Below are 64,991 nucleotides of genomic sequence, written 5' to 3' on the forward strand. Positions count from 1 at the left end.
ATTATTGAATTCATATTTTGGAAATCCAACTGTTAGATTACATTCTATATATGTTCTGAATATGCATGCCAATGTTCATGCCAATCGGGAGTAATTTGCCATTTGATCTTTAAACTCATCTTTTATGCGTTATTTTAAACTACAAAAGCTTGAATTTAGACAATTGATTGATGACATGCCTAATCTTTAATCACCTTGAAATTTTGTAAGCATGAAAAACATATGAAGATAATGTAATCTAACGGTAGATTTGTCGAAATTCACATTGAATTAAGAAATATAAGTCTGGGTTCAAGTTACACCTGATGTAATTTTAAAAAATATTACACCACCCAATAACTTATTATTGAATTCATATTTTGAAAATTCAACTGTTGGATTACATGTTCTATTTGTTCTTAACATGCATGCCAATTTTCCTGCCAATCAGGTGTAATTTACACATCATTATCCATTTAACTAATTAAATTTAACCCAAACCTAACTCAACCAAATTATTATAGGTAAACTCCAACCCACTCAATTACCCAATTATCAAAATTACCAAATTGCCTCTAAAGCTTGCAAATTACCAAATTGCCGACATGTACCCTAAACCTAAAAAATGACCGAAATACCTCTAAAATCATAAAATTACCAAAATACCCCTAAAACTTAAAACATTACCAAAATATCCCCCGAAACTAAAAAAATACCAAAATTCACCCTAAAGCTAAGAAATAATTGAAATACCCCTGGAACCTTCAAAATGACCAAAATACCCCCCGAAACTTAAAAATGACAAAAATACGTCCTAAATCTAAGAAATGACCGAAATACTCTCCAAAACTTAAACATTACCAAAATACCCATGAAACCTAAAAATGACCAAAAATACCCTTGAAATATGAAAATTACCAAAATACCCCCCTAAATCTAAAAAAGAACCGAAGATACCCTCGAAACCCAATAAAATGACCAAAATACCCCCTAAACCTAAAAAATGACCAAAATAGCCAGAAATTATAAAAATGAGTATTTTTGTCATTTAGGGGTATTTTGGTCATTTTTAGGTTTGAGGGCATTTCGATCATCTTTTAGGTTTAGGGTGTATTTTTATCATCGTATGGGTTTTAGGGCTATTTTTGTCATTTTATAGGTTTCAGGGGTATTTTGGTAATTTTTAAAGTTTTGGGGGGGTATTTTGGTCATTTTTTAAGGATTAGGAGTATTTTGGTAATTTTAAAGCATTAAGGCTATTTTGGTCAGTTTTTAGGTTTCAAAGTTATTTTGGTTATTTTTTGGGTTTAGGGGTTATTTTGATAATTTTTTGTTTTGTGTTTATTTTTGCCAAATTTTAGGTTTCGAGGGGTAATTTTTTAGGTTTTGTGTGTACTTTGGTCATTTTTTAGGATTAGAGGATTTCGGTCATTTATGAGGTTTAGGGGATATTTTGGTAATTTTTAGTGATTTTTGAGCATATTTGGTGTTTTAGGGGTATTTTGGTCATTTTGAGGTTATTTTATGGGTATTTTGCTCATTTTAGAGATTTAGAGATATTTTGGTCATTTTAGTGGGTTTTTAGCATAATTGGTGATTTTAGAGATTGTAGGAATATTTTGGTCATTTTAAAGGTTTCATGGGTATTTTGCTTATTTTAGAGATTTTGAGGATATTTTAGTCATTTTAGTGGTTTTTGAACATATTTGTTGATTTTATAAAAATTAGCTTTGGGTGGGTTATAAATATCTATGGATAAACAAACCGGGTATATATGGGTATACCCTGCTCATGGCAATCCTTAATTATTTGTAAACAATAGGTGACAAACACTTATTTTGTCACCAAAAATACCTCCATCTTAATATTGGATGATGAATTTGGAATTTCATCACCTCTAGTTAGTCTTTGGTTAAACAATAGGTGACAAAAATTTATTTCGTCACCAAAAACACCTACATCCTAATATTGGGTGACAAATTTAAAATTTTGTCACCTTTGGTAAGTCTTTGGTGACGTGAATATTTCGTCACCCTAGGTTTGCATTTTTTTATGACCTATAGTGACAAAATAAATATTTCGTCACCAATTTGTACATCTTTGGTGACAAAATATTGATTTCGTCACCAATTGGTACATCTTTGGTGACGAAATATTGATTTCGTCACCCATTTTAATATTTTTATAGTATTTGGTGACGAATTCTTCTTTTCCTCACTAAATGTTATCATTCGGTGACGAAATTGTTTATCCTCACTAGATTTCGTCACCATAGCCCACTTTTGTTGTAGTGTAGTGAAGTCACGGAAGGAGAACCTGAGATGAAGCCGAGAACATGAACTGAGAATCTGAGATGAAGCCAAGATGAAGCCAAGAGAAATGCAAAAAAAAAATAAATAAATAAATAAATAACCGAGAAAATGATCAAAATCAAGTAATCAAAATCATAAAAAGAAAAGAATATTAATTATTACCTGATGAAGCCGAGAGAAATGAAAAAAAAAAAAAAGAACCGAGAAAATCAAAATCAAAATAAAAAGAAAAGAACGTTACCCAATTAGAAAACCCAAAACCCAGACGTTGAGAAGTAGAGAGCAAAGCTCAAAGGGCGAGGGTGAGACCGAGACTTCAGACGTCATGAGGATGAGAAGGAAAAAAAATTTAGAGGCAGAGAGAGGTGCGTGAGGCAAAGAGAGGTGCATGCCGCGTGCGTGCAGAAAACAGAGTGAGGCAGAGAGAGCTTGAGTTGAGTACTTGAGTTGAGAGCTTGAGGTGAGTGAGAGAGTCATAGAGTGAGGCAAGGAGTTTGAGAAAAGGCGTGATCGTGAGATGAGAGAGTGAGGACTTTAGGGTTAATTTTGAGGACCAAAACAACGTAGTTTAGGTTGGGAAAAGTCAAAAAACTCCAACCGGTCATTAACCGGTTCGACCATCCATTCCCAGTTCTCCAGTTAAACCGACCGGTTTTCAAAAAATTTCAGTTTGTATGTCATTTTCGATTTTTCCCATAACCGGACCGAATTGAAGGCTGGTTCCAAGTTGAACCGATCAGACTGACCGGTCCAATTCGGTTTTTTAAACAATGATTTTTACCACTCACAAATTACAACTAGTCAAGTGGCATGTTTTTGCAAAAATTATGCAATATATAAGATACGAAATTGCTAGTTTACTTTCACCACTCACAACTAGTGCCAAGTTACGGTAAAAGTTTTGTGTGTGTGTGTGTGTTTGTTTGTTTTTTTTTTTTTTCTTTTCTTTTCTATGATCCTATCTTGATGAATATAAGAGTATAAGACTAATCACTGTACACCCTTAGCGAGATGATCATTCTATAAGTATAAGTGTTTGTTGAGTGTGGGGTGTGAGGAGTAAAGATTAGAGTTCAAATCTCAAAAAAGAAGTTTCACACACACACACACACACAATATATATATATATATATATATATATATATATATTATATTAGACTAAAGTAAAACTTTTATTTTGTAAAAAAAAAAAAATTACCAAGACAGAAACCACGAGGGGTATTTCCGTAAATGTAGGAAGCACGAAAAAGTTCAGTGGTTCCACTTCTTAAGGTTAGGTCACATGATTGCCCGAACCCGAAGGGTCAGATATGGATATCAGAAGTCCTTTAGTTCATAGCTCGACACGTAGCGTAGCACTGCCCAATACCTTTGCATTCATTGCCACTTCCTTCCGTTCTTTTTAAGGTTTTTTTCTCTCATTTCCCACTTTCTACTTTCTAGTTTCTAGTTCTAATCTCCTGCTTCCCACGTGCAACCACTCCTCACTTTTCCACCGTACGATCCACAACCATTTCACAACAAACACTATGGATAAATTATTAATAAAAGCATGCATACCTACACCTTAGTAGTGGTAGTACTTGTCCTTGTTAGCTTTGTTTAGAGTGTCTTATCATTGTTTAGTGTTGTTATTATCCAAGCAAAACAAAGTTGGAGAGAGTTTTTATTAAAGCGAATAAGTGAGAAAGGGTTTAGGAGAAAATAATAGAGAAAGAGTTCACATTAACCCAACTCAATTAAATAATAGAGAAAAGTGACAAATTATGAGTAATAAGAAAAAATAATAGGTATTATTTATGAAAAAATCATAACATTAGTCATAATATAAACGTTGGACACAAAAAAATAATGGATCAACGTAAGAAATTATGCTAAATTTGTCAATTGTAAATGGTAAACAAAAATTGATAAGTCAATGTAAAAAGTAATAAATAAAAAATGTTTAAATTTTTCAATTAATCATTTTTTTGTGTTGCAAAATTGAGCGTGAACTTAAAAGTGTCCTTAGATTTATTTGGTTTATTATAATCTTTCTACTTTTCCCGTATATGATACGCAACAAAGCTCAAATAGCCCACCCGCTGTCTGGGACGGAGATAGTATAAATAGAGAAGCAAAGGGGCACACTGACACACACAACCAAAATAGCTGTTAAATTTTCTGTAAAAAAGAGAAGTGAATAATTTGGTTTGGTTTAGTTAGTTGAGTGAGAGAGAAAAAAAAATGGGTAGAGGAAGGGTGGAGCTGAAGAGAATTGAGAACAAAATCAACAGACAGGTGACCTTTGCAAAACGAAGGAACGGACTTTTGAAGAAAGCCTACGAGCTTTCCGTCCTTTGTGATGCCGAGGTTGCACTCATCATCTTCTCCAATAGAGGAAAGCTGTACGAGTTTTCCAGCACTTCAAGGTATTATCACCAAAACAACTAAACCAACTTTTTCCACTCTACAAATCACAAAAAGGAAACAACAAAATACAGAAAACACAAAAAACAAAACACAAGCCCTTTTCTTTTCTTTTAAGTGATTTGATTTGAAATTTTTTTTTTTTTTTTTGCTTTTTTTATAAGAGAAAAAATGAAAGTTGATTTTCTTTTTGGAGCGTTGGAGTTTTATCCATTTCTGTGAAATGACTGTGGCTTGAATGCTTTGGTGCTAGATCTCTGCAACTTGGAACGGAACGCCATAAAAAGAAGATCACTGTTGTATTGACTCTTCTTTCTGTGTTATTTTTGGGAGAGTCAAAAGACTCTGCCTTCATTTATTTTGCTTTCCTTTTTTTCGCTTTCTTTTTCGAAATCTGCTTCTTCTATTTTCGTTTAATTTCGTTGTTTTAAAAAGTGATCTGAGAGAAGCTGATCTTAGTTCTTTTTTAAACTGATCAAAGCTAATTGAGAGGAGCCTTAAGAAGAGTCAGAAATTCATTCATAATTATATGGTTAAAGCTTCAAGTGGAAATTTGTGTTTTTTTTTTCTTCATAGCTAGCCTTTTTCACCTACTCTTCTCTCATTTTTCTTCGTGTAGATTTTATACTTAGTTTCCCTTTTCGTTCTGCTAAGTTTCTTAGCAGTTCCGTCTTGATTAAGTTTCTAAACCACAAATCCAAATTTATGAACGATTCCTCTACGGCTCACAAGATCTCTCTTTTTATCTTATATGCAGATCTTGAACTAGGGTTTTTTTTTCTTCTTCTTTCTTTTGTCTTCTATCTCTATTTGTAGTTGTTTGGTTTTCTTTTTCAACTTATATTTCCTTTTAAGCTTTCTACCTTAGCTCAAATTAGTCTTTAATTGTAGTTTTTGAAAGAGAGTATTTGCATAATATAGTAGTAGTTTCTTTCTCTCTTTCTCTCTCTCCCCATATTTTTAAGTCTTAGATGTATCAAATTGTTTTATACAGTTATAGCTAACTCTGCTCTTCAAATCGGTCCTTTTGAGTCTCCAATCTTTCCAATGGATCAAAAATCTCTCTCTCTCTCTCTCCTCAGATGTTTCATATGAGACGTTTTGATGTCAGGACTCAGTAATGGTGATGGAGACATTTTTATTACATGAGTTTAGGGCTTGATCTTTCCAAAGCCCTAGTAAATTTAGGGTTTCTCCCTCTTTCTCTCTCTCTCTCTTTCAATCATTTTTGTTTCCTTTCAAATCCAAATTGATGTGAAAATGACATGTTCTTAAGTCTATTGAGTTTTAAAGAGTAGTTTACTAGTGATCTCCCTAATATCCATGGGTTCCCCCAGTTTCATCTTATTACTACTTCCAAAAATATTTCTTGTGTATTAAATTGATTTGATATCATATTATTTCTACAAAGAATGAATCCAAAAAATAAAAAAATAAAAGAAAAAAGAAAAAGAAAAAGAAAAAGTAGAGTTTATTCTGTGAGTTGATTTTAGGTTGAGTATGAGTATATGCACACTCAACTCAAGTAATAGCTAGGATCTATCTTTCTACGCTTTTTTTGTTTTTTATTTTATTTTATTGTTATACTGGAATGGTTATATTCTGAGAGATTAGGGGCTTTGGATTCATTTCATTATATAAAAGGTGAAGAATTCATTTCACCAAACATATCATGAGACAAGAGTGTGTTTACTTACAAGAGAATTTGGGATTACAGGTTATTTATTATCTGATGGAAGAAAAAACTTCTATTTGTTATTAAATTCTTAGTTCACAATATTGTCCAAAGAGGCTTAGTTAAGTAACTGAGCTATACATTTTTTTTTTTTTAAAGATCTAGTAAACATTGAACATAATTCACATTTTTGAAGATGAAAACAAAGCCAGCAAAATTAATGTAAGGTGAATTTTAAACTAAAAGAAAAAAACAACAAAAGGAATTAAACAATTATTGACATACAAGCTCAAGAGTCAATAGTGTCCTCTTGATTTGAATTCTAATGAGGCAAGTCCTAACTCATGAATCTTTTTTCTTAGTCATTGAATAGGCATACAGTACTTACTTTCACAAGAGCTCACTTTATTATATGCTGGCCACATTTCATTTGCTCTGTCATATATTATTTGATCTTATATGCAACTCTTGACATGAGGAATTTTTACATGTTCCATTATGTTAATATTCAGCATGCTCAAATCCCTGGAGAGGTACCAGAAATGCAACTATGGAGCACCAGAGCCGAATGTATCTACAAGGGAAGCCTTGGTAATGGTTTAAGTTTTAGTTTTTTTGGGTGGCATAATTATACATTCTTACTTTATATTGATTAGCAAGTATATTGAATAACTGAATTTAAAAATAAAAAATAAAAAATTATTCTTCACATATATTATGATAGAGGTTGGGGATTAGTACTGTAAATTATAATAAGAGAGAGAGAGAGAGAGAGAGAAAGAGAGAGAGAGTAAAAAAGGGGATAAGGAGGGTTTAATAAACCTTATTTGGATATTGGGGAAAGATTTGAGGGGATTTGGAGCCTATCTTACCCCTTAGTTTTAATTGCCCCAAATTAGGGGGAATTTGGAGGGGGAGAGAAGAGAAGGGTTTATACTTATATTCAAAATTTTAATTTGTCAATTAATTTTGCTCTTATAATGTCATTCTATCTATTTTTTGAAGTAGAAAAAAAGTATCATAATTTTCAATTTATATGACCATTCCCTTCTCCTTTACTCCCCTACTTAATATTTAAAACATCTAAGTAAAAGGGAGGTATATCAATTCACATTCCCCCTATTTAATTTTTAAAACATACAAACAAGTGGAACGGTTATTCATTCCCCTCCCTTCTCCTTTTCTTCCTTCTTTTATTCTTTACTCTTCTTTCCTTCCAAACTTTCAAATACATTGTAAGAGGTAAAACATGGTTGTTGAGAAAAAGGTGGAGAGAAAATTGTTTGTAAAATATATTGCCATATAATAAAGGATGAAATCTAGTACTTATAAAAATGTCTATTTGGTATTGTTGAAAGAAGTTGAGTTTTATCTATTGAGCTTTAGTTGTAGAGCTTTTGTGATAGAATTTTTTAATTAAAATAAAAGCTTAGTGTTTAGAATGTTTTGCAAACTAAAGCGCCAAAGTGTTTTAAATCTGTTAAACTATTTCGTTACCAATTGCTAAAGAACTTTTAGAAGGGAGAAATGATTAGAGATGATATAATAATTTTTATAATAAAAATGAATTCATAGTTACACCTAATTAATTTAATTAATGGTCAATATTTAATTAATTATTATTTTGCATACATTCTCTTAAAATGGGTGGACATAAAGTTTCTTTCTGAAAAAATTACTAGTCATTATGTCAAATCATTATTTTTAATAAAAATAGAAAAATGCACTAAAGAGATTTATCACATTTCAAACTGTTTTCAGCTTTATGGTCCTAAATAGACCAAAGCTTATAAGGTCACAATTTGTTTAGGGAAAATTATAAAGTTAAAAAGAGTAACAAAACCAAGCATTTCACTCATCAAAATTTACTAGAATTAAGAGGTTGTATACTGAATTATATTAAAATATCAAACATATTATAATCTTATAAGAAATGGTTAAACACAAACTGGAACAACATTAGGCTAATAATACACAAATAGACTAATCAAGTTGCTATTAGAATCATTCGTAATTTAGTCCTTCAAAAAAATAGAACTACTCATAATCACTTATAAAGTTAGTTTTACTTAGTAAATATCCAATGTAACTTAACACATGCCTACAAAATACGAACTTATCTAATTCAATCCGCATAATTTAAATGTATGATATAAGAAGATTCAGTTTACCCTAATCAACTTTTATTTAGCCACTTGGGTCAGGACTTCGTGACATTGCTCTTTATGTTGCAATTCATCCTAAAGCTCCAATGAGTTTGTTATAATGAAGAAATATTATAGAGCGGGTTGGCGTCCTACATGCATGAATGGCTTCTAATTAGCTTTATTTAGTTCATCACTACCTTTTGTCATGTCCTACTTCTACACCAACATCATCACCTTTCTTTACATAAATGTTGCCACACTTTAAAAAGTGTCCATCCATCACTAACTGCATTCCGTATGTACCAAAGTTTGTCTTAGAATGCTCACTAAAAGAAAAAGTCTCTGAACAAAATCTAGTTATCCAACAGTATATTATTCTAATTTTTTGTTATAAGTGAGTTTCAGCCCTGAGTAGATGGAAAATTATGATGGGATAGTTTTCATCCATTTACGTGTAATACTCTATTGTGCAATAGTATGTTGTATCATGAATTATCTATTTAATCAATTTTTACTTCTATACTTAGGAGCTGAGTAGTCAGCAGGAATACTTGAAGCTCAAGGCACGTTATGAAGATCTCCAACGATCCCAAAGGTATTTGCTATTACCATTCTCAGTTATGCTGATTGAAAGATGTTAAAACACGTAGTCAATTAAAACATATAAGTTGTTATCATAATAGGAATCTTATGGGAGAAGATCTTGGCCCTTTAAGCAGCAAAGAGCTCGAGTCACTTGAGAGACAGCTAGCTGTTTCACTGAAGCTAATCAGATCAACACGGGTACTCGCACCTACCAACTTACCAGATTATATAGATTTCATAGTAAATTATTCTTCCAATGATTTTCCCAATTGCATCTTTTTTCAAAGTGCTTTTTATAATATAGCTAGTCATGCATCTTACACTGAATGTATAAGTGTTGTATGTACATCAGTACATCCCACTTATATTATGAATTTTTTTTTTCTTGTGGGTTCCTTTGTATGTATTTTTGTTGGTAAGACTAATTGATTTTTTTTTTTTTTACTAAGAGTAAATAGAAGGAGTTCAATACCAGATATTGACCGAACAAAAGTTAGCCAGCATGCCAATATGCCTTAAGCTTATGGGCCATCACTATAATTAACTCTAGTTGATATATTTTACCGTACGTGTAACTTCTTTTTTTACTTGATTTTTTAAATATTTTACTGTATAATTAATTGGCTATTATCTCTTTGATGCATCAAACTTTTATGAAAATTAATATAAAAAAATTCTTATATATATATATATATATATATATAAAGAAAAATTAGAAATGAATGATAGGGGAAAAACGGAAGGAATCAATATTTAAAAAGTCCAAATTTAAAAGAACATTATCATTATGATTATATTTGAAAATTGATAAAAATTTGTTTTTTATGCAATCATTTGTTCTTTTCCATAAAACATTGTTTATAAATAATTAAATTAAATTTACTAGTTTATATTGTCAATTTATTAGTTCTGTTTTTCCTTCTATGTTGTTGTATATGATAGTGGAAATTGTGATACCAATTGTTGGGACAGCGGAAGTTTTTATATCACTTGTTGTGTAATAACGCTTTTAGAATTTAAACAAATAATAGTAAAGGCAAATAAAGAACAAGCTCACAAAAATAATAGTAAGGCAAATAAAGAACAAGCACACATAAAGAATATAAGAATTTACATAATTTAGCAAATAGCCTACCTCCACATACACACCCACACAAGAATTATCAAACTACTTCTCTTATAAGACTCTTCTCCTCCACTAAGGAAAACTCTTCTTCTAAGAGTTTTCTCTTTTTAAGTGAAGTATTCTTCTAAGAGTCTTCTCTTCTTTTATGAGAACCTTTTTTTTTAGAGTTTTCTTTTCTCCTTAAACTGGAAGATCCTTGTGTCAAAGTGGTCAAAAACTTATTGTATGTATAAATCTTCAACTCATTTCTTTGATGGACAAGAAATACTCCTTGCCTCTTTGACAATGAATTCCTTACTTATTTGATAAAGGATTTACTTGCATTCCATGTAAAGAAAACCCAAAAAAGTAATCAAGTACTCAACTATCTTTCCACATCAAGTAAAGCCAAATAGGCAATCCCGTTCATACAAGAATTTGAGAGAATTTTCAGCAAATCTTCTTATTAATTAAAATTCTAACGAGTGATCTTCATTATTTGAATGATAGCTCCACCTTAATCCATGCAAGTCTTTTCAAGGAAGGTGATCATCCTTTGCACCGCCAAACTCACGTGAATCTATATAGACCAATTGCAAATTCATTCAAATCTTCTCTCGAACCATATCAAGATCAACATTGGGCTTTAATACCACTTGTGTGATAATGGAAGCTTTTATATCTTTTGTGTAATAACGCTCCATGAATTTGAATAAGTAACAATAAATGAAAAATAAAAGAACAAAACACATATAGAAAACAAAAGAATTTACATTGTTTGACAAAAAATCTACCTTCACACACAACGCATGCACGCATAGATCAAAGCCACTTTACTTAATAAAAGTTAAGAATCTCAACCTCTCTTACATAGGTCTCATTCATGAGTATACTTTTAACCCCAAAAAAACTATAAAACAATGCTCTTTCTAATTGTCTTCTCCTCTAGTAAGTGAAACTCTTCTTCTAAGAGTTTTTTATGAGAACTATTCTGCTAAGTGACATCTCTTTTTTTATCAAAACACTTCTTCTATGAGTTTTTTCTTCTATTTGGATAACTCTTCTTTTAAGAGTTTTTTATGAGAACTATTCTGCTAAGTGACATCTCTTTTTTTATCAAAACACTTCTTCTATGAGTTTTTTCTTCTACTTGGATAACTCTTCTTTTAAGAGTTTTTTTTCCCCCCCCTATATGGGATGATCCCCTTAAGCCAAGCCACACAAAAAATCCTTCATTGAAATGTCTGTATATAAGCCTTCAAATTTTATTCCTTTGTGGACAAGAAATTCAAATTACTTCTATTACAAGGAAAACACTATCCTTCTATACAAATAATACCCAAAAAAGTAATTAAGTTAGCTTTTCTTACATACCAAGAAAAGTCAAATAGGTAATTAAGTTTAAATAGGAATTTGAAACAAATTTGAACTCACACACATATTGTTAAATAACCTAGATTGTATATTATGTGTTTAAGTTTATTATAAATTTTTCATTCTTTCTAAAGTTGTCACTACGTTTTTTTATTTTTTCTTTTAGCTACATATATGTGCCCCATTATTAGGGGATTGAACCTTGGACATCTCCTTTAGAAGGCATCAAAAAGTGTCATCTGATGACAAGGGTCCTTGGCATCACATAATGTATTAGAGCATCCACATTGATGGTGCTAAATAGCTATATGGTTATTTTTAGCACCACCAAATACCAAAATGTGTCATACAATAGTGGAGCCAAAGCTATATTTTTTGGCTCCACAACTACAGTGCACAACTACTTTTGGCTATGCACTATGCACTGTAGCTGAAAATTTAAAAAAATAAATAAAATTATTTGTGCATTCACACTATTTCTTATTATTTTACTCATATTTATTCTTTCTTTGATTCTTATTTCTCTTCTTCTGCGTTCACATTATTATTGTTTGTGCGTTCACACTTCTTTTACTCATTTTTTTCTTTTTTTATATAGTGTTCACACTGCTATATATTGTTTGTGCATTCACACTGCTATTGTGATGTTTATTTTATTGTGATGTTTATATTATTTTATTGTGTTAAAAGTTAAAATAGATTCACTGATGTTGGATGTTTTGTAAAGTAAGTAGGTAAAATAGATAAAGTAGCTTTTTGTAGTGCCAAATAGCTAAAAAAATAACTCTACCAATACGGATGCTCTCATAAAAGAATAATTGGTCGAGGTGATGCTTGGAAAAATAGATATCACTTGTTGATATACTAGGAGTTGAGAAAATGACAAAACTTCGTGAAAGCTTTTTAGGTACCATATTTTAGGTTCCTCAATTTAATTCAACAATGTAATTGCATTTATCAATCAACCACATAAGTTGAATTTAATTATATTTGGAAAAAATATATATTAAGTAGAACACCTCAGAAATTACACTTAAGTTTTATCCTAATTAAGCAGATTTTTGGCAAGTGTCAATTGACATGTCTCTCTCATGCAAGGGTTGGGAGGTAACGATGGATTACTTTCCAGAGTTTTGAGTGCAAGAGTTTTTTCTTGTGAGTAGAAGTAATATAACTTTACTTTTATTGTGGACTGATTATGCTGGAAGTTCATTTGGCCAAGTGTGGTTAGTACATTCTTGAAATTAGTAGGAAAATATGCTATTTTGTCCTAATATTTGAAGGAGAGGGGTGTCAAAAGACAGTTTCATTGTGCTCATGTATATTTTCTGTATGCGTATCATTGCTTGAAGTTAAAGCTGAATTAGATGTAAGCTATTACTAACGCGGATGCAATAGCTTTCAAATAGCATCAGTACCGAGTCCTTGTAACCAGTAATATTTTTCTGTTTGAGTAAAAGATAAAATAAAAATTGGGACCGTAGGGGGCTTGTAACCAATAATCTGATACTAGATGGGTTGGAATTCTTGATGTTCCACACTAAAGAGAGCTTGTCTTTCTTGAGTAAATTAAGAACCTTATCTGCTTTTCCTTGCCATAAACAAATCAACCAAAGCAGTTGAATAAAATTAATAAGCCTTCATCAAACTGAATAATACTTGAATTCCAAAAAAATAAAAATGAGTAATAGGAAAATGGTAAAAAAACTCAGCTATTTTTGTAACTTCTGTTATTCTCTATTTGACAGACGCAGTACATGCTGGATCAGCTCAATGATCTTCAACGTAAGGTATGAGAACATTATAAAACTTCATTGAATCATATTCAGTATCTTCACCCACTTATTTATCTCAAACTTTTATATGTACAGGAACATTTGCTTAATGAAGCAAATAAGTCACTGAAACAAAGGGTATGCAACATACCCAACTCTTTTGATTCTAAATGATTATAGAAGAAAGATAATTAATTTCTATCCATGCACTAAGTATGTTTCATTTGTTTTCGAATATATACTAATTTTATTAGTAGTTCAGTGTTCGATATAGAAGGCATTCATTTGAAAACTAAATAGTAATTTGTTATAAACCTCCTAAAGTACCTTTCATAAACAAAATTTGAAATATGAAAAAGAAAAATTTTTCCAAAAGAATTGAAGTGCTATTTATGAATTGACGAAATAATTGAAAGTAATTAATGGTCATATTTGGCAACTACCAAATTGCATTGCACTATCAAAATTATCATCAACAGTAATAGATTTTTCTGCTAATGTTTTGCAGTTGGTGGAAGGATACGAACTCCAACTGAATCCAAGTGTCAACGATATGGGATATGGCCGACAACATGCTCAACCTCAGAGTGATTTCTTTCATCCCTTAGACTGTGAACCCACGTTGCATATTGGGTATGCATCCCTGATTTTTTATTTTTTATTTGTTGGGTATCAATGCAACCGTAATTTGATACCAAGAAATCTATTTAATCTGAGAACCTATTACAGTCTTTTTTCCATGTCTGCTGAGACATTTAAGTACAGTACAGAATGGGAAAGTGCCAGAAAAAGTCATTATTTTTTCTTTTATTAAGAATTTAGGATCACCCTCGGCACAAGTGGTTTTTAGACCATTTAAGCAATAATTATCTTATTATACATCCAAAATATGCATCATTTCCCTTGTAGCATGGACTCTAGCTGTGTGTGATGCACACGGATGAATCAATATACATATATTAAATGCATGAGATATCTTCTCCAACTTAAGCCCATTAGTGTGAAAACATAAAGAGGGAATTTTCAGTAATCTTATATAATGTTAAAACTATCTGACTTGCCATGTTTCATTAGGTTACATTAATATCTTGTTAGGGAGAGGCTAGACCAAAAGAACAATTAATTATACTTGCAAATGAATCGTGTGGCTTTCAAATGTAATGTTCTCAATAATTTATTAGGCAATATCACCATCCATAACTCCAGATTAAGCATGGATGATGAAGATCCACTAATTAAATTCATCAAACTGGTTAACTGAATTGCAGGTATCCGTCCGATCAAGCAGTATCAGTCGTCACTAATTCAGCCCCAACCTTGAATAACTACATGTCAGGGTGGATGCCATGATAAGAAGGGCATGGCCAGCCATGGTTTGCTTCAGGCATTCCTTCCATAAGAATCAGCATATTCATCTTTTTTTATGTCCTTTTGATGAAAGGAACATTCGTAATGGTATGTATTGGTGTGGAACTATGTTTTTAACAGTCTACATGTAGTGTGCCCAATCACTGCTCTTCCTTCTTTCAGCAGTTGCATAAGTTGTTTGAGAATAATTAACTGTGGTTTGCGTGTCAGAATTAGACCAGCTAACTATTCGTATACTCTTTCATGTCATTATTGAATATAAATGTAGCAGCAATGACTAATGAACCACTAATTGACCAAGACAAGCACTACATGTGCTCGAGCTCGCCTTGTGGAAAATTCTATAGGACCAGTTCTGAACTCGTCCATCAACTGACCTTAAGAGACATAAACTTAGAGTTTGGATCTACTCTTCCCATGACCACCACTTCAAGGTGAGTCCTTGGGTTAACCACTTGGATAACTGAAGCTTGATTTTTGGAAGGGAATAGGTAGTTCTCTTATCTTCACATGCCGAGTGAAAGCATTAACTCATTATATCTTCCTAAACATTAATTAGTATAATGTGTATATATATATATATATATATAGAGAGAGAGAGAGAGAGAGAGAGAGAGAGAGAGAGAGAGAGAGAGAGAAGTACCAGAGATATTAAAAAAAAAAATTGGCTTAGAGAAATGAGGAAAACAATATTTGAACCTAAGTTTTCTCCGTGAGAAAGACCAAGTAACATAGATGGAACAATATATTAAGTAAAACAACCATGCTGCAAAAACATTATTATTTCACAGTTTTTTAAATAACTATTTTATTGAGATAATAGATTGTAATTTGTAATACATCACTTTTATATGAGGCCACCACTATCATTACTTTTACTAACATTAATCATACACTGCCACCTCAACCATTGTAAAATTAGTTGTGCCCTTGGACTTTTTGGTAGAGAAAATGCTACTAAGGCCAAAGAAAGCAAGCAATTTTATTGAAAAAAAAAAAAGAGAAGCTTTGATACCAAAAAAAAAAAAAAAAAGCTTAAATCTATAGGCACATGATATGAGAACAGTGCAAATAATATGAAAGTTGTATAAATAACATGGATACAAGTCAAATTTAATGGACTTGGGCCTATACAGGCATAAGGCTAATATGTCCTAACCTAACACACTGGATCAATTGAACTTAGCAGGTTGAAGTCATGCTTAGGTCAGTAGTGGTTTTAGGATTTTTTTTAAGGTAGTTATTAAGAAAATTAAATAATAAAAAATCTAATAAAAATAGAACATGAATATATTGATATGAAAAAAAATAAGCAAATACATAAAATTTTACAATTTTCTTTTACTAAAAACATGGAAAAAACAAAAAGAAACTAATATAAAATAAAGCTGAGAAAGCTAAGATGCTAAGTTGCACTAGTAAAGGTACGAGTGTGAGAGTATGACATTTTTTTGAAAAACTAGAGTATGACACATTTGGGATACAAAAATTAATAAATATAAATTTTAGGTGTATTTTAAATATCTTTAAACATAATTCATGTTTATTTAAGGTTTTAAAATTAAGGGTCCTTCGGATACCGCTAATTTTGTCGAAAACTGAAAATACTGTAACAAATAAGTGAAAAATGTCGGCTGATTATTTTGGGGTTCGAGTACTGTAGCTCAGCTGAAAGTATTTAAGGATCACATTTATTTATTTATTTATTATTATTTTGCTTCTATTCACTCCTCATCCACCCTAAAGCATGTGTCTTTGAGAAGAGAGGTCCATGCCCACCAGAGAAATCCATGAGAAAGACCTACATCGGTCTGACGCCAGCAAAGGGCTCAAAAGAGAAACCCACGAGGAAGACAACCCAATCTGATTTCGGCAAAGATCGGGTTCCCTCTAGTGTACACTTCCTTCCATAAACCTGGGTTCACCCTCTTCCCCAATTTCGCTCCTCTCCCACCGTAACACCTCTCTTCCCATAAACTCATTTCACCCTCTTCCAATTTCACTTCTCTCCCAACCTAACACCTCTCTTCCCATAAACTCATTTCACACCTCTTCCAATTTCACTTACTGACTCATTTGTTTGATTTAGGTTAGTTTTTGTTATTTTATGGCTTTCTTTTCTTTTGAATTGTTGGAATCTAACCCTAGTTATTCTGCTTTGCTTTTAATTTCTGTTCTAAAATGGCCTATTGAGGTTAAGAGCCTAATCTGTTAAGCTTGCTTTATGCATATATGATTAGAAATTAGAATACAGTGCAGAGGATTTTTTAATTTCTGAGCCAATGGATTTTTGAGTTTGTGAATTGTGATGGTGTTTGATACTCCTTTCTTCCCTTTACTTTCCCTTTGTATAAGGGGCACAACGTTTTTGATTTAGAGTCGAATTAATAGTGCTTTGGTCTTGTACTGATGTGTATTTATTTCTTTATTTATTTCTTTATTTTTGCAATTGGTTGAGTGATTAAGAAATCTATAACTTGTAGTTTCTTGTGCATTCTCTAAAATTTCCTAGGGATGCTGCATGTGAAATATGTATAATTTGGTATCTTTACCCCACCCATTGAACTTAGTCAGGCTATGTATCTGAGCTTTATGTATAGGAGACAAGCATGGAAATAATTGATCTTTCTTCGCATGCTATAATTAACTTTCCTTATTCTTTTTTTACATCAGTGACAACTTTAAATCTATAGTAGAAAAAAGATAATGACATAGGCAAGGGTAGCATGCATTTTTCCATTTTTGTTCGCTTCATATTGTCAGTTTCCCAACTTCATGTCCATGTAAGAATTTTCATGCAGAGTTCATGTAGCTACACCCTTGCTTTATCATGTAATCATGTCCTTGAGCATAAACAGTTCTTTCTTTTTTTCCAGACAAGTTTTTAGTGGACATTTTTGTTGTGCGTTGCACAAACCAGTCATGATACTTGATGCAGGAAATTAAAAGAACATTCTCATTAGTAATGCACTTCAATTATGGTTCATATTCATTTCAACTCCGGTTGGAAATATGCCAAAAATAGATACAAATTTATGTGGAGGTGACCATGGCTATGAAACATAATTCCATTCCTTTTTACATATTGTATTACTTTCATCATTCTATTTAATAAGTTCTTCATATTTATATTTGGTCATCATGCACCCTATTTTTGAAACTTTCAAAATTGAAGCAATAACATAATTGACTTGGAAACAATGCCTAAAACAAATGCGTATTCAGAAAATGAGTATAGACAAAAATGTTTAATTATTGATTTGTTTAACCAAACTTAAAAAAATTGTAAATAGTCATAGAGCAACATTGAGTTGGAAATTTTGTTCTGAACAGCATGCTATTCCTCATCGTATTTATATTGCAATTATATTCTATGTATTTATGGTGCACCCTGAAATCGGTTGAGAGTGGATTTCTGAACTCTTACAAGTAGCAGGGCTCTTTAGTTACTCATGCAGTCCTTGTTGAAAGCTCGGATTTGTGTTAAAACACAAGAGCTTATTTAGACCCCAAATTAATAAATAACGGCTAGATTGTTTTTACTCTAACTTTATCTAAATGCGAAAATAAAAGTAAATGAAGCGCAATTAATCTTTACTACTCTAGTGCATAAACATGAATAACAAATAATAAAAGTAAAGCACAAGAGTAAGGGAAGAGAGATGCAAACACAAGATAACACTGCGATGTGTTATCGAAGAGGAAATCGAAGAACTCGGCGAAAAACCTCTCCGCCGCCCTCCAAGCGGTAAATCGATCCTCTAGACAATAAGTTGGGATACACGAATAGCAAGAGATCCTCTAAGCCTAATTTACCCAATGTACCTAAGCCCTCCAAGCTCCTACTTCAACAAAACTTCTCGGAACCGTGTCTTGTCTAGCTTTTTGGATCCCCAATATGCCAATTGCATCCGCCAAGCCTCACCGGCTTCTTTTAGCAAATCTCCAATGCTTACCAAGCTCCAAAACACTCTCTATACTCTGAAAATGTGTGGGTTGTGTTTGGGTACAAATCTCCTCACAAGATATGACAATGGGAGAGGGAATGAGAAGAGGTTAGGATAATTTCTCACTAAGGATTAGTAGCTCTCTCTCTAAAAGATAGGTGTGTGTTATTAAAAATTTATCTAAGGTTTTTCTCTCTGAATGGTCTCTCATACTTTTGTTAGCAATGGGGGTATATATAGTATGGCTGAAGGGTAAGAAATTCACACTTAAAAATCCTCCAGGTAGAAAGTTTAGCGAGTATCTCGCGAGAAGGCCTTACCCGTGAGACACTCGCATATCCTCTAGACTGACACAACTCTTCAGCTTCCAGCATATGCTTCTCACGTGGCTCTTTCGCGGGTTAACTTCTAGCGAGACAGTCGCGAAATCCACTGATTTTTCATTTTATGCTCGATTTTTCACCAACTTAATACTAAACCCAATACAATAAAATCCCACAAAATACAAGGAAACAAATTTATGCAATTACAACACTTTTTGTCATGGAATAAACCTAACATAAAACATAGTTGTAAATCACAACTTTACAATCTCCCCATGAGTTTGGGAACAATGGCAAAACTCACTCACACCTAAATCTAAAAGCTATGATGAACTTGGAACGTATATACCTATAACTTGAAACACTTACACAAAATGCATTAGACCCTCAAGGTAAATCAAGTGATAAAAGGACAAGTATAATGTAACAAGTAAAATGCGATCAAGTAAACATGATGTGAAACATATGAGTAACTTGATCATATACCAAAACAGTCATATAGAAATGACTACACTGATCATATAGCAAAGCAAATGATCATTTGAACATGCAACTAATAAAGCACAATAGCATAAGAATGTATGCATGTCCAACACACAACCAATGCAAAACGCAAAAGGAATTGCATCAAGGATACAAGATCCAACAAGGGCACAAGTGTGTTCCAATACATAAATACAATGCAATAAGAGAAGCAAAGCATAAATACTAAAAGTAACTCAAAGCACCATAAAGCAACGAGAAAACAAGCATATTTTCTCATAAAAGTTGTCTTCTCTCACTTGGTATATGCATCTCCCCTATGGCTTTCTCCTCCTACGAATGTGTACGAGGTAGAATTTCTCCCCCTAAGAATGTGCACATGAGTCATATAGAAATGACAAAACACATCGGTATACTCTTTAGTATACTCTCCCCATTTTTTTCACGAATAGACAAATGAAGCAAGAGGAAGGAGGGAAAGAAAAGAAGATATGAAAAAGGGTATGATGCATAAGGGTAAGATGAATGAGAAAATGAAGCTCAAACAAAAGATAAAACATCTTAGTTTAGCAAAGGTGTGCAGCAAAGGTGCATCTAGTTTGTATGTGAGATGCATGACCAATGCATGAATAAGCACTCACAAGGCAAGGTGTATAAAACACACCATCAATTATCAAAACATGATATACATGAATAATTATGATAACCCCCAAAGTTTAGTACTCATCGGAGTCCAAAACAACAACAAAATGTCATTTGGGCATTTTGTCAAACATATAGAGTGCACACACTACACATGTATGTTAAACAATACATGAACATATGAAAAATTTGCCTAAATACATGTTATTTTTGCCACAAGGGGCCAACATCCAAATAAAAACATCATTTAAAACAAAGCCCAATAAAAAAAATTGACAAAAATTAAGTTTTCCAACTCCCATTTAAAATTAAAAAAAAAAATCTCAACTACAAACATAAAGCCCCCAAAAACATAATCTAAGGATCAAAATCAATGAAAAGAGTTAAAGATTACCTTAGAGATGTTAACGGAATGTAAAACACTTGAAATTAGTTGGGTTTTGATGTTGAAGCATTAAAATAGGAGTTTGGGAGAAGATGGGAGAAGTTTAAAACAAATGTCTCACGAAATGCCCTTTAAAAAGCTGATCTGGGAATTTTCGTGAAAAGTTTCTCTGGTTACATGCCCATGAAATTTCGCTGGTATTTCGCTGGTAAGCTTTACTCACGAAATAGTCGCAAAACAGTCGCGAAACTCTTTGTCCAAAGCTGAAAAACTTGAGAATTGGACCCTTTAACTCATGACTGAGCTTACATCACGAAAACACCCAGAAAACATGTTTTTCACACAAAAACAACTTGAAAAACATGGGTGATACAAATCACTTCCAAAAGCAAACAAAAAGAACAAAAATCTTTTTGGTTTGATTCACATATGGTTGAGCACACACACATCACATTTGAACATGTAAAATCACTCAAATGAAATAGACATTCATTGAACATTAAACTTGTGTGTTGTATGTGAGTATCAAATGTGGAATAGAAACTTCAATGATCAATTCAATCAAGTCATACACAATTAGTACTAAATCAAGTGGACTATCTCAATTATAGAAATGAACATATATGATCTCCCACAAGAAAATGATTACATTTCTTTGAAACTTGTCATTTGGCTTCTTTAAAAATCATAACATTTGATCATTTTTTAACAAAATACATCTCATTTTGAGATCGATGCTTGAAATTTGGGATATTCCAATTTTGAGAGTAAGCCTTTGGCTTTTTTTTCTAGTCAAATACTAGTATGTGCGACGGCTTTTGCAGCTCAATATCTCTTTTCATTTTGAGATTTACATTTGTTGAGCTCTTTAAGCAAAAACATAAAAACGTAAAAAAAGATATAGGCACAAGTCTATGCATGTATCAAGACCAACAAGACTAATGACTAATCATTTATAACAAGCTTGAAGATCGATTTACAATAATCACACATAGATTTCAAGATTTTTCCCAGAAAGATAGATGTGCATACAAAACAAGTTAAGCTCGTAAATGCATTACGTCATTAGTACGAAGATACTAGGCCAAATTTACATGTGATATGTGCTCAAACATATACAATCAAACTTTTTGAAATTTTGAATTTTTATGTGTTTTTGGTTGTTTACACACATAAAAACAAAAGCATAAAAGTAAGACCAAATACAAAAGCAACAAAAACAATGCATATAAATAGATGCATGACAATGAAGCATTTAATACATGAAGGTTCCTACAAAGATCGAAAGAATTTGATCAAGGACCAAAAGAGAAAAAGCTCAACCATAGGAACTCTTCCTCATCCAAACAGAACGACTGTTTGGAATGAGTGTCTCATGAGAAGTGAGACGAGGGTTGGACGAATGAGAACCGGAGATGCACATAGACGAGGTAAAAACATCAAAAACTTTCTTCAACAACTTACCATTTTCTCCCAAAACCGGTTTTTCTTTCATAGCACAACTTCCAAAAAACTCAAGTTTCTCTTTTCTTTTGATTCTTTTAAGAGCTTGAAACTTAGAGCAATAAGGTCTTAGATGACCAAAGACACCACAATGGTGACAAACAATGTGTTTAGGTCCATTAGGCTTTTTGGGGAGGGATCTAACAACATGGTTTTGTTCTCTCTTCAACTTGGGACATTGTGGTCTTATGTGACCAATCACACCGCAATGGTGGCAAGTTGGAACAAATTTAGATCCATCCAAAACCTTAGATTGAGACCTAAACGGAGGCTTTGGCTTAAGAGCTTTTCTCTCCACCTTTTATTTCTTTTGTGTGGAGGAATGTACACCGATTTGTCTTTAGAGGTAGAACTCACAATAGGCACAAAATCAAGTACCACAACATGATTGCAACAAATATTTTCATCCTTTTTAGCAATAGATTCAGCAATCAAACACTTGGTATGCATCTTAAGAGATTCATTTTCACATTTTAGCTCATCAACAAGTTTGTTAGACAAAACAAGTTTAACATTCAAGTCCATATTCAAATATTCAAACTCCTTCAACTTTTCAAAAGAATTTTCAGCAAGCTTCTTATACTTTTCAACCAATTTATTGGATTCATTGAGCTTAGCAATCAAATCATCATTTTTACAAATGAACTTGCTCAAATTCTCATGAAAATTCATAGTATTTTTCTTCAAGAGTTTGATATTAGGAATATCAACAACACCCATAGATTCATGTAACATGTCATCACAATATTGAGGATTAACACTCATAGAGGCATTTTCACAAACACATGGCATGTTACAATCAACAATATCCATAGAAGCATACAAAGCACTATCCATGGCAAAACACACAAAGGGGTCAAGGATCACACTTAGGTAATGAAACCAATATAAGTGTACCCACTCTGATACCAATTGAAAGCTCGAATTTGTGTTAAAATACAAGAGCTTGTTTAAACCCCAAATTAATAAATTACGGCTAGATTGCATTTATTCTAACTTATCTAAGTACGGAAACAAGAATAAATGAAGCCTAATCAACCGATACTACTCTAGTACATCAACATGAACAACAAATAATAAAAGTAAAACACAAGAGTAAAGGAAGAGAGATGCAAACACAAGATAACACGGCGATGTGTCATCGAAGAGGAAACCGAAGAACTCGGCAAAAAACTTTTCCGCCACCCTCCAAGCGATAAATCGATCCACTAGACAATAAGTTGGGATACACGAATAGCAAGAGATCCTCCAAGCCTAATCTACCCAATCTACCTAAGCCCTCTAAGCTCCTACTCCAACAAGACTTCTCGGAACCGTTTCTTATTTAGCTTTTCGGATCCCGCAATATGCCCGATTGCATCCGCCAAGCCTCACCAGCTTCTTTTGGCAAATCTCCAAAGCTTCCTAAACTCCAAAACACTCTCTACACTCTAAAAAATGTGTGGGTTATGTTTGGGTACAAATCTCCTCTCAAGGTATAATAATGGGAGAAGGAAGGAGAAGAGGCTAGGATGATTTCTCACTAAGGATTAGTAGCTCTCTCTCTAAAAGATGGGTGTGTGTGTTGTTGAAAAACTATCTAGAGTTTTTCTCTCTGAATGACCTCTCATATTTTTGTGGATAATGAGAGTATATATAGTATGGTTGAAGGGTAAGAAAGTCACACTTAAAAATTCTCTAGGCAAAGAGTTTCGCGGGTATCTCGCTGGAAGACCTTACCCGCGAGACACTCGCATATCCTCCAAGCTACCACGACTCTTCAGCTTCCAGCATGTGCTTCTCATGTGGCTCTTTTACAAGTTAGCTTCTAGTGAGACAGTCGCGAAATCCACTGATTCTTCATTTTATGCTCGATTCTTCACCAACTTAATATGAAACCCAATACAATAAAATCCCACAAAATACAAGGAAACAAATTTATGCAATTACAACACTTTTTGTCATGGAATAAAGCCAACATAAAACATAGTTGTAAATCACAACTTTACACTTGTCTTGGCCCGTTATTTGACATAATAAATTTGAGACCATGGTACCTACAAGTCATCACTGAATATGTTTAGTTATTACTTTGTGTTTCTGTGGCAGGGTCGTTGGTTTCAGCTGCAGAGGCCGTTGGTTTGTGATGGTGTCTCTCTCTCACACACAAAGGTTTTGTTTGGTTTGGTTTTCTAGGTTTTATTAGATTGAGTTTTGGCTGGGGTTTTGGTTTCTTTTTTTTTTTTTTTTATTAAGCTAAGGGTTTGTTTTGGCAATAAAGAAAGACTTAACTAAGAATTGGGAAATAGAGGATGTCATTCATGAAGAAGCTGAAAAGATTTTTTCTTCTTTTTGCAATTGGTCAATTATTTCCCAACCTACATTAGTCAATAGAGTGGTTCCCAAACGTGCTATATGAGCTGTTGGTTTTAAAGATCAGGAACTACTCCATCTCCTTACATCTGGGTTCATCCAAGAGGGGCTAGCCCCTTAAGGTCCTTGTGCAGTTAAATAAAATGCAAGTTCTACTTCGGTTGGTATTAATATTTATAAATTTTTCACTGAAGATTGGACCCTTGTAGAAAGTAAATGTTAGAGATTTCTATTTAAGTTCTTGGATTTGATGGTAGTGAAGTTTGATTTGCAAGGCTGAATGATCCAACTATTTTCTTAGATGATCCCATTTGTTTTTAAACTGCGTGTGAGTCACCACTTTTCCCATTTCACCCAACTGCTCAATCACTGCATCAACCCCTTTCCTTTCTCAAAAATCCTTCATTCCTCTTGTCATCTAGGACTTGAGCAGCACACAAATCACAAAAAACTTTTAGTTCCTTCGGTTCTTTCCACCCAGTTATCACTTCATTACCATCGTCCTTTGATTTCCCCTTACCCATTTTTGCTATAGCTTCCTTCTATACTCATTGAGGCATTTCAACAAACAGTTCATATGCATATCATAATCGGTTACGCATGCCCACATGACAAATGCAAAGTAAACTCACATAGTCCAAATACAACATAGGCAGGAAGAGAAACACACAAAATTACATGAAGGAGAGAGAAACCCACATACTAGTGTCATGGAAAAAAAAAAAAAAAACCATACACTAACGTTGAACACAAAAACCACACACAAACGTTGAACACAAAACCACAGATTGAAGCCTCATGGAAAACAATATAACCACACACCAACAGATCAAAGAGTATGAGAAGTTAGACACAACTTACCCGTGAATGCAGAGACCCACAATGGTGGCAACGACGTCCCAAGCGGAGAGAAGGTGAGCTCAAGCGAAGGAAGAATAGAGGGGTTCGTTTGTTCTGTGTAATGGGTTTACAATTACCGTGTTTCCTCTATTTTGATGGCTTATTGGTTGGTGGGTAGGTGCAATTCATTGAGAAGGAAGAGGACGGAGCATTGAAGAAAATTGAAGACATCTCTGCCACGGTAGTTAAGAGGAAGAAACCTGAAAATGCAAAAATTAGCCGTTGGCCTGAACGCACCGTTTTGTGTTTACTCTACTTCGTGGGTTAGAGTTTGTGAACACTACACAATGTAACGTGTTTCCTTTCAAGGTTGTGTCCATGAATAGTACATACACACGTACAACGTTAATGAAACAGTACGTTCAAGCTTTCATCCATGTGTTTCAGTTGGAACTTTTGCGCGTTTATTTCATGGCACTGTAGCTGTGGGTCCCACGGTGAGTAAAACGCAAACGCTAAAACGTTAAGAGTAAACACAATCCAAACGTAGCCTAAGTAATAATAATAATAAAATGCTTGAAAACATATCTAAAATTATAATTTATGTTTATTTCAATTTAATAAATAAATATACTACCAGATAATAATATCATTCCTAAAAAAACAAAAGTACTTAGTAGTATAAGGTTAACCAAATAAATTACCGAATGTTTACATTTTTTTTCTCTTGTTTGAGAAGAAGAAAGAATAAAAATGCTATAGATTAAATGCATGGTTTCTATTATTTAATTAAAAAAATTGCATAGTTAATGTTAAAGAAAAGAGTACTAAATGTTTTCCTTAAAAATAAATAAATAAAAGGTATGGTTAAGACTTGGTCACATGGCCTAATGGGTAGGTGAGGATAAGACCAAGGTTTGAAAAGTTGTTCTCATACTTATAACTTATCAGAATCACGTGGGGGAGGGGGACAAAACAAAAATGGTGCAACTAACTCATGGTGGTACTGGTACCTATTAGGTAATTTTGTAAACTTTAAACTTGTTGTGAAAGTAGAATTACTTTATTTTTGTTAAACTCAAATTTTTGAGATCCTTCTGTTAGAGTCACGTAGGAGAATATATTTAGGCAAGTCAGGGTAAGTTGCATATGGCGCCCCTACTGGCTTAGATTTGATGTTTGTGTGTATATATATTTTACCGATGTTTGTATATATATATATTGTATAAAAGAATATTACAATCACAAACTATTTACAATTATTTTATAAACTGTTAATGCGACTAATTTTTATTGATTCTCATATAGATTTATTAATATATCAATTTTTTATTTACTAATAATCACTCCTCACATCACCTGTTTGTAAAAAAAAATTGTATCCCTACTCATTTTTTCATATTGTATTAAAATTCCACAAGTGATGACCCGTCTTTAAATGTATCAGATTTCAACTCAGATTTTACTGTCCAAAGTTAAAACTAGGAAATATTTACTCTTACCACTGGCCAAAACGGCCCAATACCACCCTTTCTAAAAAAATTTAGGCAGAAACCACTGTTTCGGAAGTAATTGGGGATGTACCACTTTTTCCAGTACTCGAGTTTGGTGAACTCGAGTACTGGATTTTACACTTCCACCGTGGCATGCCAGCGTGGAATATCAATGTTAAAAAAATGTCCCCAAGTACTTGAGTTCTTCAAACTCGAGTACTGTACGATCTGGTACCCGAGTTTAGGAAACTCGGTTACCAATCTGGATTGACACTGGAACTGTTGTGGGTTATGCCCGAGTAAGACTCGAGCTTCATGTGCTCGAGTACTGTGAACAGTACCCGAGTTTTTGATACGCGAGTACTAATCTGGATTGGTCTAATTTGGTCTAATTTGGTCCATTCAGTCCACTTTGTTCCATTTTGGTCAGTTTCGATCCATCTTTGTGTACTTACATATATAATTGGAGACAACAAGTTTAGGTTGAGAGCCCTTATTCAAAATCTAAATTTATTAAAACAAATTCTCGAGTTTGGGGGTCAGCTGTCCACCATTGCTACACTGATATTCATAGTGCTACATGTGCTGCTCAATAGCTCGGCACTGTTGAACCCTATCTAGTCATATCATTCACACTCACGTCAATACACAGATCTGCATCATTTTGCAATGCACTGTTTTCAAGGATGCAGAAGACCCCTGAAAAGTTTATGATGCATTTAACACAACTCGATATTGTCTTGTCAAGTTCATGTCAAATGAAACACAAGCATGCTAAATACTCTTCACATGAATACTGTTCAGCTGAATAGTCATGGCAGTACACTGCAACTATCGCCCAGAATAAGAGAATCTCACTATGACATTGGGAACATTTGAACAAAAAATTCGTATCGTGGTTTTCCAGCCTGTATTGACATGACAAGCCTGAATATGTTAAATTTTATTATTGAATACACAGTGGAATGAGGTTATAAATGTACCACAATTCTTTTCTTATTCCTACACCACTAACTTTGTAGGTTGAGTAAGCTATGAGTCGCAACGCCTCAACATCATCTCGTACACGTAGAAACAAGTTTCAATCTACTTCAACAAATGAATTATCACAAGTTCCAGCAGATCAACAACTACAAACATACACAGACCACTATGGAGGGAAATGGGTTGGAAAGAAGAGAGATTTCGTTAACATGCCAATATACACGTACGAGAGTCTTGGAAGCGTTGGCCACATCATGGTCGGCAAACCTACAAAACTAAGTACAGATACCACCGCAATGAAGTTCACCGTAGCGTAACCACCTTGGTCAACCCTAGACGAGAAGAGGTGTGAGTTGTAGGTGTATTGTCGATGGCACGGGCTACGAGTTCCTAAGGCACGCTTAGCCGAGTTACCTAGAGATGAGCCTTCCAACATACTTTCTCGCCTTGAACAAGAGAACAATCAAATGCAAAGGCGGTTAGACCGTTTTCATGCAGTCCAAAAAGCTAGGAAGCATCTAAAGGGGAAGGCGCAAGAGCGAGCCATGAAGTCTATTAATGAAATTACTGCATTAGATGATGAAAGTGACATTTCGTACTTCTCGCATTCAAGCAATGATGACTTCCAAAAATTTTTACCTACGAACATTCAACGTTGTTGTTGATGTCTACACGTTTTGTGCAATACAAAATGTTGTTGATCATGAGGGCAAATGATCCTATTGTACGTGCACCTTTTGCAAATCTAAAGATGAATTGTTCATTACTTTTGGCTAAGTTTATAGGAAATCACTTGCTCATTTTTTCCCTGTTGTTCGTTGTTGGTATGTTACGAAAAGATGTACTTGTATTAGTGTTTGCAAGAATTATAAGTGCTTGGTGAAAATTATGGTCTAAACTCAATATTCCGTGAGTAAAACTCGTTTTTCTAACGTAATACTGAATGTCATTATTTAAATTCTTTGACAAATTCTTTGAAATCAATTCGTCCATCTCCATTGTCATCAAAGACTCTGATCATCCTTTGGCATTCCACTTCCAAAGGTTCCATGATCCCCACCGAACGTATCTAACATTTGAAACAACTAAACCACCGAGCTTTTTTTCTCAAATCAAATAATTTCCTACACGTCACGCCTTAACTCTCTGCTTTTGTTTCTTTTTTTTCTTTTTGTTTTTCTTGTAAATTTTAAATAAGATACAAATTTTAACCTTAGCATATCAATAAACTTCCCTATTTGACAACAATTGATTTGAAATGACTGGTGGCAATATTTATCCCATATTTTAAATTCATGGTTGAAATCTTTTTAGATCCTTTAGTTGAAAATCCACCGAAATTATTGATTAATTATCAATTTATCTCAATTTTGTCTTCCGCAAGATTGTGATTATTAACCACCAATTGGCAATGCACCAAATGATAAAGTAGAAAAAACATCTCCAAAAGAAAAACCATTGCAGGCCAGTTAAGGCAATTTATACTATATAAGGAGTTTACAAATTATAAAAGTAAAAAATAAAATCTTTGTAACTAGTCTCTATAACCCAAACACCCCGCAGATAACTCATTGATGTCATCATGGAAATTTAACCAAATGTGAGATTATCAACCAAGAGCTTTGTGGCTTAATGAATATGCTCGGTCTCTTTTACGAGGAGAACCTAGATTTGAATCCCCCTTTCCCTCACTTGTTTTAAGCAAACTAAAAAAAAAGTGAGATCAACAATTGAGCAAAATTTCAAACCACAAACCATATAAAATCTAGAAGGGCAAGCCCCTGCTTCTCCCTTCTTGTTGAAGTTATGTGATGAGAGGAAACACTAGTTGGAAAATTATTTTGTGATGTCAAGTATTCTAAAATCTGACTCAGGACACTTTTTGAGACATTAGCTCTTTCACATGCAACATAACATGCTATAAACTCAAACATATGGCCTATGTCTTTCTTAGAAGGCCATTCTTCGACCAATCCACTGACATCTTCACTATCTGACCTCTCTGTCTGGGAAATGTCCCTATTAAGCATACAAATAAGAGAGTTCACTGTATCTTGGACCAATATATATTGACATCCATTGTGGGAGCAGGGAGGAACAGTATGATTCTGACTCTGACAAGGCTTATGAGGATGAGAAAACTGGATACCTTGTAGCTTCATGGCCACAAGTCATTTTCTAATCAACACCACGTTGCAACACCGCAAACATGAGCAAGGTATTCAACTATCAGACGCAGAAGATCCAAAGCTGATACTGAATTTGAAGCTAATGCAGGTCAACAGTTGATTGTTACCATCCTCCAGTGTCATCTTGAGAGTGTAAGAGCCCTGTGAATACCACAAACCATCAGCTGGTTGATGCGAAACACTAGAGTAAAAAAAATAAAAATAAATGATAGATTAAATTGTTATATTGGACTGACAATGAAAGAAGGAATGGAAATTACTGATTTGCAAGTTTGGCTTCTCTTAGCCATGCATATGAATCCACATGAAAGATTCTTTGAAGCTACATCATTCAGAGCACCAGAAACGATAGAAACAACTTGATAGGGGAGGTTTAGCTGAAACATGGAAAATTAAATTAGATTCAGAGAGCGGACCTCATGTTTCTCCTACATGAAATGCGGAGAGGAAAAGAGTCCACCAATACACTAAGTATACCACTATGTCTTGACTTAAACACAAATTTCTATGCAAAATACACAAACATATCCGCATTCTTAACTTGGAAAGATATAGATATTGACGATCAAAAATTGTCCTTGGATCACCGATATCATGTGGCATGCACAAAGCTAACCTCCTCATTAATATCCTACTAAAGGAGTCTTAAAACATAAGGAAATTAAAAATGATGAAAGGAAAATTCAACACACCATCTTGTAGAAATCTTCAGAGTTTTTGATCATTTCCTCATGCATGGCCCAAGATTCATCATTATCAGGGCTGGTAATACAAAACTGCTCCACCTTCTCAAACTGATGAACTCTGAATATTCCTAGAGTATCTCGACCATGTGCACCAGCCTCTTTACGGAAGCAAGACGAATATCCAGCATACCTAGGGAAAAATTGAATTATTTATGAGCAAAAGGCTACTTTCTAGTCATAGGAACAAGCTTCAGGAAGAATATTACAACCTTATTGGTAGCTCAGAAGGATGGATCCAATCTTCCAAATGATACGCACAAAGCGGCTGTTCAGCAGTAGCAATCAGATATTTGTCATCTCCCTCACCTGTTACCTATTAAATGACAACCACTTCAGTTAGCTCATGTACCTGTACACAAGATGTAGGAAAAGAAATTGAATGAAGATTTTATGATGTCAGACCCTCCCAGGTTCCCACACTTTCTCACCCATTTTCTTTTCTTGATAATTACTACCATTAAAAAAGAGTGCGTAAAAAGTACATAAGAGGTCACAAAAGTTAAAACAAGAACAGAGAAAGAAGAAAAGCAAAAAAAAAATTGCTAGAAACCAAAAAGTCAAAGAAAGAAAGACAAGGGAATATTTTCAACAATTTAAAAATATTACCTTGTAAAGCTCTTCATCAAATTGTGCTAATTGAGCACACCTAGCCATGACCTCTTTTCTCATGAAGAATGGAGTATGCAATAATGTATGTCCCCTTTTCTCCAAAAAATCAAGACCAAAGTTAATAAGAGCTTGATTAAGACACACGCCATCTCCTTTCAAATAGAAGCCTCTGCCTCCTGCTATATGGGCACCTATAGTTCACGCATATTGGGGATAGTAATTAAACCAAATTAACATCATCTTGAGCTAATACAAGCATATATCTGTTGAGATTGTTTTAGTGATACAAAGCCTAGCAATTTGTCTACAAAGGAGTAATAAATACAAGCAGTAGAAGTGAAAGGACAATAATTTGTGTAGAGATACTGAGTAGGTGTAAAGATACTTGGAATGGCCAAGGAATACGATTTACACCTCTATCCTTTTCTCACCGAGTATGAATTACACAAAGTTAAAAACTCAGTAAGTTTACCACAAAACATAAGTTAAAGTGCAAAAGTAATTTGAAGCTACTAACCAACTACACTGAGTATAAACCAGTAGTTCAGGTTGAATTGAACAAGAACATATTTAACTGTTGTCTAATTACAGATTCATATATTTTAGTAACCATATTTCAGAAGCATATCAACTTTACTTATTTATAGAAGTACAGATACTAAAACCTGAAAACTGATCAAGCCAGGATGAATAACTTGAGACAATTCAACCCAGATATAGGAGCCTTTCTACTTATTTAGTTTTTTCTTGTAGAGAAGTGAGCAGAGACATGTTTCGATTTTTCAAAAAAATTCATGAAGCAAATATGTTTTGCATTTTCATTTGATCAAAAAATTAGATTTCGCAACCACATGGCACCCAAAAAAAATGTAAACGAGTTGAATCAATATAGATTAAGAGTATATTTATTGAATTAAAAATGCAGATTTAGATTAATGTTGTGAATTGAAACCCAAATATTACTCCAATCAAGTTATAACATGTTAAGTACACCACAACATGTTCAATATAAGAAAACCATCGTGCTTTCAAGCTTTGAACAAAAGTAGTTTCCTCAATACCTTTCTTTAAAATCTGCAATTCCAAGGAGCTTAACAAGATCAACATGATTCTTTAGTTTTGGCTCCAATCGTTTCTCACCCCATGCTCGGATCACCTCATTATTTGCCGCAATACATGTTACAAATTCACAATTCGAATAAGCATTAGATACAATAAATAAAAAAGAAATGAAATTTTCCAACTCCTATACCTCGTCATCGCCGATTGGAACCGAATCATGAACAATATTACCAATTAATAGCAATTTTGAATTCAAATTTTGTAAAACTTCCCGAACTTCAGCTTCTTTCTCTCGCTGTGACCTCCTATTCTCCTCTCGTAGTTTTTGTCATCTCGGTGGCATCTTCACCTGCCATTTTTTACAAAAAAATTCTGAAATTCGGTTCCATACCGTATAAACCCAAGAACAAAATATTAAGAAGAGTCAAAATAGCATTTGCCCACAGAGAGGAAGGGGTACTTCATACTACGGATGAATGAGCGTGGTTGAGACTCGATACAATCGGTATTCATGAGCAAAGAGAGTGCTAAGCAACCGTTGTTGAATGTAGAGGAGTTGATGTCAAAATGGTCACTTGGTCGGTTTGTGACGGCATTATTTAGGGAGGGAAAAATAGCCGACACAGGGGATCAAATTTGGATTTCATTTGACAAAAATCAATCAAACTAAATTCCATTGCAGCCAATACACTCAAACAGAGGCCTTCTTCGGTCTCATTAAGAACGGTAAGATAGCTTGTCTCAGGGGTTTTGCATAGGTGTCCTAATATTTGAAATACCTCTACAAGATTGAGAGGTGCACACCATGTTAATTTATTTTGAGCTCTTGCGGGGAGCTAAGGTGCGGGGGGTTTGAGAAGATACATGAGGTTGGCGTAACGGTAGTACTAATTATTTGCGGTTAGCTTTTTAAAATAAGGCCTTTCTTGGCTGCCGCAGACATGTTGCTTGGAATGAAATTTGGTGAACTCACACTTCCACTGAGGAGCTTTTCATTGTTTGTATAGAAGCCCTCCAGAAAATCCTCAAGGGGGGTTATTAAAAGAAATTGGGATTAATGATACCTAGTGTAAAAGGAATGAGGAGTATGTAGATCATGTCTTACTACATGAGGTTAGCCTGAGGTTTCTGAGATTTAGCATGCAAAGTTTGATGAAAGAGGATAGCCTGGAATGTGTTTATGTGGAGTATTATGCTGGAATAAGATAAACCTACAAAAGTATAGCATGGTTCACTCACCTTACCAAGCTCACTTTCCTGAAGAGCGTTTTTTATTTGCTTTTGGGATTTGTCATTCCCTATTCCACTTCCATTACTTAATCAAATTTTTCCTATTTTATTTTCTGTAAGTGCTAGCTACTTAGGTGTTTGTGCCATTTGTACACTCCCCGCGTACATTGGTCGCATCTTCTTCAGTGCATTTTAGTAAAATTGCTTACCTATTCATAAACGTGTGTTGTGTGCGCACTAATCAGTAAGCCATATCCAACTTGGGATCCATTTAAGCAAACATACATGGCTGAATCAAAAAAGAGTATTTCCACTCCTGAAAACCTGATCCAACTGGTATGCAGACCTTCCACAAATTACTAACACTTTTCATCAAAATAGAGTGAAGGGGATATATGAGGCTAATCACCAAATAAGATTCAATAAGCTAACATGGGGGACAATGTAAAAACTTCATGTGAATGGAATGCCAATTTCATTGGCAAACGCCTTCAGAGCCCAATCAAATCACAGGCAACAGTGTTATTTGAGTTCTCAATAATACCGTAAAAGGAAAAAAACAAGGAAGAGCAATTGAAGGACCATGGTTCTACCTTCGCCGTTTCATAAGACACAACTTTGTTAGCAGTGAGGTCAGACTTGTTTCCAACCAGAAGCTTGTTTACATTCTCACTAGCACATCGGTCAATTTCACTCAACCATTGCTTAACATTGTTAAAGCTCTCTTGGTCTGTCACATCATAAACTATCTGGCACATACACCAAGAACATTGTGAAACAAGTTCAACATTCACACCAAATCGTCAGGGCAGAACCATGAGCAAAATGCTGAAAATTTGAGAGAGAGAGAGAGAGAGAGAGAGAGAGAGAGAGCTTACAATAATGCCATGTGCTCCACGGTAATAGCTACTAGTGATTGTCCTGAAACGCTCTTGTCCTGCAGTATCCCACTAAATATCCCAAAAAAAGTTCAACAGCCAGATAGAAACAACAGCAACAATCATAGGATGTTGCACTACATAAACATCATATTATGAACCAATGATCAAATTTCAATCCATTAACAATATTTAGGATATTTAACCATCTTGTTAGTAGTTTCTGCATGAAGATGGCTATTAACCAAAAGTAAACATGTTAAAAATGACCCCAACCCACAAAGAGATTCCACCAAAGGATTATAGTAGATTTTTTTACCACCACCACAACTATCATAATCATTCTTTATTACTTGTTCCCTGTGATAACTAAAAACAACCCATACACCCATGTTGATTTATAACTACAACATCACCCTCCACCACTTATTTTAGAGGGAGGTGATGCCATTTAGTCCATGGCCAGTGGCTTACTTTTACATCATGCGTTACACCAGATTTAAAGAACAAGAAACACCCCCCCCCCCAAAAAAAACCACCACCAAAAAGAAAAGCAGCCAAAATAAGAAATGAAAGGATTATACAGCATGCGAATGATACTTCTTTGGACTGCTGATTGGGCAGTTTAACAAATTTCCAGGAACTAGTACAACCATACAACTTTACCAAACTTAAAAAGTGGGGGGAAGAAGGCTTACGATCTGAAGTTTTATGGTCTTTCCATCTTGCTCCACAGTGCGTATTTTCTGATAATAGGTGGAATGCAACAATTAGGATCATATTGCTTCAATTGATATAACATCTATTAAAACCCAAAGGTAAATACTTACAAAGTCAACTCCAATTGTGCTAATATAACTGTCCAGATACGAATCATCCTGTGTCAAAGAGACGAAAGAAAAAAAAAATCACATTGCATTTATATTCATAAGTTCTGCTCAAGAATTTCAATTAGAGCCAAGTAGGCTTCAATATGCTCAGCAACCAGAAAACTTTCCACTAATGAGTCAAACATTTTTTTTTTTTGCTACAATTCTTTTTAAAACACCAAATGTTGCTTGGAGATAATATTAGATAGTATGGTAAGATAACAGTAGGATCTACCAAATACATAGAGTAAATGTTTTGAATATCATAAAACACCAAAATTCAACTCCAAACAGAAATTTTTTATTGGTACAATACCCATGCCCCCCATGGGTTCAGAACCCAAGACCTTACTTTCCATCCCATTATTAAGCTAGAGTTCATTGGCAACTCAAAACAGAATTGCTGAGAAAGAGTGATAATAGCAACTCCAAACAGAATTGGAAGACAACTTTCAAAATAAATTCTACTTAAGCCTTAAAAATTCACTATAGATGTGATTTTTTTTTATTAAGTAATAAAATTTTATTTAAAATTCCTATCTGGACACCATCAATAAAGACTTCAACCGTAGCCACATTTCCACTTTGACTTGCTTTGTATTCCAGACCTTCAGCCTGTTGTTGGCACCGTTCCTGCAGCTCACGCACAGGATGCATTGGGAGTGTCTCCGGGGTAACCATTGGTTGCAAGAGAGGTTGAAACACCTGGAGACAATGAGGTTTCAAAGTTGAGAAATTTCCTATATCATTTCTTATCATTCAAATCCCAAAATGGAAGGAAAACAAAGAGGAATGGACAATAGAAAACTTGGTCACTTTGCTGAAACTAACCTTCCAAACAACTGAAGTCTCACGTCCACTGTCAAGAAAAATGGCACCAGCAATGGATTCAACAATGTCACCAAGAACTTTTGGAGCTTTACAGTCACTAAGACCAAAGGAGTTGAATCCTGGCTTTAACAATTCATCTTGAACTTCTTTCACAAAGTCCCGAATCTGCACACAGAATCCAAAAACCATGTGATGAAGATGACATATAAGCAACTAACTAGCTTTAGGGAAAGAAAACCATGGCCAGCCCACGCAGCTTTTTTTCAGTACATGCCAACTGTTTAACAAAAGGTGCTTTGAAACTCATTGAATTGGTGGTCCACTATGGAATTTGTTCAAACCACCAATTAGGAGCCTTTGATAAGAAATAATCCAATAGATGATTCAAATATAAAAGAATTTCTGTCATGAAGTAATAAAAGATTTAAAGGCTATAAACAGAAAGAGAACCTGTTTTTCAAGAGCACTTGACCCGTGCCGAAGGTGCACATGGAGATTATGTTTGACAGCAACACGTGCAAAATTTTCATTGTTTACAGCAGCAGCTCGCAGATCAGTCAAGCGCCCCGGGGGAAGATCTGTGTATGTGAAGAACAAATGCCTTGTTATGAGATGATCCAGGCAGCCCAACGAGATGGAGCAAAGCGGTCAATTATCAAGGACATCTGTGTTGCTTCTACAGCTCATGTATTGCATTGTTTGGCATCATTTTGCACCACACCCGCTAGCAAGTATGTTTCCAAATTTCATATTTCTTTCCACCCAATCAGATTCATTTTCCTAAACCTTTTTTTTATAAAACAAGCACATACCCTACTATAGCTATTGAGTGCTCAGCAAATTAGTGAAACAATACAGGTCATAAGGGAAGCTCAAGAGATCTATGAAAGACAGAGAACCTTACGCATTCGTAATCATCAGTAAGTGCACGAGCTGAAGGAAGCCCAATCATGCTTGCCATACCACCTGCATGCGAAGAATAGAATAAGTAAATGAATAAGGAGAAAAGACTTTTCTGATAATTAAAATAAAAAGTGTAAGTTGCTTAAGTTAAATTTGTTGATAATAGTTGTTAAAGACAAAACAGCAAATAAAAATGTTAACCCCATCTCACTCCTCCCTTTCAATCATACTGAATATATCATGCTGTAATCTTACATTTATATAGGCTAGACTTGAGCAAGCAATTTAAGGCCAATAATGCCGCATATGGCAGAGTTTAAAGAAGACAAAAGAAGGTATTAATAGACAAACATCTCAGGCCAAAGATAAAGGCAATCATTGATAAACAACTCAGAAGATTGCTGGACTAAAATGATTTTTATGATCAGTTGACTACCTGAAGATGTCCATGGCTTCTGCAGAAGAATTTTAAAGTATGAATTGTCAAAAACAGTTGCATTTCCAAAACCTTTACTTCCAAGGGTATGAGCTCCAGACAGAGCAACAAGTTCTTGTGTTCTGCACAAAAAATTAAGAGAGACTTGCTTCAAGTAAGGCTTTTGTGAAGTTACTTACACAGTAAAATCCACCAAAGATGCATACCTATTAGCTATGACCTACTAAGGTTTCAGTTGTATAGCTCAAGTAAATAACATAAAAATTTAGACTAGTTTACACGTAGAATTTTAACTATTAAAATATTTATCAGCAATTCTTAGCTTTATCACTTGGGGTCAGGCTTAAACAGGTATTTAAGCTTTAAATTTTGCAAATCCACACATCTAAAAGTAAGTAGATTTGGCATTGCAGCATGTATAAATCTCAATATTGATTCCATAATAAGCAATTTAAATTCAAAACACATGGACCCCAAAACTTGTTATTAATTCATAAGTAGGAAGCACACTTTAGCTCTATCCAATTATTGTAAATATGCTTTTATCTACACTTCTAATAAACCAAGTACTTTGCAGGTAAGGGACAGAAATTTACAAGTGTCATACAAGAATTCGTTGAAGTCTTGGCACTTGGCCAGAATTGATATTTCATTCATTTTGTAGTGCATAGGTAATGGTATGTTTTTTTTTTTTTTAAGAAGCCTTGCATGCGTGTTGCCCAATGATAAAGGATGTCATCATTTGCGTGTCACATTGACAGGTAGGCCTGTTGTGTAACGCATGGTGGGTGGCTTATAATGCACACATAACCACCATGTTAACAGTTTAATGGCTGATGCTATCATTTTCCCTAGTTCTTTTGAAGTATTAAAGAAAAATTGAAAATCTGGCTCATCATGCTCTTATTTCATGAGATATAACCTGGTACAGCCATTGTAGAACAGTGATGATTTGACAAGAAAACCAATGAAAACAAATAGCAAAACGAAGGAAAAGGAAATGATTGTTTGCAATCTAAGGTTTTGTGTTGCTTTTGAGTTCCTAAAAAGGAAAAGTTAACATCAATTAGGAAAAAGAGTATGTAATGACAATTGAATGGAGGTTGATTTCATATTGTGAGAAGTCCTGGATTCAAAATTCAAACCTATTTTCTTTGTCTACCATTTCTAAGCTACCAAGCCAAGCATTAAATAAACTGAAGGATCTGTCTAACATAAGTGTAACTATTTAGTAAGGCACAACCAAGTGCGATAAGTTAAAGTTGATAACAAGAAAATAAATCATACTTGCTGCATTGAATGAAAAGAAAGCCAATTGTTCTCCAAAATTTTATTAAAAATCGCTTGGAAAATTTCCGTCTGTTGTGGGGTTGAGGTACCCCCAAATTTATCAAAACTTATACTGAACTACTCATAGACTTCCTTATGAATAGCATGGTATCTGTAAATGCATAACACATAAGATGGACTGATGCATGTACATATCGAGTAGTCAAAAAATGTTTGTACTCTGCACGTTCAATAATTAGAAGGATGCCACGGTTCAAAAGTAGCATACCTAGTCCGCGAGACCACCACTCGCCGGGGCCTCATTCCGCTTAGGGCATGTTCTTCGGTTATGCCCCTCTTGGTCACACAACCCGCATTGGACCTTCCTCCCGCCCTCCTTCCATGGTGTGGTTCTAGGCCGTTTCCCACCCTCGTCCATCTCATTCCTGATTCGTGTTGAGACAGGGACCTTTCTCTCAAATCAATTGGGGGTTAGGGAGGACCCTTCGAGTTTCTTCAGGATCTGGCCATGATAATCTATCTTTCAAGACAGGGAAAACGGGAGCATAGCTCCGAAACAGTGCGTCCACGCTATAGCATTGGTCAATGTACTGCTCTGCATCATGTCGATACCTAATACAAACTGCAATGACATGTGAACATGGTATCTTATACAATTTCCATTTCTGACATGTGCAAGTTCTTTGCAACAAATTAACTCCATGTGTGTGATCCCCATGTCCAGCAGGTTCTGGATTATGCGGTGTATCTACTTGATATGACTGTTGTTGCGCACTCAATCTTGTCACCCTGTGATGCTCCGCCTTCTCCTTATTTCTCATGAAGATATCCAAGGCATATTTACACCATTTTTTCCCTAAATTCAACTGCTCTATACTCTTATTGCGACGATCATCGAAATAAGCATTCAGTTTGAACCATGTGTATTTCACCATTGCTGTAATGGGCAGGCTGCGAGCACCCTTTAGAACACCATTGAAGCACTCGGAGACGTTTGTAGTCATCGTCCCATAACGTTAACCCTCGTCAAAAGTTAGAGCCTATTTCTCTTTGGGCACATCCTTCAGATATTGGTGCGCATCCCGGTTCACATTCTCAATTAAATCGAAGGTGGCATTGAACTTTCGCTCCTGGGTTGCACTTGCTACCCTCCATACTAGGTTCTTTAAAGTTTCATTGTTCCATCTAGTGTTCACGTTACTGCATAGATGACGAAGGCAGTAACGATGTTCTGTCATGGGAGGCTGCAAATAGTCTCGATTAGTGTCTCTGAAGATAGCTTGTATCCCAGGGTGTACGTCGGATATGACACACAGGTGTCTCCGGTCAGTAACATACCTTCTTATACAAGCCAAGAACCAACCCCAAGTCTCTGTGCTCTCGCTCTCCACAACGGCGAAGGCTAGTGGATAAATCTTATTATTAGCATCTGTCGCCATTGCAATCATCAATTTCCCTTTATATTTTCCATAGAGGTGGGTTGCATCAATACTAATCACAGGCCTACAGTTCTTGAACCCAATAATACATGGACGAAACGCCCAAAATACGGACTTGAATGTACAGGTTCCTGGTTCATCATTATCGTCCACGTTTAACTTATACTTTGTACCCGGACTTGCATCCTTAAGTCCTGCCAAAAAACGTGGCAACTCTGCATAAGACTCCTTAAAATCCCCGTATATAGCTGCAACGGCCTTTTGTTTGGCATCCCAAACCTTGTATGTGAACCATAATGATTATGTTAGAAATTAAGTACAAGTCAAATAATTATAGTTGAAGAAAACAATCAAGACTTGTAAGGCTATAAGATGAAGATAATATTTCTTTCTCTTTATTCGTTTTTTTTTTTTAATTCAATTTCATTTTTCATAACATCAGGTATTCATGGGTTTTGGGAATTACAATCATGTTTATACTTCCATGTATTGAAAAAAGAATGCAAGTTAAAGAATACCTTGTAGTGAGATACTTCGTGTTTTAAGTTTGCCAAAGTAACGTGACGTAAGTTCTTTATCTTATACGCGGGGTCTTCTCGTATATAGCGCTCAAGTACGTATGCTAGGAACACCGAATCAATCATCCGTCCATCATGAGCATTCTGAATTTTGTCGCACGTGTGGGGGCCCTTGCATTTTGCGATCTTCCAGACATTGTCTCCCTTGCAACAGATCGCACGGACTGACCATGGGCAGGAATCATCCTCACAACTCACCATAAGCCTCTCTGAGTCTGAATGCTCAATTTTAAACCTAAAATTCTCTCGCAGTGCGTACCAAGTCAATGCATGTCGCACCGCGAATTTAGTCGCGAATACCATTCCTTTCATTGGCTGCTGCCCAGGCGTCCAACTTGATACTTCTGCTTGCATAACCGGTGATGGATCAAACATATTATCCCAAGTGTTTTTGGTGAACCATTCCGGCGTAGGATCGGGACCAGGGCATGTGTCTCTATTCTCTTCTACAACCACATCCTCGATATGATCAACATCATCATGTTCACCCATGGTTTCTAGATGCTCCTCAAACTCATCCCTAGTAACATCAATATCGGTTGCATCGTCACCAAGTCCGTGATCATATTCGGGTTCAGATGTGCCCCCATGCAGCTCATCATGAGATAAATGCTCTCCTGCATGCACTTCCTGGGGCCCTTGCTCCTCCTCAATGTGTGAAGCATGGGGAAATGTTTGCCACAGTTCAGTACCATACTCATCTCCTGTGTTTTCTGCACACCCTTGATAAGATTGTAATGGTATTGAGTCAATGTGCTCATCTACAGTTCCATCCAAAACAGTGTGTTGTGAACCCTCCACGGCCTCTACTATGGTGGGCTCAATAGTGACATAGAGATCTGAAGCAAAAAATCCTTTCACCACCATTTGCTCAACAATTTCCCACATCATCTTCACTTGGGCGCCACTCGTTAACTGTAGTGAATTGTAGAAAACATGGGTGTCTAGAACCCGTTGAGGTGCTCGATACACGATGGAAATTTTATGCCTAGAGTGGTCTAACCTCATCACCTTCAATATTCTTCGTTGCAATTTCATAAGCCCTATCCCACGCTTCACCCTAACAGAATTTTGCTTTTGGTTCGAGCCTTGGTATGACAACCCATGCAAGTCATGATAATACATCTCTCCATCGTAGTATACATAGAAAAAGTGAAAATCCATCACTAACCTGTTGGCATCAATATAAAAGTTGCCATAATGTATAACCACTTGCAACTGATCTTGCGTATGATAAAAACAATTTATATTCAAACTCAATCATAGACATCTAAATAATTGAATATTTGACAAATATAAAAACAATTAATAGTATATCGAGTTCTGCGTTCTAGTTAACTCAATTTATAACATTTCTCTCATAAAAAAAATATATAAAATCTCTTATTGTCAAACTCACATGGTTTTTAAAATCAAATCACGTCTAAAAAAAATTATTAGTGTTTTCACATAATTAAGAACCATAATCAGACTGACAATTCAAATACAATCATATTTACATTATAAATGAGAAAAGTAAATAAATAATAAAGTCAAGTTCAAATAACATAGTGTTATGCGTTATTATTACCATATAACTAGGGCGATCATTTAAGTTACAAGATTTTCACTATTGTGTTAAGTTTTTACACAAACCAATTACAGAGAATAATTTTTTTAAAAAAACTTTAGGCATTGTAGTTACAGTGCCAGTTGAATAAACAAAAGGATTGAATAAACGGGAATAAAAAACTGACTAACTAAACCAAAACACTATCGTAGCTACAGTGCTGCACAATGCAAAAATATTGGATGTACAGTGACAAGACACTGTGCGCGCATTCGCGCTTTTATTATAAATAAGTAATTTTCAGCTCGACTTATTACATGTGTATAAGCCTAAGTAATTTTCAGTAATGTTATTTGTGTTTTCCGGAAATACATGTGGATGAAAAAATGTATAGAAATAGGTGTAATGTTGTTTCAAAATTGAAAATTGTTGCTTAAAATTCTATACCAAACAGCCAAGTTTTTATAAACTATTTAAGTACTTTTAAATAGTTAAATAAATATTTACCATTCATATAATTTGCCTAAATTAATGATTAAGATACCAAACTTAATCAAACTGAAAATGAAAATAATATTATAAAATAAATTTGTATATATGGTGGGTGGAGTTTTTTGCCTACGTGGTTGAAAAAAACTATTACTTTGAATTTGACCCAACTCAAATCCAATCCAACAATGAAAAATGATTCCAATCATCAATAATTTTATGGGTTGGCCACACATTTTTGAAGACGGAGAGTCCCCCAAAAACATCTATTACATTCACAAGAAATTACACAACTTTTTCACATGTGTTGAGTTTGTATATTTTTTCAACATTCTTGGTATACACTGACTACTTAGATCACTTCTTTGAAATTGCCAAATTTTTTAAACTTCACTACAAAGGTGTGAATATTAGCAGTTGTACATAGTTATTATTGAAAAATTAGGGAATACAAGAAACTACTCATGCATGGAGTACAAAAACACCACATACGTAACAACCATCAAACAATTAACTTAGCTATTACCTATACGTTCTGGATAACTAGACAACAAGGTTGACCCAAAGGATAAATAGCAATGTTGACTCAAAGGATAAATAGACAGCACGTTGGTCTTGCAAACTCAAGGACCTGCAGATGGTGACCCAACACAATTTTGCTTCTGTGTCCACGAAGTGCTCTGACTCATCACGTGGAGTTGGGAAGATGGACGCCAGTAGAACAATCTTTAGAAGTTGTTTAACAAAAAATAGACGAAAGGTGATGGGCAATGTATTCTGAAGAGGTACTCGAGTTTGGAGAACTCGAGTACCATTGATTATGCATTTATGTGGTGGTTGTCGTCAGGGAAGTCGGTGCTTGCAATAAGTATGGAACGTATTACTCGAGTCTTAAGGACTCGAGTACTGTGCTATGAAGTACCCGAGTCCTTCAAAGTCGAGTATTCCTCGGGTATGATATAGTAATCATACAGAGTAGTACTCGAGTTTAAAGAACTCGAGTACAACTAACGAGTACTCGATTTTGGGGTACTCGAGTATTATTTATTATGCATTGATGTGTTCTGAGGTACCCGAGACCAGTAAACTCGAGTATTCCTCGGGTATGATATTGTAATCAATCAGACTGGTACTCCAGCTTAAAGAACTCGAGTACTATTTACAACATATTACTTAGTTGTTATGGTACAAAAATAAGTTTGATAAAAGTCTATTTAAGATCAACTATATCACAAGAAAGAATAAATTGAAATAGTCATATATTAATTGAAAAGCAAATGCCAGGGACTTGAATACAAAAAAAAAAAAAAAAAAAAGTCAGTAATTTTGCATCTCAAAAGTCAATAAGACAAGAATTCTAGATTCTAAATGAAAATATTATATTATAAATTAAAAAGATTTTATTTAATTGATTTTTAAGTACTATTTAAAATTGTCGACCACAAAATACATGGAATTAGCTCTGGAACTATCAAAGCATTAAAGAGGTGTTGGATACCTATTGTGAAATGTATGCTAAAAAAGGTGAATAAAAGGAAGTCTAAATGTGACTTTGCGCAATGAATTCAGTAATGTAATTGGTTTTAACTTTTAACACAAGACCAAACCTTGGAAAATATATCTTTGTTTCCCTATTAGACATGGCTCTTTTAACTAAGATTTCAACTTGTGTTCTTATCCAAGCAATCACCACAACCGTACATTCCATGCAAGGTACCATATTGCTTGGAAAAGTGCTAAATTCACTGGATAGGTTGAACATGAATTTTATGCGAGGGTTAAATGATTGTAATAGGAAACTACGATTCTGTTGTTTTGTAGTAAAATATTTTAACATCTTCAAAAATGCCTAAAAATATTGATACATAACAAATAAATTTATCCCAAAAAGTAATTTTTTACAAGGCATATAGATTGACTGCACTTCTACCTCTAAAACATATAGTTCGACACACTGAGGTAAAATGAAAGCATTTGCAATACATTTACATAACAATAATACCACCACCATCTAAGTGATAATTCATAATCATCCAAACACTTAACATTCTTCCATAACACAACCATTATACGATTCCCATCCTGGTTTAACACATAACCATCCAAAACACTACTACCATTCAAGTTTATTCAAAAGACACATTGTTCCCTAATATATAACCATAATACTACCATTAACATTGTTTCATAATGCTTAACAAAGTTTGGTGACCACCATTTTTGGTGAAAAAGTTCTCAAAAGTCAGTAATTTTCACAGTTTAGCATTTTTAGCCCTAAAGAATCTTCCTGCCAATTCATCATAAACCAAATGATCACAAGTAGTTGCAAGCATCTGCTCATCAAAAGCTTCTGTTGCCATCACCACTGCATAAAGCTTATCAGTGTCAACAGGGCCACGGTTAAGAGCTTTAAGTGCTATCATGATTTCCCCTAGTTGAGAAGATATCTCACTATAAGCCTTGAAATCTGAGTGCAATTAATCTAACAAAGCAAACAACTGCACCTGTTCAGAGATCAAGATAAGTAATAATATGAAGATCAAGAAAGTGACTTGTATAGTTGTATGAAATTCAGATCATAAAACAACTGCTAGTTAACAAACAGAATATGAAGATCAATAAGAGACATATACAGTGAAAAATTAATCTATTAAAAAATATGAATTTCAATTTAACAAACAAGAAAATCAAAACATCCCTACAAGGATGTCAGTGCAAACACTCCCCACCTCTCTTCTTGCCCTTTTTTTTGGAGGAGAGAGGAGGGGATATTTGACAAGAAAACATAAACTCATCAGAAAATTAAAATCTACAAAATTGATGTACCGATTGCTTTAGAAGAGGCACTTATCACCCCCTTTTTACTTGCAAATTAATTAACTGATTTTAGTGTCAGCATGATAATTGAAGTATTCATGCATAATAAATTTTAGTGAGGCATCCACAACACTTTGGACGATTTGAGAATCCCTCCTTTGTAGGAGGAATAGAGAAAAATGGGGAGGGGGATCAATGGAAGCTTTTTCACAAACACTAATATTAGTCTTCTGGCAGGAGTCTTACTTAGCCAAAGATTGTGCTAAGGTCTGCAACGAATCTGCAAAAGCGGCCACTCCACCAGGTGGATTAATACAGCTCCGAAGTCTTTCAAAAAGGCCACGCATTTTCAAAGCGGATGCGCGCGGTGCACTATACTCCGAGGCCCTCCGATCAGCTGCACAAAGATGGGTCTGGGCTTCCTCTCTTGCCTCATGCAAGCGGTTTTCCAAGTGAGCACAATTCATCTGTCATGCGGGGGAAAATATGTAATAAGAAAAAACGAGTCGGTGGGATAAAAAATTAAAATTATTAAAAGCATGTTTCTCTAATAGACAAGAAAATTACAGTTGCATGAAGATGATTTACAGGAGACACCAATATCGCAACCAGACAAAGGCGTATGGTTCCCAACCAAAATTTCATATATGCATTAATATATATAAAAAAGTACTACAGATTTTCTCTTGCATCTAAATGTCAAATAACAATTACATCTCACACATTTTGTGTAGATGCTGTGATGCTGAATTAACAATAAAGTAGGTTGTTAGAATAGCAAAGAAAGCAAAGAGGATTAATCTAAGGAAGCTGCAAGTGTCTGCTCAGTAGTTTTATGGTTAAAAAAATGGAATGCTCTTACTCTGATTCACACAAAGTTAATAAGTAACAGCCACTAAGGCCAGAGGATTTTTTTGCTTTCTCTTATAGTGTATTATTAGTTTCTTAATAAAAAATTGTCGAGAGGATTGCTTAGCTGGCTAGCTTCAAGGAAGGGAAAATTGGTTTAGCATGCATCCCCTAATGAAGATTGTGTAGTAAATTAAGTTTTCCAAATGAGCTGTTCCTTCAATAGACAACTTTGATTTATAATTCAGTAGTTACAGATACACCAGTTAAATGCTGTTTCCTTTTCTTTTCCGTTCTTTTTTTCCATTTACTTGTTTTACCATATGTGACGCAGCAAATGGCATTAATTAGAAACTCTAAGTAGGTTATCTAGTTTCATTGTTCTCCCTTATCCCTGGGGTTCCAAATCATTTTAGTTCAATTCAAATCAGTTGCCCAAGGATATTTCTGAAATTCTGAGAGCTAGAAAGCAAGCACAATAAACAACTCTTCTATTTTTCCAGCTAATGTTTTCGAAAAATGCTTCCTTTAAACCAACAAAAAACTTTTAAAATTTATTATTTTAATGCAAAAAATTTCATTTGCCTGTAATAAAGATTAGTTACAATCTTTAGTTTATCCAAAGGACTTGACTAAAGTCACCATAAGACTATAGGAGCCTATAATTACCAATTCAGAGGGCAAGGACTAAAAAAGAGGGTAAAGTTTCAGCCACAGGAATCCAACTCAGGGATCTGAAACTTTTGTTATTGTTTCAATTGTACATTGTTCCCACTTCAGAAAAAAGCCATAGAACAACTAAATCCCAGCTGAACGGACTGTCAATCATAAACTATCCTACCTTACCCCTTTCACAATTTCCTGATATTAAACATGTTGAATATCTCTACAATTGACAATGTAGCCCCTTAACCCTCTTAGCATATCCAAATTTAATTGGAATCTAACATCACTCTTTACGTGACAAGGTGTGTTAAAGAACAATTAATACTTAACAGGCTATGCTACATTTTTACTTCCCCATTGCAACTAAGCCTAATGACCCTAACCTAGTCATAGAAGTTCACAAGTATACATCATGTTATGCCCCAGAATTTCAGTGTCAACACCAAATGCTTGCAGTATCATTAGAATCTAACCATACACAAAACTCAATTTCCAGAGTAATCATGATAACCTAGTGTCATTAAGTGCTAACATATTCAAAAAACAGACATTTAACTATCCTTTGGGAGGCACACTCACGCATACTTTAGTTTGAGTGTGTATATATGCATGCCTAATGGACATAACAACATTCAGTAGAAATTCAGAAAGACAAGAATGTAAAAAATTAGTGGGGCAGAAATGAGGAAATCATCTAAGAACTAGTTGTAATTTGTGTGTGTGTGTGTGTGTGTGTGTCTGAGAGAGAGAGAGAGAGAGAAAGAGAGAGAGAGAGAGATTAAATTTGACAAAGAAATAATGAACATTTCTTCATAGAAATTTGAATCAATTAATACTTACAAAATCTCCTACAATGGAAACACTGAGAAACCACAACAAAAAAAAAGGTTAAATTTCAGCTAGCTAATACCTAAGATTCATGAAGGAGCTTCCGACTCGTTTCCAACTCCCTCCTAAGCAAGGAAAACTCATCGAAGGTAGCTTTAAGCTTGGTTTCAGTTTCAGTCAATTGGCTTGACTTGTCTGCAAGTGCACTTTGTAATTCCAACAAAAGATCACTATTGACTTTGGAATTTAACCCCAGCTCAGCCTGTGTATCAGAGGGTAAAGCAATCAGAGGCCCAGCCATGCTCTCAGCAGTGGAACTGTTTGTAAGGGACATGCCCAACTGTCCTATCATCTTATCTTTCCCATCTTTATCACTGACAAGAAGTTCTTCACGATTTGGCTCCACCATTGAGGAATCAAGCTGAGAATTTTGCATTCCAAAGGAATCCATCATATTCTCATCCACTCCTTCTCGAGCTTTGCCATGTTGCCCAGTTAATAACCCCAAATATCCAAAATTCAAAGAACTTGAGATACAAGAAATCTCATCCATGGGGTCAGTAGTAGATATGCAAGGTATGTGGGCTTCACTACCTAAGACTTCTCGCTTGCAATCATCAGCCCTCTCAGCCAAAAGTGCAAAATCATTTGTTTCGTTATTATTTGAAATCTTCTGCCCTTGCAAATATTGATCAGACAATCTCTGCTCCAATTCTTGAATGCGCTTCTCATAAGACACACACTGTGTCTGCTTCATTCTAAGCATAGATTGCAGATGTTTCACATATTCATCTTTCAGATGCAAGGCTTCAGATGTCTTTTCTTGAGCATTTTTCAATAAGTGATCCGGTTGTCATCGTCCGGAGATTCGTATTCAACTTCAGCCCAATGCAAACAATTAAAGGCAATTGCGAAGCAAGGTCGGCCTTCGGTTTTGCATTCTCAACTTCCATTTTGCTAGTCCCGGCAACCTCAACCAACTCACGGCCTTCAAGAAGCTCCTCGGAGTCATATTTCTCAAGGGTGTCCACGAAATCTCCTCGAGGCTCGGCTGAATGGGAACTGTCATTAGACAAAGATAATGAACCTTTAAAGCTTCCATGCTTCTCACCCTTCAAAGGCGATCGGCCAAATGCTCGGGAGCATATCGATCTAGGTACGAAATGTCAATATCAAGTAAACTAGTATCAAAAGGAGCTATATTGACATCACATTGATTGGGGGTTTCAAATAATCCAAGGGATCCTAAAACATCCACAGGTATGTAAGAACTATAAATCTTCGAAACTCCTCTCGTCTCCGAACCTCAACCTCCCTCTTTGTAGCAAGCTTTTCAGCCAATTGTCCGGCCATGCCCATGTAAAGCTTCATAGAAGCCTTTCTTCTCACAACTTCTGCAAGGCAGGCTCGAAATGCAGGGCCAAGCCCACGGAGTAACTTCAACTCCATAAACTGATCATCCTGACGCACCAGTGCCTCTCTAAAAACAGGAAACTGTAACTTTGACGACAACAGTGACAATTGTTATCTGTTGCATGTAATTATGTAGAAAGAGATTCATTTCATTCTTCTTATCCCTACAGAAGTCCAATAGCTTAGAAATTTCATGATCACAAGCCTGCATCTTAGGCAGGTGATTCCTGTCATGGACATCATACATAGGACCCAAGGCTGAAACTACATCATGAGGACGGAGGGATGAAGATAATTGGCTGGACAGACACTCATCCACTAGTTTCTTCACTGTATTGACATCATTGCTGCATGGATAGACACATGTAAGTATTCATAGGCTTTTAGAAATAACATGATTAAAAAAGAACCAGGTATCATGATCATACAAACCACGGAATACAAACAGTAAATACAATGGTTAATACATAAGACACAAGTGACATCCAGAGTCTTTTTTACTTATATTGGTAAGTTACACACACATTAGTGATTAGGCTGTCTACCAACCACTATTTCCAAACCACACAGAAGTGGGATCCTTGTGTATTGGATATGACATTTTTTAAAGTTACACACACACCCAATGGGTCTTGAACCCATGAACTACCCTCAATCCCATTATTAAGGGAGGAAAAAGCTCCTTTTGTGCTAAAGCCCATTGGTCAAGTAACATCCAAAGTCTTGTGTACTTTAACTTGCTTAAACCAAGATTTTGACTCCATGGCCGCTTTCAATTTTGGGGTTTAGGCATTTAGCATTATAGGCAGTAGAGCCAAGCAAATGAGGTCCAAAACACCATAAAGGTAGTTCACTTATCTGTATCACAATCCCTTGCTATGCTATGAGGAGAACCTAGGTTCAAATCTCTCTCCCCCCACTTATTTTAAGCAAACCAAATTTTATTTGAAAAAAAAAAAACTGCCATGCTATCCAGTTTCCTTGTGTGTATATACATATAATCTAGGTCATGGCTTCAAAAAGTTTAACATCATGACATGGACCAAAGATCTCTAAACAAGAAAAAGCACACGGGAGAATGCATGCACACATACACCATACAAGCCAGGTACGTTACTAGCCCAGATGGTATATCATATTGTAAACTGAACCACTCCATGTATACCTGATGAACAAGGCATCATGTACGTCTGTTGAAGAATGTGTACATATGGAAAAAAGTTAACTAGCACACATTTGGCAAGTATGCACTTCTAAATTAAATTGAACATAAACATCTTCAACCATATGTCCAGAAAATGCTCTCCATTTGAGATATGCTGAGTAAAAATTTAACCTAAGACTAGCATAACAATAGAACATCCAAATTAAACAGAAACAAATTGGGAAAAACGCCGTTCATGTAATACAATTATTTGACATATAAACCAACCCCCAATAGTTACAAAAACCAAACAAAACCACATTCATACAAAGCAACAGCAAAACAGCATAACACCTCTAATACGACCAGCTAAATCTTACCATAATTACGCATCAACCAAATCATTGCACCAAAAAACTTATGACCCAAAGCAAAACACAAATTAAAACAGCTGAAATCTTGACATTTAAGGTTGGATTCTAAGACCTTTGACTGGTCTCACCCTTTGGTTCCACCAATGCAATTGACCATCGAAAATCATCCCCGTTTTCTTCTCCTCACTGGTTCCTTAACTGGTCTCACCTTGCTTGAAAAGAACACAAGCAAATACTCATATTCAAATCATTTAACCATAAAGAGATGCATATGTAATCAGTATAAGAGGGGAGAGTACCATGTCCAGTCCCACAGTCAGGAGGATGTGTCCGTGTCCGTTGCAGCCTTCGTGGCTGATCCTCACTATGTGAAGCCTCAGGTGGGGGGGTGGGTATCTCTGTCTGGATGGAACCAGGGGTGGGTAGCCCAGGGGCGGCCATGAATCTCATCTCATCTCTACCACATACATCTCCGGGGATAGTGCCGGTAGTCGGTAGGGGAGAGGATGTGGGTGGGCAGGTATCATCGCGAACCATGGATGGGGACCGACATGTCTGGGCAAACGTATGGGATGGACCCGCATCATCATGTGCCATGGAGCCCATGTCATAATGAGTGTCCTGCATCATCTCATCTGATGTCTGACTTGCCTCCTCCATCGTGTGGTCATGCACGGGTGTGTGACGGCCACCCGATGTGTGACGGCTCGCAGTTGTGGGATACCGACTAGATGCATGGCACTGACTAGATTGACGGCCTCCATGCCCTCGACGTCCACGTGCTTGCCGACCACGCCTTACAGCCGGTTCACTTGCGTTGCCCACAGTGCGTACATCGTCCAATGTCAATCGACTGATTTCTTCAACAGATTGCAAGGCATTCATACAGTCTGTGTAGATCTCAGACCCTGGTTCGAACTTCGCCATAATCCTCAACTGTGATTCAACCTGTCACAAGTATAGAAGAGTAGTGTTAGGATTTGGAACTAAACTATGCAAAGCAAGGTACATTTATAATAGAACAATCTTTGTAAACTTACCAAAGTGTCCCAGTATGAGGTCTCTTTTGTAATATGCCGAACAGTGATGGAACGATACCACACCATATACTCATCATTGTAGCTCATTACCCCATGAAAGGGCGGTGCTTCGGCAATTGTGGCATGCGCAGCCCATCTAGCAATATGAGTGGCATGTTCTTGAACCCAATTTTTTTCCTGCTTGCCTTGGAGCGTTATCTTGTGAAGTTCAATTGAAGTATCGACATTGTCCGGTACGCCTTACTTCATCCCAAACTGTCGAAGAACACGTTCGGGGTGATGGCCTTCAATCACCCAAAAATGTATGAGCGGCACGATGGACCTCCATATGTGTTGGCCTGCCGTACAATATGCGGGCAGAGAACCCAAATAATCTCTATATGGCTCCCAGACAATCTACAATGATCCAACAAATGCAAACAACCATATTAATAATATATATGTAACGATATCTTACAAACAACCATACAAACAACCATAAAGTGGTTGGTTCCCACTTGTAAGGCACAATACTTGATTTGGCCGGAGCGAAGCAAGCGACACACGATAGGCGCGTAGGACATGCATTGGATGGTCAGTTGTTATCTTAGCCCCTTTCCATCTATCAAACAACACAGACATAACCTTCATATTAATTACTTACATAATTCCCATGCGAAAGAAATTAATGCGGAAATGTAAAATGATAACTAAGTTGAAGATCCTACATACCTGGACGACAAGTGGACACAGGGGCGGTGCACAGTGTGGATGCCTCATCACAGGACATATTTGTGGAAACCTCGCCCACGCCCACAACTGCACTAATAGCAGTGCACCACCAATTTGCTTGGCTGTCTTCTCTAATGCCTTACAGAGGTGTCTATATAGCCAACTTAGTGTTGCACTACCCCAACTATAATTCTTTCCATTGCTGATTGGATTGAAAAATTGTAGATACATGATTAAGAGCCGTTTGCCAGATTTGTCCATAAACAGTATACTACCCAACATTTGGAGTATGTAATACCGAGCATACTGTTGCACACGCACCTCAGTGGCGTCAGCAGGAAGAGCCATTTGGCTTTTATCCTCGGCCCTTCCAACACTGCAGTGTTCTTTTTTGTACCAACTGGTCTGTCCGGTGGAAGGAAGCCTAGCAAATCTATGCAAACGTCATGCCAGTTGTCCATATGGGTAAATCCTACCACCGGCAAGCCATGTACAGGTACCCCCAGGATGACCTCTATGTCTTGTAGCGTGATGGTCATCTCACCGTGTGGCAAGTGGAATGAGTGCGTCTCTGGCCGCCATCTCTCCACTAAGGCCGTGATCAGTGCATGGTCAAGGTCCATATGTGGGACTCGAAGTAACCCATCTAACCCCGCATCTGTGATGTAAGTGGCAATCCGTGGATCTAACCCACCATCAAATAGACCTTTATCTCGGTGACGACAAGTCAGAACACCTGGCACTTCCTGCAAACAAAGCAGCTTAGTATTAATAATAACATTCACTAACCACGTAATAATTACACTTCAAACATAATGCCCAAAATCTTTCTACTACATATATTGATTATAATGACACAAGTGCATACCTCGCTTGCCAAAGGAGCATCCCAAAGCAAACTTGAACGATGCATAGGTTGCTTCGTCAAGACAGTCCCTATAGAGGGTCTTGCTCGATGTGGGTCCATACCTGGCATAAATTAAAGGTGATTAGTGGCCCATCAGCATATTCATCAAATACCCATAAGCTAAATCAAAATGATAGCATCTCACTAATTTTTTTACTTGTTCTTATATCAATAATTTTTTTATGGCCTTTAAGAGGGGAAATGTTATTGTTGAGGGTGGCTAAAGTGTTGTGGTTTGTGTGATGCTGCCTGTACTACATGTACAAGTTTCTTCTTTTCCCCATGAGTTTTTAAAGTTGAACTATGCCATTACTAATAAATTCTTGCTATTCTCTTTGTATCTCTCTTAGTTTTTTTTTTTTTTTTTCACTATTTTATCCTATTCTAAGGGCTCGTTTTCAAAGCTTATTTCCAATTTATTTAGTTTATGGAGTATATAACCACCTCAAAGCATGAATCTGCCCTGCTTGAAGCAGAGAGAATTTTGAGAAGTGCTCTAGAAAGGGCTTTAATAGTAGAGGAGGTTCAAAATCAAAACTACGAATTGAAGAGACAGATAGCTTGCCAGGCATGATTTTGCATCAGATGTTTTTATTCTAATCAAGATAATGAAGTTTGAGTAATTAACCCAGTTTATACATAACACATGCAGGAGGAGAACAAAATTCTTGAGAAAACCAATCGCCAAAAGGTTTTAGAGGTTGAAAAGCTGAGCCAAACCATTCAAGAACTTGAGGAGGCTATTCTAGCAAGTGGGGCTGCTGCTAATGCTATACGTGACTACCGACAGCAGATAGAAGAATTGCATGTATGTTTCATAGATATGTGGTGATTTCAAGTGTTCCACTGAAAATTTATTTACTAAGTCTTCTGATGATTTCGATTTTTTGGATTTTGTTCAAATTTCTAACCATGGTTTTGTCCAACTTCTCAGGAGGAAAAGAGGACACTGGAAAGGGAACTAGCAAGAGTGTCAGTTTCAGCAAACAGAGTTGCAACTGTGGTGGCTAATGAGTGGAAAGATGAAAATGAAAAATTAATGCCTGTCAAGCAATGGTTGGAAGAGAGAAGAATTCTGCAGGTATTTTCCTTCCCATAAAATTATAGGAAGCCCAATTTTTTAAACATTTTCCACTGAAAATTATAATTTTCATAACATATGTCAAGGAAACATTGGAAAAAAGTAAATTTTGACAAAAATTACTAATAAAAGGCAAGTCTCACTAACTACCAAATTAAAAATACATGAATAAATTTCAAAGTTCAAAGTTACAACTTACAAATACAAAGTTCTAACTCCACAGACATACATTATGTCTCACATAAACAACACAAAGCAAATAACAATGTTTCAAATAAAGCCACAAGCATACTAAATCATCTAAACCAAGGTCATTGTAACATTGAATGTTTTCCTCATAGGGGGGTTGATCATCATACTACATTCTCATCTATGTCATTTTTAGCACCCAAATCATCCACAGGATAATCACCAAAATCCCTTCATGCATTTGGAGGTTCATTGGCATCACCATAATCAGTTGCAATTGCTGCAAATAATGAATGAAAAAGACACCCCAATTTACAAATTCATCAAATATTTGTATTGAAACTTGGGTCCAAAAAAATCAAATTTTTTTAAAACACCAACATATAAATACCCAATTTATTTTTGACAATATATCTACATTGGCATAATGCCATCCATGCAGTGAAGTCCTGGCATTTTAGCACGGTGGTGGGGAATTGGGTTCAACTCTAACTCTAAATCAAGGAACATACCAACCATCAAAAACATTGAATTCAGTAACACACATTCAGATTAAATAAACTGCACAGCGACCAAGGACTCACTGCACCCCACTCAATTGCATCAAACTATAAAACAAAAGCTCAAGAAGCCATTTTTACACAAATACTTGCTTCATTGTTTTAAACGGCAATAATAATAATAAGAACTAAAAAGACCCCAGAAACCAAATGAGTTGAAGTATCTCAAATAAACAGAGAAACAGAAAAAAAAAAAAAAAAAGAAAAAAAAGAAAGAAACATTGCTAACCTTTGAGTGCGAGGTCGCCGGCGAAGAAATGGCTTTGGGGTTTGAACGCCGGCGCCGGTAAAGAAACGGGTTTGGGACTCCGACGTTGCCGGCGATGAAAGGGGTTCGGGGTTTCTACAACGGCGCCGGTGATGAAGGGTTTGGGAGTCCGAGTTTTACCGGCGATGAAATGGGTTTTCAGTTTGGAGAGTGAGAGCGTGCAACTGAGTGAGAAATGAGAGATGAGAGAGTACAAAATTGAGTATAATGGGCTTTTACACAAAATTGAAATCCAGACTTATACTCGAACTTCGCACACTCGAGTACCATGAACAGTACCCGAGTTCTAAACACTCGAGTACCAATCTGGATATGCAATTTTGGGAATCCAGATTAGTACTCGCGTTTTAAGAACTCGGGTACCATTCGAAGTACCCGAGTATAAGAAACTCGAGTATAAATCTGGATTCCCATCCCTTGTTCCCGCACAATCCAGACTGGTTCAAAATTGTATATACAGATTGGTACTCGAGTTTTAAGAACTCGGGTACTTTTCATGGTACTTGAGTATGTTAAGCTCGAGTATCAATCTGGATTTTCCCATCCCATGGTGGTGTAGAATCCAGATTGGTACCCGAGTTCCCTAAACTCGGGTACCATATCGTACAGTACTCGAGTCTCTTGAACTCGAGTACTAGGTGACATTTTTTAAAATAGAAATTCCACGCTGGCATGCCACGGTGGAAGTGTAAAATCTAGTACTCGAGTTCTCCAAACTCGAGTACTAGGAAAAGTGGTACATCCCCAATTAGTTCCGAAACAGTGTTTTCTGCCTAAATTTTTTTGAAAATGATGGTATTGGGCCGATTTGGCCCTTACCACTAGTGCAAGTTTGGAGGATCTTTTAGTACAGAATTGGGTCGATGTTTGTCCAATCAAGACCCGGGGAGTAGAGTAACTCATGGTCCACCGTAACCCATCGAGAGCTGGACCTACTGATATAAACACAGAAAGAAATAGAGTAAGTCATAGGCCAATTATAAAAGGTTCTAAAGTAGGTGGACGTAGTCTGTGGTTATAAATGCTTCCAAGTATAACCCACCTAGGCCTGTGTGTCAGACTTTCAGATAATGGTCTATATCTCGGACCAATAGCCCAATACAATCCTTTATGTTTCATTAATCGGTAACATAACAATGATTTTATTTTTGTTTCCGTTAAGTTGCAAACTATATCCTCTAAAGTTTGAAAGTATTTAAATTTTACATTATAAATTTCATAATTTGAAAATTTACTCTTGGGGTTTTATTCCATTTGCATCAGTAATTCCTCCGTCCAATTTTTCTGTTAAGTATTACGTAAGCTTATCACGCATGTTTAGTTTATCCAATAAAATTATGTCATGTCATTTTTAATCTCTTTTAGATTACAAAAATGATGTGACATCATTTTATTGGACAAACTAAACACATGTGGCAATCTTATGTAACACTTAATGGAAAATATGAATGGAGAGATTGCTGATGTAAACGGAATAGAACTTTAAGGGGTAAAATTCAAATTCTGAAACTTTAGATGTAAAATTCTAACACTCTCAAATTTTAAGAACGTAGTTTACACTTTACCCTTTTGTTTTTTAGAATACATAGATAATGGGAGAAATGAGAGGTGAGATGTAACTTGTAACTAGGGGTGTGCATCAGTCGGGTTAGGTCAGGTTAAGGGGATTTTTTGACCCAACCCCTCATGGTGAGTCAAAAAAAATCCAACCCAACCCAACCCACATGGGTCGGGTTGAACCCATGGGTTGGACAATTTATTATTATTATTATTAAATTGAGTAGAAAAAAGTATAAATATAAATATATTAAAAATAATCTAAAGATTAGTATCAATGTAACTCCTCAACACTAATGACTAAACAACAATAATAATTTACTAAGATTTGTGTGAATTAAATGACTTTTATATAGGATAGGGAGAGCTAGTTATTTTTAAAATTTTATTAATTATATAATATATTTTAAATATATATATTAAATATATGGGTGGGTCGGGTTGAGTTTGGCGGGTTTGGAATTTTATGACCCAAACCCAACCCGACCCACTATCAAAAAAAATTTTGTAATTCAACCCAACCCACCAAACCCTAAAAACCGACCCAACCCGGCAGGTTGGGTTAGGTTGAGTCGATTTTGACGGATTGGCGGGTTGGCTGCACACCCTTACTTGTAACTTTTAACTATGATTAGTTTAAGAAGCCAAAACAAAACACGAAGCAAGTTTCTATGTTGGAAAAAAATAAAAAATTATTTTTACATTGCACGATTCATGTAAAGTGTATATTGTAGTTATAAGAATTGCACACTTTTTCTTGAAAGTGTCAAATATTAGTCACATTTCTATCTACACTGTACAGTTTACCTTGTACTATTCATGTTCATGTAAAAGCCATTCTATATTTTCAAACCATTTTTGATAAAGACAACCGAATTTTCATTTCAATTCCATTTTGTCAGTGTTGGAATTTGAGGGGCTTGGGCAAAGTGGCCAGCCGTTCTTCTTCACTTTGCAGTTCCAGCTATTCGGCTTTTAGCAGTACTTTTGTGCGGCCCTTAATGCCACACGGAGCATCGAGTCAAAATCAATTACATCACTTCCTCTTAGTAGCTTAATCGACTTTATACATACATATATATATATATATATATATATATATATATATATATATATATATATGCTTTGTCACAAATGGTATGTATTCGGTATCAGTCAAACTATTACATAGATGATAGATTGTATCAAATACGTTATCTCACTAGCCATTTATATGTATTTCGTATCATACTAGTGGATGACCACCTAATAAGAAACTAACTATTAGGCACTTCAGCTTTCTTTGTATTACTTAACTGTTTTAATTTTATTTCACTACAGTCAGCCCAATGTTTGAGTGGGTTTTCAGCCCGGCGTATAATGCATATTGTGATATTGTAGCATTTCTCAAGATTTTAAAATGAACCTGAATGCCCAGGTGTTTGGCCATGTCAAACAACAGGTTAGATTTGAATGTTCCATTTGGGAAAAATTCTTACAGTTAATGTACTGCTCCTTAAACACAACCTTCATAATTTTACATACGATATACACAATTTTTTGAGCATGTTCACACTTATTATTATTATTATTATTATTATTATTACAGTAAATTTCACTAACATATCCTGAGATTTAAGTTAATACCAATCAAGTCTAAGACATTTTAAAATTGACTAATTTCTTTCCTAAAAACAATTTAATTCCTAACTCTGTTAGCCTTCCGTTACTCAGCTCTCTCTCTCTCTCTCTCTCTCCTACGACTTTGTTTCTCTCTGGCCTCATTTCTCTCTCTCGCTCCTCTCTCTCTCTAACCCGACCCACTCTCCTCTCTCTAACTCACCTTTAATTGTCTCTTTATACTCTCAAGCAACGGCATTGGTGGGGTGGGTTTGTTGCGTGGGTTTTGGAGTTTTTTATTTGGTTTTTGTGGTCGGTGGTGGTTTTTGATGGTGATGGTAGGTTCCGATCTAGGGTTGATTTGTAGTGGGGGTGGTTGTGAGTTCCAATGTGGTGATGGGCTCACTATGGGTTTTTTGGATTTGGGTTTTGTTGCTATGGGTTTGGCTAGGTTTTGTGGCTAGCGGTGGTTTTCGCTGGTGGTAGTGTGTTCCAATTTGGGGTGGATTTGTAGTGAGAATGGTGGTGGATTATGATGTGGTGGTGGGTTTACTATGGGTTTTTTGGATTTGGGTTTTGATGGAGGATTTGCGTGGGTAAAATTGGGTTGTTAGCATGGGCGGCACTAGCTATAGCCCAAAGGGTTCAAATGAACCCCCTTGACTTGGCAAAAAAGAATATATAAAATTTTTATTTTTATTTTGACCCTCTAAAATAAAAAATTGAACACTCTGACCCTAATTTTTTTAAGCACATCTAAAATAACCTTAAATATGATCCTCTTACCAATATCTTGGCATTTAAAAGGGGGGGGGGAATTACAACTTGCCCACTTGTGGTTTGACTGAAATTTAAGTTGCTTATCTGTGGTTTGAAATTTGACACTTTATCCACCTGAGATTTGACCAAAATTTAAGTTGCCCACTTGTGGTTTGATATTCCATGATACAAGTGTTCCGTTGGAGCAAAATTACATATTTAGCTCTATTTTTAACAGATGTAGGTTATAGAAATCTAACTGAGCTAATCTTAGGTGGGTAAAGTCTCAAATTTCAAATCACAGGAAGGCAACTTAAATTTCAGTCAAATCACAGGTGGGTAAATTGTAATTTGTCCCCAAAAAAGAGCCCAACAACAAGCCAATTTAATCTAAAACCTTGAAAATAAAAATTAGTTGTTGAATCAAAAGTGCTTTTAATTTGTTATTTATTGAGTGGGGACTGGGGATGTGAGACTGGCCAAGAATGATTGAGTGAAGAAAAAAAAAAATGCTAACACAACAAAAGTTTTCTTAATATCTATTTAGAAACAGTTTATCTAATTTTGTACTAAAAGTATAAAATAAGTAGGAACTCACATGAGACCCACAAATAATAGGAAAAAATATGAAGTAATAAGTTGACTTATAATCAAGACTTAACACACTTAATACAATTACAAAGAACAATAGTTGTCAAAGTTGAGTTGACTTGTTAAATAAAAAAATTGTAAAGGGTTAAAACAAATTAATAGATAAAAGAATTCTAAGAAATAATAATTAAAGTTCACTTAGCAAAAATAATAATATTTTTATTGTATTTAAAAATAATAAATTGTTAGAAATACTCAATGAATATTATTGTATTTCTTAAATAATAAAATATACATGAGTGCCTTTATATAGGAGGCAAAGTGTGTAATACAAGTATGTGTACTATACAAGTAAACAAGGTAGGCCTAAAGCCCACAACCTATTACACATTAATAGCCCCCCCCCTCAAACTCAAGGTAGGTGTGAGACCAACTTGAGATTGTCAACCAAAGCACTAAGGCATCCCTTAGGATTTGACTTGGTGAAGATAATTGCAAGTTGATTTTTAGATGAAACCGAGAACAGCTTGAGAGCACCATAGACAAGGTGATAACGGATAAAATGACAATCGATCTCGATGTGTTTAGTTCGTTCATGCAAGGCATCATTGTGAGCAATATGAATGGCACTTTGGTTGTCATAATAAAGAGGAGTAGCAAAAGATGTGGACACACCTAAGTCCTTAAGAAGCCATCGTAGCCAAAAGAGCTTAGATGTGGAATCAACAAGGGCACGATATTTTGCTTCAGTACTGGAACGGGCTACAAGGGTTTGTTTCTTGCTTTGCTAAGAAACCAGAGAAGAAAAAAAAGAAAGCAATAATCATTGGTGGACCTACAATTAGTGGGATCTTCTACTTAATCAGCATCAGTGAATGCACAGAGAACAAGAAGAGACTAAGCAGAGTAGAAAAGGCCATGGAAGAGAGTGCCTTTCAAGTATCGAGGATTGCGCAGAACAGCAACATAGTGAGTAAATCGTGGAGTAGACAAACACTGGCTCACCTAATGAACAACATAAGAAATGTCTGGACAAGTGACAGTGAGATAAACTAAGCTGCCAACCAAGTGTCTATAAAAAGAGGGATTAGACAATGGTTTCTCCCCTGAGGGAGTCAGATGCGCATTAACTTTAACTGGAGTGTTAACAGTCTTGCTATCAGTGAGTCCAGCTCGAGACAAAAGTTCAGAAGCATACTTGGCTTGAGTAATATAAAGTCCATCTGTAGAATGAGTGATTTCAAAACCCAAGAAGTAGATAAGATGTCCAAGATCTTTCATCTCAAACTGCTGACTGAAAAAATCCTTGAGTTCTTGAATACCACTGAGGTCATCACCAGTTATGATCATATCATCCACATATAGGAGAAGCAAAATAGTGCCTTTGTCGGTGCGACTAAAAAAATAAGGCAGAATCATAATGACTGGCAATATAACCTAAGCGAGAGATGTTAGAGCTAAACATGGCAAACCAAGCTCGTGGAGCTTGTTTAAGGCCATAAAGTGCATATCGAAGGTGACAAATCTTGTTCGATTCAATAGAGAGACTAGAAGAAGGTTGCATATAAAGTTCTTCACTTAAATTCCCATTAAGGAATGCATTTTTGACATCCATTTGAAAAATGTCTCATTTACTAGCAGCAACAACAGCTAAGAGAGCACGAACAAATGAGATTTGAGCAATCGAAGTAAAGGTTTCTTCATAATCAATCTCATACTCCTGTGTAAAACTTTTGCAACGAGACGAGCTTTATATCGCTCAATGGACCCACAAAGTGAGCTTTGATCTTGTAAATCCACTTACAACCAACCACAGATTTCCAAGAGATGAGAGTCACTAAATCCCAAGTACGGTTTTTATATAATGCATCAAATTCCTCTTTCATTGCAATTTGCCATAAAGGGTCAGTGGAAACTTCACGATAGGTGTGAGGCTCGTATAGTGTAGCAAGGGCAATGTAACAATGATAGTCAAGTAAATATGCAGGAATGGATCTTATCTGAGTTGAGTGACGAGGTCAAATGTCTTGTGCAAGATCTTCAAGTGGAATAGGTGCAGGAGCAGGGGACCCAAGCTTAAGTTGGGTGGCTCATCTTCCACCTATTCATTAGAGAGTGATCTAGGAGAGGCATAAAAAATATCTGGTGGTTGAACAAAGAAATCTATAGGAGGATTAGGAGCAACTATAGAAGGAATATGTGGCTTATCTGGACAAATATCTAAGATAGAGGAGGTAGATAGGGAGGCATGGAAGTGAGAGAGCTCAACAAAGGAGCGATGTTCCTAAAAAACAACATTGCAAGAGATACAAAGACGATGAGAGACAGGATCATAACACCGATACCCCTTTTGAGTTTCGCTATAGCCAAGAAAACAACAAAGTCTAGACCGAGGCTCAAGTTTGCTACGTTCATGAGGCTGAAGAATAATAAAATAGGCAGAACCGAAGGAGTGAAGGTGGTGATAGTCTAGAAGTGACCAAAAAATGCGTTCATATGGAGTTTGATTTTGGATAACAGGACTGAGAATGTGATTAATAGTATGAACAATATGAAGAGCAGCTTCTCCTAAAAAGGAGCAGGAACTTTGGCAGAGATAAGGAGAGCATGAACAGTGTTAAGAATATGACGAAATTTCCGTTTGGCTCTACCATTTTGCTTAGAGGTACCTGAACAAATTAGTTAACAAATAGTGCAATAGGAATTCAAAATAGCTTGGAAAGCATATTAAGTGTATTCAAGAGCATTATTAGATCGAAAAATTTTGATTCGTTTGGAAAATTAAGTTTCAACCATTTTTGTAAAATTAGAATATACTTGTAATAATTCAGAACAATGTTTCATATGAAAAATCCAGCTATAGCGAGAATAATAATTAACAAAGATAACAAAATAACAAGATCCATCAATACTAGAGAGAGAGGAAGACCCTCAGACATTAAAATGAATTATGTCAAAGATATTAATGGACATTGATTCACTAGTATTGAAAGGAAAAACTGATTGTTTTCCTAATTGACATGAAACACAATCAAAATTTTTTATGGATACTAAACTTAACAAACCTCTAAAATCCAAGTGTTGTACCTGAGAGGAAGATGCGCGACTAAGTCGGGCATGCCAAAGGGCAAGGAAATGAATAGAAGAAACTGCAACAGTTGTAGCAGCAACAGAAACAAGAGCAACAAATGGAAGACGAAGGTTGTCCACGGGAGACATATGCCTAACTTTGGGACCGGTCCCAAACTCCTATCTCGTCCTCGAATCCTGCATAATACACCCAAAATAATCAAAGGTAATGCGATAACCCAACTCAGCTAATTGTCCCACAAAAAATAAATTGTAAAAAATGTTAAAAACATTAAAGACCCTAGGAACTGAGAGGTTGGAGGACGAGATAGAACCTATATTATGACCAAACATTGTGGAACCATTAGTTGTGCAAATATTAAGAGGGTGTGATGCAGGTTCAAATTGAGAAAATACGGATGAGTTAGGTGTCATGTGATTGCAACAAGCAGAATTCATAAGCCAAGAGGAAGGAGACATACTAGATGAAACAGAGAGAAAAGAGGAATAAGATGCATTACCAACCATGCGAATGGTATTAGCAATGATGTTTTGAAGGTAAATTGTGGAAATGGTGATAGTGGATCCAGAAGACTTGGACTTTGCGAGGACGGAAGCCATTAGTTGAATACTCTCAGTGTTAGCAATAGTAGCAGCAAAAATGGAAACAACTGATTTGTTGCGTTGATAACAAGTCTCAATATTATGGCCAAGACGTTTGCAAAAATTGCAAAAACGTTTGTAAGATGGAGTGCAAAAATGAAATTGTACAGGGCTGGGCTCTAGGCCCTGCGCGCCTTGGGCCCAAGCCTCGCAATACATTATATGACCCTATCCCCATTTCGGATCTTTAGCCTCAGTCCAGACGCCTTAGGGCCCAACCTGGGCCTAAGAGCTGAAATGAGATTGCGCCATCCTAGATACCCAAAGCAGGCCCCTCCTGATCATCTCTAACCTAGTCGGAGGTGCTATTGCTTGGAGACACCCTGTACTTGGCCGCCCAGTAGTGCCTTCTGGAATATCTCTGCCGAGCGAGCTTTCGGAGGTGAGAATCAGTTCCAATGCCATTACCACCTCTCCTAACGGAACATCCACTTAGAGATGATGGAATTGGACCCCTACTCACACTAGTAAGGGGGAGTAATCATAACATCTCCACTTATCCTAGCCTATAAATAGGAGAAAAGAAGGAGGAAGAGGGGTTGGCAATTCTGGGGAGAACACAAAGAGAAAAGAGTGACTATTTCAAGAAAAGTATGAGTGACTTTGTGCTAGAGAGAAAGGCTTGCAAAATATAGAGTGAGTGGCTGGGTCCTCAGGCGAAGGACCACCCATAGTAGGAAATCCAAAGCCCACAATACAAATAGATTGTAAGCCTAAAAATAGGTCTAGCCCGTTAACTATATTTTTGGCACGCACAATTGGTGTCGTCTATGGGAATCTCCTACATAGCTGTGGTTCTGCCGAGACTCACATAGGGAAAATGTCCGAAGATCAGTTAGGCAGTTATACTGAAAGTGGTTCTCAGAGATCGTCATGGGGATTTACTTGGCGAGAAAGGAGGCAAAAAAGGCGCGAAGACAGGCAGCGTGAGTAGAAGGAAGAGCGACCTGACCTTAGAGAAGGATCATTTCAAACGCATCAGACATTGTCGGGTGCTTCAGGGCATCCTCGTTTCAACGAAAAGGACAAGGAGCTCGAACGTTTGCGTAGGCTAGTGAGGGATTTAGAGTTGGAAGCAAGAGGTAGGTTTCGAAGAAGGGACGACGAGGAGCGTGAGGAAGCGTCGG

General features: G+C 35.7%; 2 protein-coding genes, 1 long non-coding RNA gene and 2 pseudogenes across 4 annotated transcripts; 1 reads left to right on the forward strand and 4 right to left on the reverse strand.

The window, feature by feature from the left end:
- The first annotated feature begins 4,425 nt into the window (after nt 1-4,425).
- LOC142627623 (agamous-like MADS-box protein MADS4) lies at nt 4,426-14,948 on the forward strand. 2 transcript variants are annotated; one of them, XM_075801501.1, is made up of 8 exons: nt 4,428-4,702; nt 6,888-6,966; nt 9,050-9,117; nt 9,206-9,305; nt 13,335-13,376; nt 13,458-13,499; nt 13,870-13,994; nt 14,630-14,945. In XM_075801501.1, exons 1-8 carry the CDS (start codon nt 4,518-4,520, stop codon nt 14,709-14,711), a joined length of 723 nt encoding a protein of 240 aa, XP_075657616.1. In that variant the 5' UTR covers nt 4,428-4,517; the 3' UTR covers nt 14,712-14,945. The 2 variants fall into 2 exon arrangements, with proteins under 2 accessions (XP_075657617.1, XP_075657616.1); XM_075801502.1 differs by lacking the exon at nt 13,458-13,499 and having other exon boundaries at nt 4,426-4,702; nt 14,630-14,948.
- Nucleotides 14,949-29,578: 14,630 nt separating this feature from the next.
- LOC142629943 (uncharacterized) lies at nt 29,579-30,181 on the reverse strand. The gene is made up of 2 exons (XR_012843158.1): nt 30,131-30,181; nt 29,579-30,011 (listed from the first exon to the last, which is right to left on the reverse strand). It is a non-coding gene; the product is annotated as an uncharacterized LOC142629943 (long non-coding RNA).
- Nucleotides 30,182-30,190: 9 nt separating this feature from the next.
- LOC142629944 (serine--tRNA ligase-like) lies at nt 30,191-32,643 on the reverse strand (annotated as a pseudogene).
- Nucleotides 32,644-39,179: 6,536 nt separating this feature from the next.
- On the reverse strand, nt 39,180-39,728 carry LOC142628927 (uncharacterized). The gene has a single exon (XM_075802953.1). It carries the CDS (start codon nt 39,726-39,728, stop codon nt 39,180-39,182), a length of 549 nt encoding a protein of 182 aa, XP_075659068.1.
- Nucleotides 39,729-45,270: 5,542 nt separating this feature from the next.
- Nucleotides 45,271-53,588, reverse strand: LOC142628928 (autophagy-related protein 11-like; annotated as a pseudogene).
- Between the last annotated feature and the right edge of the window lie 11,403 nt (nt 53,589-64,991).

The sequence above is a fragment of the Castanea sativa genome, chromosome 3 (genome assembly GCF_040712315.1).
Source record: "Castanea sativa cultivar Marrone di Chiusa Pesio chromosome 3, ASM4071231v1".
Classification (NCBI taxonomy): Eukaryota; Viridiplantae; Streptophyta; class Magnoliopsida; order Fagales; family Fagaceae; genus Castanea; species Castanea sativa.

What these genes read in the sequence shown, in the direction of transcription:
- LOC142627623 (XM_075801501.1), top strand. Translation starts at nt 4,518, where the DNA reads ATGGGTAGAGGAAGGGTGGAGCTGAAGAGAATTGAGAACAAAATCAAC. An exon ending in GAGTTTTCCAGCACTTCAAG is followed by an intron (nt 4,703 to 6,887) that starts GTATTATCACCA and finishes GTTAATATTCAG; the next exon opens with CATGCTCAAATCCCTGGAGA. An exon ending in TCAATGATCTTCAACGTAAG is followed by an intron (nt 13,377 to 13,457) that starts GTATGAGAACAT and finishes TTATATGTACAG; the next exon opens with GAACATTTGCTTAATGAAGC.
- LOC142628927 (XM_075802953.1), bottom strand. Translation starts at nt 39,728, where the DNA reads ATGACTACAAACGTCTCCGAGTGCTTCAATGGTGTTCTAAAGGGTGCT.